The sequence below is a fragment of the Lactuca saligna genome, chromosome 7 (genome assembly GCF_052625555.1).
Source record: "Lactuca saligna cultivar CGN05327 chromosome 7, ASM5262555v1, whole genome shotgun sequence".
Taxonomy (NCBI): domain Eukaryota; kingdom Viridiplantae; phylum Streptophyta; class Magnoliopsida; order Asterales; family Asteraceae; genus Lactuca; species Lactuca saligna.
In genome coordinates this window covers 23880639-23952455 of record NC_136423.1, presented here as the reverse complement: position 1 = coordinate 23952455, position 71817 = coordinate 23880639, and the positions used below count along the sequence as shown (strand labels likewise).

The 71817-nt window shown below is 36.6% G+C and overlaps 8 protein-coding genes across 9 annotated transcripts in view; 6 read left to right on the top strand and 2 right to left on the bottom strand.

Moving 5' to 3' along the window:
• LOC145004325 (protein SCAR3-like) overlaps window positions 1-2906 on the top strand; it is a 4739-nt gene extending 1833 nt beyond the window's left edge. Inside the window, exons 5-9 of the mRNA XM_078963213.1 lie at window positions 42-106; window positions 203-2141; window positions 2229-2327; window positions 2431-2538; window positions 2640-2906. Coding sequence (XP_078819339.1) covers window positions 42-106; window positions 203-2141; window positions 2229-2327; window positions 2431-2538; window positions 2640-2687 — 2259 coding nt within the window. The 3' untranslated portion in view covers window positions 2688-2906. The remainder of the gene's footprint in view (window positions 1-41; window positions 107-202; window positions 2142-2228; window positions 2328-2430; window positions 2539-2639) is intronic.
• Window positions 2907-6414: 3508 nt separating this feature from the next.
• Window positions 6415-6828, top strand: LOC145006740 (uncharacterized). The gene has a single exon (XM_078965797.1). It carries the CDS (start codon window positions 6415-6417, stop codon window positions 6826-6828), a length of 414 nt encoding a protein of 137 aa, XP_078821923.1.
• A 1289-nt stretch (window positions 6829-8117) lies between these two features.
• On the bottom strand, window positions 8118-9370 carry LOC145005498 (dual specificity protein phosphatase-like protein). The gene is made up of 3 exons (XM_078964583.1): window positions 9232-9370; window positions 8495-8724; window positions 8118-8415 (listed from the first exon to the last, which is right to left on the bottom strand). The coding sequence occupies exons 2-3, from the start codon at window positions 8721-8723 to the stop codon at window positions 8261-8263; spliced, it is 384 nt and encodes a 127-aa protein (XP_078820709.1). The 5' UTR covers window position 8724; window positions 9232-9370; the 3' UTR covers window positions 8118-8260.
• A 28207-nt stretch (window positions 9371-37577) lies between these two features.
• On the top strand, window positions 37578-40008 carry LOC145005184 (senescence-specific cysteine protease SAG39-like). Its single transcript, XM_078964237.1, has 3 exons — window positions 37578-38039; window positions 38310-38620; window positions 39523-40008. Exons 1-3 carry the CDS (start codon window positions 37589-37591, stop codon window positions 39802-39804), a joined length of 1044 nt encoding a protein of 347 aa, XP_078820363.1. The 5' UTR covers window positions 37578-37588; the 3' UTR covers window positions 39805-40008.
• A 1197-nt stretch (window positions 40009-41205) lies between these two features.
• On the top strand, window positions 41206-45401 carry APG7 (ThiF family protein). 2 transcript variants are annotated; one of them, XM_078964290.1, is made up of 15 exons: window positions 41206-41389; window positions 41799-41977; window positions 42107-42321; window positions 42419-42610; window positions 42701-42755; window positions 42834-42928; window positions 43017-43206; window positions 43325-43430; window positions 43513-43657; window positions 43728-43886; window positions 43964-44152; window positions 44285-44500; window positions 44592-44707; window positions 44792-44951; window positions 45029-45401. In XM_078964290.1, exons 2-15 carry the CDS (start codon window positions 41842-41844, stop codon window positions 45200-45202), a joined length of 2148 nt encoding a protein of 715 aa, XP_078820416.1. In that variant the 5' UTR covers window positions 41206-41389; window positions 41799-41841; the 3' UTR covers window positions 45203-45401. The 2 variants fall into 2 exon arrangements, with proteins under 2 accessions (XP_078820416.1, XP_078820417.1); XM_078964291.1 differs by having other exon boundaries at window positions 41228-41389; window positions 41808-41977.
• A 268-nt stretch (window positions 45402-45669) lies between these two features.
• On the top strand, window positions 45670-48822 carry LOC145006739 (uncharacterized). Its single transcript, XM_078965796.1, has 6 exons — window positions 45670-45718; window positions 46178-46228; window positions 46370-46991; window positions 47075-47199; window positions 47439-48102; window positions 48603-48822. The coding sequence occupies exons 1-6, from the start codon at window positions 45670-45672 to the stop codon at window positions 48820-48822; spliced, it is 1731 nt and encodes a 576-aa protein (XP_078821922.1).
• Window positions 48823-52697: 3875 nt separating this feature from the next.
• Window positions 52698-55958, top strand: MEE18 (maternal effect embryo arrest 18). The gene is made up of 13 exons (XM_078963470.1): window positions 52698-52985; window positions 53201-53317; window positions 53491-53623; window positions 53713-53809; window positions 53900-53943; window positions 54045-54201; window positions 54316-54387; window positions 54524-54601; window positions 54690-54791; window positions 55039-55086; window positions 55287-55412; window positions 55486-55578; window positions 55668-55958. Exons 1-13 carry the CDS (start codon window positions 52808-52810, stop codon window positions 55761-55763), a joined length of 1341 nt encoding a protein of 446 aa, XP_078819596.1. The 5' UTR covers window positions 52698-52807; the 3' UTR covers window positions 55764-55958.
• Window positions 55959-56086: 128 nt separating this feature from the next.
• LOC145004536 (Ribosomal protein L34) lies at window positions 56087-57286 on the bottom strand. The gene is made up of 2 exons (XM_078963471.1): window positions 57000-57286; window positions 56087-56509 (listed from the first exon to the last, which is right to left on the bottom strand). The coding sequence occupies exons 1-2, from the start codon at window positions 57217-57219 to the stop codon at window positions 56250-56252; spliced, it is 480 nt and encodes a 159-aa protein (XP_078819597.1). The 5' UTR covers window positions 57220-57286; the 3' UTR covers window positions 56087-56249.
• Between the last annotated feature and the right edge of the window lie 14531 nt (window positions 57287-71817).

Sequence of the window (71817 nt, the reverse complement as noted above, 5' to 3'; positions counted from 1 at the left end):
ATTAATATTTGAATAGTCTTACAAATGTGTACTTTATGCAGAAAAAGAAAACTTCAAGGTATAGAGATTTGACACATGAAGCTCCAGTAATTATGCATACAGAAAGGTACAACTCTCTTAAAATTGTGTGTAATAATGTATTGAAAGAGTTTAGATACTTGTGATTTGCTAATGAAGTTATATGATTAACTCTTTTTTACAGTATGGATTTTGGGTTTTCAAACATGGTAGAAAGAGCTTCTCCTTCTCCTTCTCAAGATATCTCCTCATTCAATGTCCCACAAAATTCCGGAATTGACCCTGAAATTGACCATTTGGCTACTTTCGAATCAAGAAACGATTCGAATTACATCGAGTGTATCTTTCGTCCAAGCTACTCAACACAATCTGAAGACAACAACAATCTCAAAGAACCTTCTTCCGATTATCATCATAATTCGTTTCTTGATTCGGCTTCCATTGATGGCAACAATGGAGGTGTTCCTGTTCTTCCGGATGAAAATATCAACAATACGTCAAGATCACCTTACATTACCTGGGATGAAAAGTTGGAAATCATAGATTCTACAGGTCGCCCATCTGACAAGATTGAGGAGAAAGAAGAAGATCATATTGATTTTGGGTTTCATGATGAACCTCTTCCAACACCAATGGTTTCCAATCCCAGGGGTCAGCATGATGAGATTGAAAGTGAAACGGATTATTACCTTGATGCACTTAACACCATTGAATCAGAATCAGAAACCGATTTAGATTGCCAAACAAAACGAGAACTCAAGCAATACACCAATAACACAAACAACAAAGATGACATGTCAACAAACTTCGAGTTTCATGTTCCTGAACCTACTTCATCTAGCAAATCACCTGAATCTCATATTGAAGATCACATTTATTCAAACAACGAGAATTATGAGCAGCATTCAATTTCCGTTGCTACCCCTGAGAAGTTCGAATCTGAAGAAGTTGAAACGCCTGCTGCACATCCGGCGATTGTTGAATCTAAAGAAGTTGAAACCGTTCAATTTCCGTTAACCACCAATGTGTCGATGTCACCGGAGCAATCGCCGGAAACTTCCGGTGGTCAAAGTCAAAGTCAAACTACTCAGCCGGTTATGTTCTGGACCAATGGCGGTTTGTTGGGACTCGAACCTTCAAAACCTCCAGATTTTGGTTTGTCGACACGTAATACTGAAGAAACTAAAACCGATGAGACACAGAAGAACACAATTAATGAAGATACAGTTGTTAACGCCTCGAAATCTGAAGATCACGTGAATTCGTCACGGATATTTGAATTTAGCAATCGATTACTTGTTAATGGTTTCAGAAGACAAATTTCACTAGTTGGAAACGAAACATTTGCAAATTCTGTGAAAACTGATGTCCCTGAAAGACTTCACACAGTTACAGGGATCCCTTTCAGAGAACAATTCGGGAATGGAACTTCTTCTTTCATCTCACCTTCTTCACCTCCTCTTGAACATATGAGAATATCTTTTCAACCAATTGATGGATTCGAGACTTCTAAATTGAAACTAATGTTCCCTGATGGTAGTAATAATAATGATAACAACGAAAGTAACGGATACGGAAACATGTTTCCTTCATTTCAATTAGTCCCCGAGCCCGGAATGTCGTTACGTGATTCCGGTTCTGGTTCCGATTCCGATGACGACACGTTCTGTAGATCGTCACCGTACGCATCGGATGACGACCGTAGCAATGCTTCGGAATCGAATTCCGACCAGTGGGATTCCGGGGAGTCTCCGGGAATGAAGGGTCGTGAGCTGGACGATGCTTTTGGAATGGTTTCGTCTACGGAATCAGCTTCGAGCTCTCTTGTGAATGGAATTAGATTCCCTGATATTCCAAACTTTGATTCCATGAATGGCGTACATTTACATAACCAGGTGAAGGAATCATGTATTCCCAAGGAGCCGACACCACCTCCGCCACCTCTGCCGCCAATGGAATGGCGGGGGGTTAAGCAAGATTCAAGTGGGATGATGGAGAAAGAAGATGATGGTCTCTCAGAAGCGTTGACGTATGCATTGAATTTGACACCTCAGCAACCTCAACCACTTCCAATTAAACCGGGTCATTTTGTTCAAACGGTTGACCTTATGCCTAAGCCCACAGTAAGAACGTTTTTTTTTGTTGACTTTATCAGGTCAGAGTGTTTATAAAAGCGAAGAAATGATGACGTGTTTGATTTTAATTTGCAGCCGCCAGGCTGGCAGAATATGCATGTTGAGAAAGAGTATAATCGCGTTGGAAAAATGGTTAAAGAAAAAGAAGATTTTCTACAGCAGATTAGAACAAAGGTTAGTCATCTATAAGGGGCTTTTTGATAATATTTTTCGCTCAAATTTTGATTTTCCAATATTCGATTCTCTAATATTTTGACATTTTTTTTATGGCATGTAGTCACTAAATCTAAGACGAACTTCAACAGCTCCGCCAACAATTACACCGACTGCCCCTACCGGAATTAAAGTCACTGCGATTCTCGAGAAGGCAAATGCAATTAGACAGGTTTACCCTTTTCACCTTTTTATGGATTTAGTTACTCGGAAAATTAATTTTTTATTTTATTGAACTAAATTAATTCTTATGTGTTTTTTTAAAACTGTTAGGCTGTAGGAAGTGATGAGGGAGAAGATGATAACTGGAGTGATACTTGAGGATCGAGTCCATATGATTATGATTGCAGCTGTTCATATGTATTTTTTTAAATTCAAATTAATAATATGTTAAATATGAGTACAATAACATAGTTATTATGGTAATAATTATTTTATTTTTGTATAATAATGCGCTTTAGAGGGTTTTGTGTGTTGTTTGAATATCTTGGTTTTATTTTTAGGTAACTTTTGTTTAATGTTACTCATTTAACTTGTTAACTTGTATTATGCAATCTTGTTTTATCCATAACTTTTACATCATATTCTCAATTTAGGTGATTACAAAAGCTACAAAAATAAGAAAGAGCTCTCTACCTCTTCCATTCTTTTTAGTGTTTCATGATAGTGGTTTGTTTTGGGCCCCACATTTGTTTATCTCTTGGTTTAATCCATACCTATTTAGGCATTTGCTTTATCAACTTCATCTTGAATTTTAATATACACACCAAACTTTTGGTATATCCAACTTATAAATTCTACAAAGCCTTTTATAATATGTTACTAACATTTATTATAGAAGCAATACACCCTATATTAATAACGACATACATATCACACATTACCTTTTATATATGGCAATGTGTTTTTTCATCTTAAGTTATAGGGAAAATGATTCAGGAATGTAACTAACTGTTGATTTTGTTTATATTTGATTATTTTTTATATGCAATATACCATTGTTTATATTTGATTATTTTTTATATGCAATATACCATCTAACTTATTGTTTGTGTTTATTACAACCTTTTTGACCGGTTATTACATGTGATAACCGGTCAAAAAAGATTTTGGCCAACACAAACAATAAGTTAAATGATATGCTATGTACAAAAAAGATAAGAGTTCAAATGTGAACAACATGAACAGTTGATTATCCTCCTAAGTTATTTTGACTTATTTATATTACATGGCTAATGATCTAAAATAATACATGAAGTGTGGATATGATGATGCTTATGATGCTGTTGGGAGCTATTTCATGTGTTTAAACTATTGTTTTTTCTTTAATCGTTTGGATTTATTCGTAGTTTTGTAATTGAATGATTGATGAGACAACTAACTCTTTACATGGATTTGATTTGCCTTGAACTTAGTTTTGAATATGAGTAAAAAGCTTATATATCTCCATGTATAGCCTTAACAACTTTCACCCACAAGTTACTTGGTTCATTTAAGAACATGCAACACCATTTTAAAAGTAACATCCTATTAAAAGAGAACAATCTTCCAGCTCCCAAGTCCAAAGCCCTAAGTCATGCTTCCTCTTTAGACTTCAATATCTTTCTCCATTTTACCCAAGAAATCTTCCTTACACATATTTCACATCATCAAAAGAACTTTGCTTGCGAAGATTCAAGTAAATTAAGAGCATAGTTAAGAAGTCGAAAAATGGATAATAAATAAATATTTAGGTTGATGACATATTTCATAAGCGTCAACCGTTATCCAATAGATAAAACATCCACCTTCCACAAATAGAGTGTTATAAAAGCACTGGTCATAATTTTCCAATTATCCACATTAGCTTGTTTGAGTTCACAGGAAGACAGAACTTTCTTTATTTCAATCATTGATTGATTGCCATATACTTCACTTATGGTAAAAAGACTCCCTAGTAACAACTCTCTTCAAGAAAATCACATCTTTAACATAAAAAATGACTAAAGAGGGTAACCAACTGTTGATTTTATTCATATTTGGTCGTTTTTTTTTACGCAATATACTATCTAACTAATTATTTGTGTTCATCATAACTCTTTGACGTTCAGCATAAGTCGTTTGACCGGTTGTCAGGTGATAGTAGGTCAAAAAGATTATGATGAACACAAACAACATGTTAAATAGTATATTGTATAAAAAGGCTAAATATAAACAAAATCAATAGTTGATTACCCTTATAAGATATTTCCTTAAGTTATATGTATTATAAAAACTTGGGTGTTACATTATAGACCCATATAGACCTCTTATGTTATTTTATGTGTGAAAAATAAGAAAAAAACATCGATATACTACACACATGGACCACATGTTAATTATCTATGAATAACTTGACAACAAGAAATATAATATTGTGTAAGAGGAAATTAATATTTTGCAAAATGTTGCAAATGTGGGACTAACCCACTTGGTAGAGGCTTTGTTTCATAGATTGATAGTCTCAAGTTCTAACCTGACGTGAACAATTTCGTGATACTAACTACTAACCACTAACATTGTCATTCATATATATATATATATATATATATATATATATATATATATATATATATATATATATATATATATATATATATATTATTTCTGCTAAATAATTACTTGATCATATTTCATTTAGTTACCCAGATATATACTAATAAAGTTGTACTCCACATAATTTTGTAGCAGGTTTGCAAATCGGTTATAAAAAAGAAATGAATAAATTAAGTTGTGGAACCATACATAAAGTAATTTCACCGGATCAAAATTATTTCACAAATATTAATTTTGCATTTTTAATGGATAATTACTTGTAATACTTTCCAAAGAAAAAAAAAATCAGATCCTCAGATCTACATACACAATCCCCAATTAAATCCCACCCCCCACATTGAAATATTAGATATTCATATAAGTAATCTGTTATTAAACTATATCCTGACATAAACGTTGGATATTATTTATTCATTCACACATAAGATATAAAGACTTACAGCCAAAAACAATATTAGTCAACTTTTAATGGCATAAGTAGGATCTTTTTATATTAATTATTCCTCACCATCGCATAAAACCTTGTGCTCTCCAAAATCATTCCTTTGTTAGTATTCTAATAAACGAAGAATCAATATTATTTACGTTTACAAACATATTTTATTTACAAAAGATTTTTAATTGATATATAATAATAGAAAGTTTAAATAGAAACCATAAAAATGTTAGGAAACGTGTGAGAACTATATTGAAAATGTTAGCCACAAGTTAACGAACATTGTTTTTTTCTAACACATGTTTATTGTTTAAAAATATATTTTTTATTAATTACAACTAGATTTCAACAGGGGTTGGTATATTTTCAAAACAAAACAAAAAAAATTATGTTTCAATATTCATAACTGAATTTTGTAACATATTTTGTCTTTGAAATTTATGCATGTTGGTTTATAGTTATTAAAATAAAAATTATTAACTTCGATATATTTGATTATATATGTTTATGGACGGTATATATATATATATATATATATATATATATATATATATATATATATATATATATATATATATATATATATATATATATATATATATATAAGACTCATTACTAGCAAATGTTATCATGTAAGTAAATAAGGACTATAAATAACACAAAATCCTTCTATTCATATGATTGATATTTATAACGGTTATATAATGTATCAACTTATACCTCGTGTTTTTTTTTTTCTAATTTTTTTAATACCTCATGTAATGAAACATCCATGCACCTTTTTTTTAAAATTGAACTTTTAATTCTATTTTAACCCAAAACGATCATGAAGGAGCACGTATAGTATGGTTCATTGTTTGAAATTGCCGGCGATTGGCCAGCAAATCACCGGCGAATATTTCTAAGATGTGAATGAGATCGCCTCGTTTTATCCACCAACATTGTCTCATCCCCATAACCATCTCTATAAAAACAGATGAACCCTAATAACTAAAACCCACAAAAACTTAAACATTTCAACTTATTATATCATTATTAATGGCTGATCTAAAAGAAGGAGGAGTCGTGAAGAAAGGCCATGAAGAAGGTCTGAAACTTGCAATCTCCATTCTTGAAGAGTTTTGTCTTCCATTGGGTCTCCTTCCTCTTGCTGATGTGATTGAAGCAGGGTTCGTGAAGACAACTGGTTACATGTGGATTGTGCAGAGTAAAAAAGTGGAACACAATTTCAAATTGATCAAAAAGATGGTGAGTTATGATACTGAAATTTCAGGGTTTGTGGAGAAGAAGAAGATCAAGAAATTGAAGGGTGTGAAAGCTAAGGAGTTGATGTTGTGGCCACCGGTAAATGACATCACTGTTGAGGATCCTCCCACCGGAAAGATTGTGTTCAAGAGTCTCGCCGGAATCACCAAGACTTTCCCGGAGGAAGCTTTTGCTGCCGGTCAGTAGGGTCCAGAATTAATTCCGACAGGTGGAGGGAAGATTTGGGGTTTGGTTTATGTTGGAACTTGGAAGTCGTTTTTTTTTTTTTTTTTTCTTTCTTTTACATGCATGTACCAAATAAATATTTCTGTTTTATGAAAATGAATCTGCAACGATGGAATTCTTGTTACGGGTTTATTGAAATTTTATACCCTTTTTTATAAAAAATAATTCAAAATTTTACCTCTTTTTCAACCGGTATAAATACCCTTCACCACCTTATTGTATACCACACTACAATCTTCTATTTTTCACTAAAAAATTCATCATATTTGTGAAAAAATTGTTTCCCCTTTCCAATCCAAGATCTACAACAACTATCAAAAAAAATATCCAAAATACAAACATAATCTCAGCTTCATCGCTTACATTCATCCAAAATCAAAGTGACTATCTTATTTATTCACCTCATAATTTACATTATCCTGATGCATACTACCCATATTCTATCCAACCCCAACCACAAAGTTCATCAACGTCCACACTAGCAAAGTTCAATCAGTAAAATAGCGATCATCACCACCAACATAAGGAGCGTGTCAGACAAAAATAACATTGAAGTTCAATTCAACTATCAAATAAATAGAATCAAAATTTAAGGTTCGAAATCACTCAAAGGTGATGAGATCATCAAAATCGTAAGTTTTTTACTCTTCGTCTTCTTTAAGGCACCAAAAGAAGATGTTGCTTAATAAATAAAAGCGATTATATAAATATTTAGGTTAGTATTATTCAGCATTAGATGTGTGTATTTCCACACAGATTTTATTCAATCAAGAGAATATTGGAAGTAATGGTCACGTCAGCTTCTTAATACTTCATTTTGAAAAAAAATGATGTTAATTACGTAATTTTTGTGAGTTTGTTGGTTCATAAGGCACCAAAATAAGACTAAAAACCTTTTAAAAACAAAACGAAAAAATATTGTCGGGTTATAATGACAATAACACTTAATAAAACATCTAAAAATGGCTATTATAACTTTTTTTTCTTAATAAATGTGTTCTCAAATATATATATAAAAAAAGTATGATGAATCATGAGAGTGTTATAAATCATCTTACGTTTAAAATGGCTTATTATAATTGATGTTAGACAAATCAATAAATCTATATGAAATTAAGTGTATTTACATTGTTTTGCTTTTATTTGTCTCCTTTCTTTGTGATACTTGACTTATTATAATGGATGTTAGACAAATGACAATACAAAACCTTCATTTATTAGAGTAGATTAGAATAGGGAGAAGGTAGATATATATATCAAATTAATCTTTCTTTATCATGCATGCTTATGATGAATAATTCTCAAATTTTACACCTCAAATGAAAACTCATCAAACTATCAAAATCAAGTTCAGACTTAGCCTAACACCACGAGTAAATGACAAATTTACCCTTCAAAACCGACATTCATCTACCTTACTCTTGTGCAGCTGAAATGCCGGATTTACCCATGCTCCACAGTTACATTGCATCCCCGCCCAATTAAACGAACCCAAACGAGCATTACAACCAATGCACTGAAGCTTCTGTTCCACATTACCTTCTTCAACTGTCAAACAACAAAATTACAGTCTCACAGATATAGAGAATAGTCAATCTGTTTGAAAAGGGTAGTATCGTAATTTTACCTGCTTGCATCCATTTCATAGGCTCTACAAACATAGATGAACATTCGGGAAGCTCATTTGTTGTATCACCTGTTCTCTTCTTCCACTTAAAGCATTTCTGTCCATTTCCACGCTCATGAGGAATTATATTATCCTCTGAAGCAACAATCCTTCGACATTTCTTGCATCGGAAAATCATTTGATTTTTTTCTTTGGATTCCATGTCAGTCTGATTAGTAGTTTCTTCCATTCTTGATGCCATTACATGCAAAATACAGCAACATACTTTCAATTATTTGAGAAACCCTAATTCATCACTACAATCCCTAATTCAATCTAAAAGGCACTCTATCGTAAACACTGCAGCTTTAATTATGACATTTACTCTGACTGAATATACCTCCTCACTTTAATTTGGCTGCTCTGTTTGCCGATTTTTAGGGTTCTTCCGATTCAAAAAAGAACCAATTCTATTTATGACTCCACAGTGAACACTATGAGTTTACATAATACTATATGTGTGAGCACGAATTCGTGCTAAAAACATTACTGCAATCGTTATTTTTGAAAATGAGGGTGAAAATATCGTAACTCTAATCGAATTCGGTTGCTCTGTTTTTCCAAAATTAGGGTTTTCTACAGCAAAAACTATAGGCTCTATCAAGAAATTATACGTATGAACACCAATTCGTGCTCAGAACCTTAATACATAGTCGAGTATGACGATTACGTTGAAAAGTAAGGATGAAAATACGTACCTCTAATCGAATTCGTTCCACCGTTTTCAGATTTTACTAGAATTTTGTATTTGGGATTAAAGCAAGATTTCAGAAGGAATGAACTCATGAAGTGCCCCAGTTCAAAGGGCGAATGTTTAGAATCTAAACGACCATGTCCTCACAACGGACGACGTCGTACGCGTATGCTGAGTTTTACTTTCGCCCCCCTTACTTTATATTTTTCTCCAATTGTTCCCTCTATTATTGGTGGTTGCTTTTTTTCGTTTTTTCGTTTTTTTTAATGTTTTCATTATAAAATACAAACATTTTCATTTTGAATACCACGCTTCGATATGGTTTTATTTTTTTCAGGTTGTCAAATATTTAAAAAAAAAAAAAAAAAAAGTAGAATCATGCAACGAAAAAAGATATATTAAATAAGGTATATTACAAAGGACAATTACCTTAATTTATGACATAAACGAGAGAAATCTTGATAACCTTTTTATATAATAACTACAAATAATAAATAGAGACAAAAACTAAAAAAAAGCAGGATATGACTTTGTTTCGATATGCATGTCATGCATCAGAAAAGACATCTAGATTTTTGTATTTATATAGAATTATTGGAAAAACCATAAGAAATAATATTACTCTTAATCACCATCCATATTAATCAATCATGTCGTTTATTAATTGCTTTCTTTGAATAAATAAATAAGTAAACGTAGGAAAATTTGGTACTCTCAACTCTCAAGTAATTAAGAAGCCTTGACTTGCACGAATTGTCCGACTCAAACATACTCTGTCGCTACCCTACAAAAGTATGGTTGGTTAAATATGTTATAAAATGAATTATTACGATCTAAAACAACAGTAACTAATTAGTTGTGTATTATTTGAAAAAATTATAATTTAGATCACTAAAATAACAAGATTTAGAGAAGCATGATCATGTGATGTTGAATGTGTACACGCATGCATGCATGCATACATACATACATACATACATAAATGTACATAACCAAATTTCTTATTAGACGAAACGTTAAACAGACACAAGATACAGGAGCCATGTATGTAGATTAGAATGGATAGTGAGAGCTCTTTGTGATGTCATTTTTGAAAAGGATATTATTCTAAAGCAGACAAATAAACTTGCTTGTATGTATATTTGTGATTGGTCAATGGTCATGGTTTTCAAGGATCTTGAAAACGAACATGATGCATTTGACAGGGAGTTGAAAGGGAGTGAATTGTAGTATTCTTGATTGTGTAGACACTTAGAAGATTCCAACTGATTCCAAGTTAAAATCCCGAATCATTAAACTAATGAAAGATTCATCAAACGTACAAGCGTTATAACTACGTGAGCAATTGGCCCCATGAAAAGGAAATAGAGTGTATCATCTTCTTTTAGATGTTAATTATGGTTATCATAAATACGTCCCTTGGTCTACTTTTATATGGTGTTTGAAAATATGTTCTCTTATGTTTGAATGTTCAAGTTTCAATTTGACAGGGAGTTGAAAGGGAATGATCAATTGTAGTATTCTTGATTGTGTAGACACTTACAAGATTCAACTGATTCCAAGTTAAAATCTGGAATCGTTAGACTAATGAGAGATTCATCAAATGTACAAGCGTATAACTACGTGTATTGGCCCCATGAAAAGGAAATAGAGTGTATCATATTCTTTTGGATGTTAATTATGGTTATCATAAATACGTCCCTTGGTCTACTTTATATATATATATATATATATATATATATATATATATATATATATATATATATATATATATATATATATATATATATATATATATATATATATATATATATATATAACTGGCAAATATATTAAAAAGTTACCACTAGCAAGTAACTAGAGGTAACTAAGAGTACAAGGTCAGAAAAATAGAAAATATTTACAAGCAATTAAAGGGAGAAGAAATCCAAGACTTCCAATTTAAACTTCCTTTTTATGATCTATGTTTCAATCAAATAAAAACCATAGATTTTACTATATCAACAATAGCCGTCGGCGAAGTTTTGACTCAGTTATATACCAATTCATTACAGGCTCTCCAAATGCACCAAAAATGATACTACATAGCACCTTTTGCTTCTTACGATTTTTTCCTTGTTCACATGCGAATGTCACGATCTCCATCACGGACTTGAAACGTTGAATTGCCAGGCCACACCAATTGAGAATCGTATTGATCACTTGTTCTGCCATCAGGCATGAGACGAGTAAGTGATTCGAGCATTCCATATTATTACCACATGTCGGACAGTTTAGTGAATTAATATGAACACCCCTTTTGATTAACTCCAAAGCACTCGAGATCTTTCCCAGCCTTGCACGCCACACAAAACACAACACGTTGAACGGAATCAATTTGACCATGAGAACACACAATCACAAACAAAGTGGGGGCGTGCTCAATCTTTTTCCGCGGTTCAGCCACCACAAAGGATTTATCTGCAAAATCAGACTCCCAGCAAGTATTTAATACGTTCCATCTGATGATTTACGAAGGTATTATACTTAGTTTGCCCAATTCTTGAATGCTTTTTGAGATATTCCACCACAAACCATTTAATGCTTTATTCGATATACTTTCTGGACAATTTTGATTTAACTTGTGGAGCCTGCTAATCACCTGGGCCCATAGTGAATTTTGGTATGTCTTAAGTCTCCAAATCCATTTTTCCATCAAAGATAAGTTGAGGGCTCTAATAGAGCCTAAACCTAGTCCACCAACATCTCTTGGGGCAAGGATTTTTTCCCATTGAATCCAGTGATACTTCTATTATTTTGAGAACCTTGCCATATGAAGCAACTCCTTATTTTATCCATTTCTTCCACAACCCCGATTGGAGCCAAGAATATTGAGAGAAAGATGTTTGGTAGATTGTCGAGCACCGATTTTGCCAATTTTATATGGCCACCAAAGCTTAAAATCTTAGCTTTCCACAAGGAAAGTTTAGATTTTATTTTGTCGATTATCGGTTTCCATGATCTCTTGAGGTTCATATTGGCTTCCACAGGAACCCAAAGACATGTGAATGGTAAGGAAGCCGACTCACAGCCAAGAGGGAGAGCCCAACTTTCCACCTCATTGGTATTTGCACCCACACCAAATACCCGAGATTTATCAAAATTTACTTTGAGACTAGATGCCACATGGAAGCATCTAAGGATTCTAGCAAGGTTTGCTATCTTTCTCATTGACCATTCATCCAAGAACAAGGCATCATCCACATAAAATAAATGAGAAACAACCCTATTTGTGTTAGGAATCAATATACCTTCGAATATTCCTTTTGATATCACATACTTCATTACAATGTTGAGCCCCTCCATTGCAATATTGAACAAATATGGGGATAATGGATCATCTTGCCTCAATCCTTTAGACATTTGGGAACTCTGGGGTGGGACTACCATTGACAATAACTGAGGCTCTTGCGGATTCCAAACAACCACTATTTTATCCCCTCCATTTTTTCCCAAATATGATTTGTTCCATAATCGAGTCAAGATAGTCCCAATTGACGAAGTCAAATGACTTATTGAAATCCACCTTGAATAATAGCATTTGTTTACCACTTTTCTTCACCCAAGTGCATAACTCGTTTACGATTAGCGGGCCTTCAAAAATGTTTCTTCCTTCGATAAAGACAGATTGTCCCTCCCCAATGCAACTACCAATAACACTTTTGATTCGGGTTACAAGGATTCTCTCAATGATTGTGTACATCGATCCGATTAGGCTAATTGGCCTATAATCAGAGAAGCTTAATGGATCTTTAACCTTGGTCGCAAATAAAATAAACGAGGAGTTGATTCCCCTTGAGAACTTACCACACCTTTCAAAATGTTTTACAAATGCAAAAATATCTTCTTTTAGCACCAGCCAATATTTTTTCAAGAACTTGAAAGTAAATCCATCAGGCCCGGGAGCCAGATCATCACCACAAGCCCATATTGCCAACATTATGTCCCCCAAATTAATTTCAGCTTCCAACATTTCTTTATTCAAGTTTTGCAGCCAGCCTAGCATCAGGTGCTTTTTTTTTTGCAAACATAATCGAATTTGATTCCTTGGGGAATTCACTAATACACTATTTCTTAATTCCTTATTTAATGCATTTCAGTTTTGCAGCCAGCCTAGCATCAGGTGCCCATAGCCACGAAATTGAGAACAACATTGATGCACAATCTGGTCAAAACTTTCATGCATAAGCCATGAGTTAAACTTTTTTAAAGGCCTAGGGCCATAGTCTAGGAACGAGGTTCGAAGGAGGATCGGGCACTGGTCCGAGAACTCATGAGGTAGTGCAGTCACGGAAGCACAAGGGAACATATTAACAAATTTTGAACATACCAAGCATCTATTAAGGTTACTTAGCTTTACCCCTTCTTGATGGAAGTATGTAAATTTGTGCCCACCCATGCAAAGATCATGACGTTATGCTTCAATAATGAACTGATTAAAAGTATGAGCTGGAGAAGCACATAAACGAGAATTTATTCTTTTTTCCTGATGTCTGATCACATTAAAGTCACCGAGTAAAATCCACATAGCATTCATGTTACTTTTGCTGTGAAGTAATTCTTCCCATACTTTTGCCTTTTCAATAGGGGACTTTGGACTATATACATTTACCACAACAACCACCCCCATCGACTCCAGAACATTCACCAAAAAACACTAGGAATTGTTTTCATTTTATGACCTCCAATACCTTGTAGAAATTTGCATCCTAGATTGAGAGAATTCCCCCAGACCTACCTTCAACGTTAATCCAGTCACATGCAAAACTATTGTTCCCCTAACATTTCCTGAAATTAATTGAAGAGGAATCCCATAACTGAGTTTCTTGAATGCCTACAATATTCACTTTATTTTCCTTCGTGGCCCTTTGTATCCATTCCAGTTTTGAGTCTTTACCCATACCTCTAGAGTTTATTGATAGCAGATTCATTAGGGAACTGTTGTCTCACCATTAACACCCAGGTCTTCCAGCAGGATCGCATTGCTCTTGTCAATTTCAATCCTAATTAGGTTCCCAACTTCAATTGTTCGACTGATTTCATCCTCGTTAGTCATACCCCCAATCAATTCCTCAGTCCCCACCTGCGAAGAGCAGGGAGTAGCGGTTCTATTGAGGTCAAGTGATGGCGCCTTCACCTCACAGTCGTGGTTTGGGAAGATAAATTGGTTTTGATCTAAGTTGGAAGTATCTCTGGATGGACTAACCCTTGGACGCTTTCTTTTATTTCCATATTGACTCCTCAATCACAACAGACTTTGAACTAGTCATTTTTCTAGGCTTGGATGCATGTCTTGTTATATTTAGGCCCGAGTGAACACCTGATTTCAATTGGAACGACCCAATTTCTTCCAAAGGCAAGTTCAAGATTGATCCATTTTGACCAGTCGTTTGGTGGAAACTTCCCGGATTTACCGAGTTTACTGGAGCATTAATTCCTTCTCCTGGGAATTCACTTTGTGACTTTTGCAATTCTCGATGAGAATCATCACCATGCCTTTATGGCAACACCGGTGGCCGAAGATGATTTTTCGGTGATTGTATAACAAATTTTGCAACTATTCTCGTCTCTATATCCATTCCTATTTCTCTTTCTTCCAAAACATCGTCTTCATTCTGATTATCTGTCTTAGGAACACCCAGGTGGTCTTCCTCGTCGGATTCAGGTAGGTCGTCCAACCAATTATCCTCTGAGGTCTGCTTCTTGAAAGGACTCCATGATTCGTTCATTTCAATGATCCCAATTTTGACCATACGATCGCCACCCGGGATAGCAATTTCTTTATTTACTTTCTTCAAGGATTTTGTCATAATGCATACTTTCGCCATTGAGAAGTCCCTGAATGCTGAAAAGAACTCGAATGGGATAACCACCTCCCCAAACTGACTTCCAATGTTATTGATGTTACTCTCATCCCATAGATCGAATGGTAACCCCACAATTTTGACCCATATTATCCGTTCGAATTCAATGTTGACATTTACAACATTGTCCACCCATGCAAACCATTCACCCTATAGACTTCTGTCATTTAGGAATCTGTTAACATCTTCTGGACACTTGAATCTTAGACCCATGTTTAATCCCCCCAAGTATGTCACCTTTACAGAATCATCATCTCCCAAGTTAACAGTAGAGGGTATAATGTTTAGGTGTTTTGCATTGTGTGCTTTCCCAATTAGAGATAGCTCATTATTCTTCCATTGTTTCATCATGACCTCAGTGTTAATGGATATTTGGTGCAGTAGGCATTTTGAACCACCATTCCTAGCTAGCACCCCAGTAAATGTTCTATTGTCTCGAAATCCCCCATGATGCCAATAAGGTCTAGGATGAGGAGGAGGATGACATACCCTTGAATTAAGGACTATGGATTTGGGATCTTTCCTGTCGAACTTTGCTTTGTTAATTATCAAGGTTATGTTCTTGAATCTTATTCCTTTAAGCGACTCTTCAATTCTTCTTTCATCAGCAATACCTACAAATCTAACGAAAGCAAAATTCTGACGGCTAGAGTCTTTTTTCGTCACCATGTATATATCTTTCACATCACCATGGATCTGAAACATCCATTCAATCTCCACTTTTGAAGATCCATGTAACACCTATAAATTCAAGCCAATTTAAAACTTTTTAAAACATTTAAAACCATTAAGTTAGTACAATTTGTTTTCAAAATAGTTTAAGCATCAGAGTATCTCCAGAATCAAACGTGTAACAACCCAAAAATTTACCAAGAATTTAAACTTTTCAAAACCAATCTGAGTAATAAAAAATTATTCAAACATCAACATAGTTCACAAATTGCTTTCAAAATGATTTCATATCAGAGTTCCCAGAAACCCCAAATCATAAAAGGTGAGGAAGTGTACGTCACGCCATTGCCTTACCATGGTCACCTGAAGTACCTAAAACAAAATCGATAAATGTAAGATCGAAGGCTTAGTGAGTTACCCCTAAAATACCAACATATACCATCCATAAGAATAATAACAAACAACATGTATAATGAGCCTTCAACATGTTTGGACCGCCTCGCAGTGCCTACAGCCTATCCGGATGGCCCCGAGTATATTGGCCTACAACACGAAGCAGGATCGTTTCAATCCAACCCCCCAAACAAACAATCATGTGCACATGTATAACATACAAACAATAGCATGCATATAACAGTCAAATCGATCTAACATATCACAAGCATATCAATGAGCCTATAACCAGGATACCGACCTAACAGGTCGCTAACATAGCATCATCCTAAATACTAGGAACACCGACCTAACCAGATCACTGAGTATAGAACATCATCATCCTAACTACCAGGATGAAAATCAGTAGGCATATCATATAATAATCTGAATACAATCCCTAAAGGGATGGCCTTGGTGCCATAGATCCTATTGATATAGTGAGGATAACTCACCTCAAAATGATGAAGTCCCGTAGACACAATCCCAACTGCTGGATGACAGATTCCCGAACTATCAATATCAAAACATCACCCAATTAATAATTGGGTCCCAACACATAGCCACAAGTTCTTGGAGTAACAGGCTACATTACGCCATCTTGGCTTGATTCAAGCCCAAGGCACAATCCAAAGACCTAAAAGTCAATCAAAGGCCCAATTACTTAGTCATGTCCAAACATATGGCCCAATTTTCCAAATTGGGCCCAAACCTTTACATGGTCATAATCAAAAATTGGGCCCAAACCTTTACATGGTCATAATCAAAGGCCCAACTACTTAGTCATGTCCAAACATTTGGCATTTACAATGGCCTAATATCATATAATCATCAAGGCGCAAACTATGGGCCATCCGCGACCCAATTTTCCAAATTAGGCCCATACCCTCATATGGGCCTTACCCTAAGCCCATCAATATATTATAGTCCATATGATTATTCTTGGATGGACCATTAATAATCCAATTACCAAAGCCTAATAGAAAGGCCCAACTCAAGGCCCAAGTGAAATTAAGGTTTTCACAGGAAGTGACCGTTAGGTTTAAGTGTTCCTACTTAACCCATTAAGGACTTAATCCGTTAAGTCCATTATTGTCTTAGGTTAATTTGCCAATGATTTTAATTTACTATTGTAAGTTTATTAATTAATTATGATGCGGTCCCGATAAATCCTAATATTAGGGTTTCATGGCATTAGGGTTTTCCAAACCATAATTAGGGTTTTCCAAACCCTAATTAGGGTTTCCAACCCAATACTTGCCCATTAATCAAATGGTTGGGCTTTGAGGTCCATTAGGGCTTCATTGGGCCCACTAAGGCCTCATTGGGTCCACTTTGTCCAAACATCCCAAACGAGTCCAAAATGCAACGAGGCACACCGCACCCAACACGACGGCCGGTGGCAGCAAGAGGCAACGGCCACCACCCTACGGTGGTGGTTTGAGCTTTTCTTATAATTATTCCTACTTTATTACAGTTTTACAATGAAATATCAATAACACACACACTAAGCTACATACACACAACAATAAAATTACACACACACACAACCATCCTTGTGGTGGCCGATGATGGTATATGGTGGCACCCACCACCTCATGGTAGTGGTTGTGGCCCACTTTTGATTTCGGATACACAACCCACCCACTTAACGCAAGACAACAACAATACACACACACACACCTAAATTACATAGCAACACACACGCACACACACCTTCCACGGTGGCTATCGCGACGAGACAATGGCAACAGGCGGTGGCTTGGTCTATAACGGAAACGGCAGCGGTGGTCGGCCCCGGAAACACAACAACAACGATGAAAACAACAACGGTCACTTGGAGTAGCGGCAACGACAGTAATTGGTGGTATCACTCGACATCAGTAGCAGCAACTACTAGACGGGAAGGAGACGAGGTAGTCGGGGAAGGGCGTTAGCCATAACAGTCGCTCGAAACGACGACGCCAGCGACCGCAGTTGCAGAAGAAGACGGAGAAGAGCGCTTCAACAACACTAGCTAATGGAGCAATGGTGTTCGCTGGCCCCCGACGGTTCATAGCTTCGATGTATCGGACAACGGTGGCAATGCACAACTCCACTGAAGGCCCACGACATTGATTATGGGGTGGCTATGGCGACTATTGATTGGAGAGGTGACAGCGTCGGAGAATGGAGGAGAGGAAGAGGTGGCGGATAGAGGGTGAAGAAGAAGTGGGGGATGACAGCTGCACATATCGCTCCTAGGATTAGGGTTACGGGACCATTAAATACCCACTTCATTTAAAAGTTTGCCATAATGGCAACTATAGTCCCTCCGCATAATATCTTTTTTCAGTCATAGCCCATAATTTACCTTTTCAACCCTGCCCTCTGAAATTCTTTTCAAATCAAACCTGAAACTTACACTTTATCCCCTAACCCCATATAATATTCTCACTTTAATCCAATATTTTCCCAACAGTCCCCATCTTTGAAAATCCCTTCATAATAAGCCCATAATTTACTAGACATCCTTCAACCTTCAAAATACTTTACAAACTAACCCGGAAATTACATTTTTAATCCCCAAAACTCTCAATTATAACTTTTAACCCCTGGAGATTCAAAGCTTGCCATTTGGCTTCCCGAAACCAACTCCCAGCTAATTGTTATTCGATTTTAGGCTATAATAACATATAATAATAATACAAATTACTTCTTAAGTTACCGACTTATTATTTAATTATTATATTCTAAATGGGATGTTACAATCCATCTGGAATGTTTGTGACAAACATTGTCGTAACTTCATCACCATCCCATCTTCTGTTATAGTCAATCTGATTAGGCTATTTCTGTCTCCGGTGGCCTTCCGTCCAAGTGCCTCTTGGTCTACTTTTATATGGTGTTTGAAAATATGCTCTCTTATGTTTGAATGTTCAAGTTACATGGTAGCCATAACCACACTTTTATAAAAGACACGACAAAATGACAACCAATTGCATAAATAGTGACTGTGAATTCATGGTTGCGAATTCAAGGTCTTATGTTCCTATAACACCGCCTTTAAAAAAAAGAGTATGTAATACTTGTATTCTCCTTCAACGGTAAGACGATAAAACTGTGAATAGATCGCAAATAATCGACGATAGGTGTTTGTTGAGAGTCACATCACAAAAAGTAAGTATCACATTTTAGAATAAAATGTCTCTATTAAAAGAAACAAATAACTAGTGTTCATAATGTGTTTACTTCATAATGAAGCTCACAAATTTATTATTCCTTCACAAGATTCTATAAATTTTGTATTTTTTTTATCTAAGCGAAAAACCATTGTTCGTATTACGATTTGGTCTAAAACAAGCCCACAAATAGTTAAAAAATAGTATGAGGCAACACATTATAGAATTAGGTAATCATGTTATAGAAACATATATAATATCCAGGAGTAATATAGGAAAGTGTACTAGGAAAGTGTACGTATGTTTATTCTAAGAATGTTTTTTATTCTTTCGTATAAAATGATTACTTTCATATTTCAAATAAGACAATTTCTACTAGCCGTATGTTTTGCGATAACAATAAACAAGAGTTAACGACTATCGTTATCGAATGTTGGTTTGTTTTTAGACAACTATTATTCATTCATGAGCAGTTGTATGTTGCATTGTCTAGAGTTAAAATCATATATAGATTAAAAATATTAATTTTAGACAATGATGATAAACTTACAAATAAGACATCTAATGACGTATTCAAAGAAGTCTTTGGAAATTTGTGATTCAACTTATCTATTTAAAATATGTCATTAGTTTTTTATTAGTATACATTAAATTACTTTTTATTATCATTTCTTTTGTATTTATCTTTTAACTTTACTTCAAAAAAATATTTAATATTTATATCTTGATATTTAACTTTTGTTTTAATCAACTTATGTTTGATACGGATCTCACACCTAGTAATCAACTTATACAAGTACCATAAAGGGTAATAAGAAGAAATAACATTGTTGAGAGCGTTGACTCAAATTAAATCGATTTAACCATTTTTGAATGGGTTATGATCATTAGAGTTAGTGTTGAACAACCTTGAACTACAACAATCTAGTATGTCATCTTTGACACCACAATCTTTAAAATTATGAATATGGTTTTTCAGTGTAACTTGTACTCATACTTGAGCCATTATGTTTGAGGTATTACATCGGTCTGCAAGTTCTTATTATTGAGTGTGTTCTTTTTAAGAACAAATCGAAGTAAAATAATTTATTTGGTTGACATTACAATAAGAAAAAGTTTAATTTTTTGTATTTTACATATTTACTCCTTTATAAATTTAATCACGCTCTTGTTATCAAGTATTGATAGGTTATAAAACCAACTGCAACTCGTGCAACTCTTAGATCTTAATGGGATTGTGGATTGACTATATGTCATAAGTTTAGTCTCAGCATCATCCCCTTGATTAGGCCTCACCAAAGTGATAGTTATATCGTCCCATTTCAAACATGTGAACTTCACAGTTAAGTTTATTTCACATTGCAGTTATGATTAAGGTTTGACCAAGAAGCAAAATAGACCTACAAGTTGTTCCACTTTTATAATGATAATATTTAAATTTAATTTATTTTGAAGAAAAAAAATATTGTTATCAACAAAACTTAGTTTTACAAATAAATTGCATGAATACAATATACTTTTTAACAATATTAAATTATTTTTTATAAAATAAAATTTCTAAAATTTAGATTTGAGTTTGATTTAAAACGATTTTAAATAAACTTTTTTTTTTCAACCAAACAAAATAACAACCAAAAACCACATATTTAAATATATAACAATTAATAAAAAAAAATACATTAACCAAGCACGATCCTAAATAGTTATTTCTTCAGCTATTAAGAAATAGTTAAATTGTAACATATGTTTCCTCAAGTAGGATTTCTATATCAAATTTATTCCTTTTATGCATTTTGGGTGCCTTTACGCATGGCGTAGGATAGCCTCCTAGGCAAGGTGTAGGTCACTAAGTCCATGCGAGGGTTTTATGTTCTATATAGGGCATAGAAATACCTGCATAGGGCGTAGGAGCGCAGGGCTAAAACCCTAATTGAGGGGTTGTGAGCTCTATTTAAAGGCTCTAATCCCTTGAGAGCCTTCCTATACTCAACCTCCACTGTCATTTTCAGTAACTTTGAAACCCTAGCCATCTTGTGAGGATTTTGAAGCATTTGTGGGTTCTTTTGTGTGATTTATGAAGTAGTCCATAGAGGAAGTTCTAAGGAGTCTATAGCTTGTAGATCCAGACTTTGCACTTCATCAACCTTCTACAGGAGGTATAAAGCTTGCATCTTGATGATTCAATTTGATAAATCTAATTAGTTTATGGGTTTTATGTGCTTTTGTCCCTTAACCTTAGGCTTAATGAGTATGAGCTACTCCAGACCTCGTGAGTTTCATTTCTAATCTTGTTGAGTCATAAAAATGGGAACTTGGTCACTATAATTCATCCATGCATGAGCTCTTGAGCATTAGAGTGTGTTTTGGACTTAGGGTTAGGTCTTATGCTCCATTAGGACATGCAAGGGTGTAAAGTCAAATACTTTATCACTTAGGATGTTTATTAGGTTCATATATGAGAATTGGATGGTTGGTCTTTATGTATTAAGATCTTAATGAAAAGTTGGCAAATAGCGCTATTACGTAGAGCGTAATCTGGGCTACGTATGGCATATCCTAAATTGTCCCCGATTACCATCAAAGGCTCTACATTAGGCGTAGAGCATAGCATTGCACGGGTTGTAGCACCAAAAAGGGGGTTTTGGGAGCAAAATGGATCAATGGTCAAGTGGAGTGGGCTTTAGTCTTGGAATGGTAAAATGGTATTTTACCGAGAGAGAGAGAGAGAGAGAGAGTGTGTGTGTGTGTGTGTGTGTGTCTGTGTGTTTGTGTATGTATGTGTATGTGTGTGATTATGGGCTAAGACCCTTGAGTATGAATTATTATATTAATTTCTAATTAGAGTCTCATTGTATATTCATTAGTGTTGGGAGTTTTAGTTTCGGTAGCTTGAGTGTGAGATTGTTTACCTATAGATTGAGGTGGGTCTTCTCACTGTACTTGTGGGTCGAAGGCACCAATTCCAACTCACTTGATTGTGTTATGTAAAATGCTAGTTGTCTTTGTGACTCTTGCATGTGTATGTTGGGATGGGCCCATTTATTCGTATGTTGGGTTGGGTCCATTTATTCGTATGTTGGGTTGGGCACATTTATTCATATGTTGGGTTGGGCCCATTTATATGTATGGTGGGTTGGGCCTATTTTCATTTGGGTTGGGACTATTTATATGTATGTTGAGTGCATCTACCGATATTATTCTTAAGTGCATCTGATAGTATTATGACATTCTCTAATTGGTGCATCTGCCAATATCATTCTTAATCATCTTTCATACCTCATCATTTTATCACATACCAACTATCTCATCTACCCATGTTTTACCAACATATTTGTAGAAATAAAATACATATACAGTTTAACTCATTTAAAACCTATATAAAACTTCAATTCCATACCTATCTCAAATAGACAAATAATATATAAACACATAGCACATATTTCAAAGCAAATACTTCATATTTATGTGTTAGAAGAAAGTAACTACACACTCACCCGAACATACACTTAATACATTTAAACAATACTTGTATTATGCTCGTGTTTATGAAAGGGACTATACAGTCACTTGATCATAAGATGATCGGACAACACTACAGCTTATAAAAGTAGTATTCTTCGGTAGATCTGGAAGATCTTCACAAAAATTGGCTTCTCACAGGCAGAGCTTCGGCTCGAAAACTTTACTCCTCGGGATCGTCGGGGCTTCGGGACTTGCTTTAGGGCTCGGGAATGATACTGGGGCTTCGGTGGGTTAAAGGCTTAGAGAGAGTATCGGGAGTGGGAGAGATGATAAGGAGCAACCAAAATCGGTTGATCCTTGATTTCTATTTATAGGGTCAATTTTCTGGGTTCACCTCGTAAGTTTCTAATTAGGGGTTTAAACGAGCCGAGCCGAGCCTGAGCCTAACAAAGCTCGAGCTCGGCTCGTTTAATTTGATGAAGCTCGAGCTCGAGCTCGAGCTCGATTCGAGCCTTAAAATGAAGCTCGAGCTCGGCTCATGAATAATTTAGTGGGCTCGCAAGCCTAATCGAGCCTAAACGAGCCTCTATGTGTGTGTGTGTGTGTATATATATATATGTGTGTGTGTGTGTGTGTATGTATGTATGTGTGTGTGTGTGTATATATATATATATATATATAGAGAGAGAGAGAGAGAGGCTCGTTTAAGCTCATTTAGGCCCGCGAGCCCATTAATTGAAGCTCGGCTCGAGCTCATTTAATAAACGAGCCTCATATTTAGACTCGAGCTCGGCTCGGGCTCGTTTAATTCGATCTCGAGTCGAGCTTTTAACGAGTCGATCCCGAGTAGCTCGGCTTACTTACACCCCTATTTCTAATATTCACCTCGTGAATTGGCTCACCTCGTGAGTTTCTAATATTCACCTTGTGAGCTTGATACGTCATTGCATTCGTCATGCCCACTTTGCCCTGAAAGACGTCCATCATCTGTTCACTTCATGAGTCACTGATGCTCACCTCGTTAACTACATATGTTCACCTTATGAATTCTGACAGTTTTGGAGTTTCGCGCCCCGAACTTCAGAAATTCATAACTTTCGCATGTGAACTCTGTTTTCGACGTTCTTTATATCCACGCGTAGGCGAGATTATGCTCTACAACTCTTGTTTAGACTCCGTTAGCTAATTTTGACTTTATTTTTAATATATTATAAATATATTATTTTTAGTAGGTCGGGACAAGAAAACTCCTTTCAAAATTCATAACTCCTTCATCTGAACTCCGTTTTCGTCTGTCTTTTTGTCGTTACGCTACTATTAACGAGATCTTTGATTCTCGTTTAGGTTGTGTCAGCTAAAATCCGCTCGATCTAATATTCGAATTTCGGGTTGCATACTGTTAATGCTAAAACTTCAAAAAATCATAACTTCCTCATACGAAGTTAGATTTAGACGTTCTTTTTATGTATGCTCTCGGTTTAACGTATTCTATGACTTTCATTTAGATCGCTAAGGCCAAATATTGCTCTAACGTAAATTCACTATTTACGTCGCGCTGTGTCGTGCCGGTTCTGTCGCGAAACATCGACAGGTCATAACTTCTTCGTTATAACTTGGATTTTGGCGTTCTTTATATGTACGGAATCCTTGTAACATATACTACAACTTAGTTAAGATTAACCCTTCTAAATAATCTTCCATAAAAAGTCATTTTTGATGCTTATCATTTCTAAATTGAATAGCCCCGATCTACGGGCGTTACAATGGTATCAGAGCCTTGAATGGTTTCTGTTGTATGTGATGCTTTAATTGTTTGATAGCTGAAAATCATTTTTTTTTCTTGCCTCTGCCCGACTCAACTCGGCGAGTCAGTATCTAAACTCGGCGAGTTGGCCAGACTCTGCGAGTCCAGGACTGACTCAGCGAGTCTGTGCGTCTGGCAGATGATATTTCAGGATTTTGTTGCTGTTTTGTCATGAGATTAATGCCTAAATCATTTTTTGAAGATAAAATCCGAATTTTATTGTAATTGAATGATTATCCATGCGAAAACAATAGATAATTAAAAATCTTTGAATAATTGTTTATTTATATGATAAATTTGGATTATTTATATTATTTGGTAATTATCTTGTAACTAAAACTAGATTAAGTCAAATATAGATAATTATGAAATTAATTCTTTAATTTAAATTATTTGTTATTTGATCCCTATTGTTTTGAAAAGTTCAAAACTTATCCTCAAGTTTTGAAATTTAAATTTTATGATTAAAAGTTTAATTTTAAGTAATTTAAATTTCAAACCGTTAGAGTTTTACAAGTTTACAATTCAACCCTATACTATTATATTATTACAAGATTAATATATATATATATATATATATATATATATATATATATATATATATATATATATATATATATATATATGTATAACATTAAAGCTAGTCTTATCGCTAGTAGGCCTCATTCATGAAGCCGATCTATAAGGTGGGTATAAGGTTGCTGCCTATAAAATAGCGCTTAATGGGTGTACACTCACACCCACCGCTTGCTTGATTGATGGAGGGTTGTTAGCCGAACGGATAGGATAAGGCACTTAATACCTCATTACAATTATAATGAATATTGCAAAGTAACTAATATGTTTTTACAAATTCTCAATCTTAGTTATTTTAGGGAAAAATGTGAAAATGATGCTATTCCATGGAATTACACATTGTACCCTTGTCAAACGTTAGTGGATCGTGCGTGGTTAACCGACACACTAATTTGGGATTGACATTGGTGGCAAAGGGTGGCTCGATGTTTATCATAGATCAATGGAGCGTGCGTGGCTAACCGGCACATTGATTAGGTGATAGAGACATTGAGTGCACCATGTTGATTCGCGTAGTTATTCACAACTTGTTTGCGATCCTCGGCATCCCATTCTCAAATTTGAAGTGCATATCGAGATTTAAACATGCCATTGAAAAGTTCAATGAATCTCAAAAAGATCTAGGAGTTTTCAAATACATTTAAAACTTAATCTGTTTTTCGTTTTTAATGGTGAGAATTCGTGAATCGTCATTCACTTACCTTCAAATTATTTACTTTTAGAGTATGACATCCCTTTCTAAGTTGTAAATAATGTTGTTGGGTCCTAGCCCTAATTTCTCATTTGGGTGTTTAATTTGGGACTCATTTCTAATCAAACTTTGTTCATTTTTCATTTCAGATGTCTGCTAACAACAACAACAACAACGCTTCTGGGTCATTCTCGCTGATGAACCTATGTCAAAAGGTGACTTTTGATGGATCAAGTTTCAATGAGTGGATGAGGTACATCTGCATGATCACTCACTACGAGGAAAAAGAATATATCCTCGATGAAAAGCTTGAAAAGATCATCCCAAATGTTGGTACTCCTGAAGAGTTGGCCGCCTTTGAGGCCCACGAGCATGATGCTACGAAAGTTCATTGCATCATGCTGGCCACCATGAACCTCGAACTCCAAAAGTCCTATGAGGACATGTATCCGTATGAAATGCATCAGGATTTGCTGGACAGGTACCACCAAAGCGCAAGGTAAGAGTGTTATGAGATCATTACTAACATGATTACTGCTAAGATGGGGAATGGAGAATCCCTAACCTCTCATTCATAGAAAATGCAGAGGTATGTTGATCGTCTTCTCAAACTTAATGTTAAGTTTGATGAGGATTTGGCTATCGACATAATCCTCTACTCCTTGCCTTCATGCTACAACCAGTTCAGAATGACCTACCACATGAATAAGGAAGAGGTCTCCTTGAGTAAGCTCCAAGGACTACTGAGGACTGCTGAGAGCAACCTCAAAGACAAATATGTTGCACCATCCCCTGCTGTGGGTGCTCCCGTGTTGGAAATTGGTCAAGGAAAGGGAAAGAAGAAGAAGGCTCCATGTAAGAGCCACCATAAGGGTAAGCCCCAAGATGGCTCTTCTTCTAGTGGAACCAAAGTTGGTTCGGTCAAACCCTCTTCCGACCCCAAAGAAGCAGAGTGCTATTACTGCCACCAGAAGGGCCACTAGAAACGAAGTTACCTTAAGTATCTGCACGACATAAAGGATGGGAAGATCAAGCCCACCTTCGCAGGTATGTATTCTATTAAATCTCATAACTCATCATTTTCTACTTCATGGGTTCTTGATACAGGGTGTGGTTACCACATTTGTTCTAATTTGCAGGTCCTAAGAAGAAGTAGGGAGATGGAACATGGGAAGATAAACTTGATTATGGGAAACAGAAGATCGTCGCATGTGACCGAAGTCGGAGTTTATTCTTTAGTGCTGAGTAATGGGTTAGGATTAGATTTAGAAAATTGTTGTTATTCGCTAGATATGGCAAGAAACATTATTTTATTTCATGGATTGTTTAGACAAGGTTTCAGATATTCTTTTGATAATAGTAATGGTTCGATTAATGTTTATTTGAATGGTGTCTTTTATTTCAATGCATTACCTTGTAATGGGATTTATGAATCTGTGATGGTTGTTGATAATTTAAGAAATGATGTATTGAATATTGATTCGTCTACTAGTCTAGACAAAGCATGCTTGTGGCATTTTCTCCTTGGCCATGTCAACAAGAAACACATAGCCCAACTCCAAAAGGATGGAGTGTTGGAGTCATTCGACCTTAGGGACGATGACACGTGTGAATCTTGTTTACTTGGGAAGATGACCAAGTCACTCTTTACTGGCACTTGTGAAAGGGGCGAGGGTCTATTGGATCTCATACACACCGATATGTGTGGGCCCTTTAGATTAACCACAAGGGATGCTTGCCGATTTTACGCGACTTTTATGGATGATTATAGCAGATATGGATATATCTACTTAATCAAGCAAAAGTCAGAAACCTTTGAAAAGTTCAAAGAGTTTATGAATGAAGTGGAGAATCAACTAGGTAGGAAAATCAAGATGCTTCGGTCAGATTGAGGAGGAGAGTACCTAAGTCTTAAGTTTCACGACTATCTAAAAGAATGCGGAATTGTTTCGCAATTGATGCCTTCGAGAACGCCACAATTGAATGGTGTGGCTGAGAGACGTAATCGGACCTTGTTGGACATGGTTCGTTCTATGATGATTCAGACTTCATTACCAATAGCTTTCTGGGGGTATGCCTTAGAGACTGTCGTCCACATCCTTAACTTAGTTCCCACCAAGAAGGTTACCAAGACTCCTCACGAGATGTGGAAAAGGAAAGCTCATTCTTTGGCATATATTAAGGTTTGGGGTTGCGAGGCTTTCGTAAGACGAGAGACTCATGGCAAGCTCGAACCTCGTGGTGAGAAGTGTTATTTCATCGGCTACCTACATAAGTCTTTTGGCTATCTTTTCTATAAACCGAGTGACAATGTTGTCTTCGTTGCTACAAGAGGAGTTTTCTGAGAAAGGGAATTGATAAGCCAAGAGGACAGTGGGAGGCAAATTGATCTTGAAGAGATTCAAGAGCAAAGCGATGATGGAACCTCTAACACTGGCACTCAACCCGATGAGGAAACTCCTGTTGAGCCCGTTGACGAGTCCTTACCTCTTAGACGTTCTAGTAGGGTTAGTGTTCAACCCCAGTTTAATGGTTTTCATATTACTTCTGAAGGGGATACGTTCACTAGTGATGAAACACTATTGAATTTAGACGAACCTAGCAACTACAAAGAAGCCATGGCAGGCCCAGAGTCTGCTAAATGGAAAAAGGCGATGGACAACGAGATTCAGTCCATGTACGACAACTAAGTTTGGAATTTGGTTGATAATGTACCGGGTCGTAAGACAATCGGGTGCAAGCGGATCTTCAAGAAGAAGACGGACATGGATGGGAAAGTGCACACTTATAAAGAGCGATTGGTTGCGAATGGCTTTACTCAAACTCCCGGAGTTGAATATGATGAGACCTTCTCACCAGTTGCGAAGATAAAGTCTATTAGGGTAATGCTTGCAATAGCTGCGTTTCATGATTATGAAATCTGGTAGATGGATGTGAAAACCGCTTTCCTTAATGGGAAGTTGGTTGAGGATGTGTACATGAATCAGCCAAAGGGTTTTGTTGATGCAAAGCATCCAAATAGAGTGTGTAAGCTTGAGAAATCCATTTATGGATTGAAACAAGCATCTCGTAGATGGAATTTTTGTTTTAACAAGAAAGTTAAAGAGTTTGGCTTTCTGCGAAGCGAAGATGAATCTTGTATATATGTCAAAGCCAGTGGAAGTATAGTGAGCTTCCTCGTATTGTATGTTGATGACATACTACTCATACGAAACGATGTCCCAACCTTGCAGGAGGCCAAGTCCTGGCTTTGGAAATGTTTTGCTATGAAGGACCTCGGAGAGCCTGTTTATATTCTGGGAATAAGGATAGTAAGAAACAGGGAAAAGAGACTGATAGAACTCAGTCATGATACATACTTGGATAAGGTACTAAAGTGTTTTAGTATGGAAAATTCCAAGAAAGGGGAGTTACCAATCCAAAGCAATACCAAGCTGAGTAAGACTCGAAGCCCGAGTACAGAGGCAGAGATAGCTGATATGAGCCGAGTACCTTACGCTTCCGCAATAAGCTCTATCATGTACGCTATGACTTGTATTCGCCCTGATGTGGCCTTCGCTTTGAGCATGGTCAGCAGATGTAAAGGGAATCATGGTAGAGCTCATTGGATTGCAGTCAAGAATGTTCTTAAGTACCTATGAAGGACCAAGGAATGGTTTCTAGTCCTCGGTGGGAGTGATAACTTAAGGGTACGAGGGTATAGTGACGCTAGTTTTCAGACGGATCGGGATAGTTACCGATCGCAGTCGGGCTGGGTCTTTACCCTAAATGGAGGAGCAGTGACTTGGAAAAGTTCCAAGAAGGAGACCGTAGCTGATTCAACATGCGAATCAGAGTACATTGCTGCGAGTGAAGCGTCAAAGTAGGCTATATGGTTGAAGAACTTCATTGGAGACCTTGGAGTTATGCCATCCACAAAGGAGCCGATGGAAATTTTCTATGATAATGAAGGAGCGGTTGCCTTAACCAAGGAACCGAGAGATCATGGTAGATCTCGACATATCGACAGAAAATACCACTTTATCAGACATTGGGTAGAAGATGGACTCCTCGTTGTGAAGAGGGTATTGCCAGAAGAAAACCCGACAGATCCCCTTACGAAGGGACTGAGTAGGGTCAAACACTTGCAGCACGCTAGGTGCATTGGGCTGAAGAATGATATAAGTTTGGATTAGATAGATAAGAAACGTGTAATAGAAGTTTTGTACTTTACATTTTGATGAATAAATAAAGTTGTGTTATTTATGAGTAGAGCTACTATCTTGTGTTGGTTATTTGTCTATTGTTTCAATTTTGCATGTTTTGCCTTCCTGAATAATAAGATTATTCGAACGGTCCACAATCGTTCATATTTTGGAAGTAGGTGTGAATGAAGATTGTCATGAATTGTTTGTAGATTATCTGAAAGGTTTTGGGCATAGAAAAGGTTTGCTGTAAAGTTCATGAGTGCTTATGAATATTATTTGAGCATTGGAATAAACTCGCGTTTGCTGGTATCACTTTGTGGTGTTTTACCTAAAGTGATCGCAAAGGGATAATATTATATAGTCTTAAAACTTAGAGATATGGTTATTGTTTATTGATTGGTTATGCGTTGATGATGTGTAAATGCATTAGTAACTTGATGTTATAAAACACATTTTTGTGCATGATTTAATTGGTAAACAATATATTCATACGAGTCGCAGTTAATCTGTTCCTTTTATTCTGTGAGAATAAAGGTGATATCTTGGCGACTTGATGATTTGGTTTGACTTATGTGTCGGGCCCGGTCAGAATGGAGTTGATGTGTTCAACTAAATTCTATTTCGAACAAATCAAAGATCGAGAAACAAGTGTTTGATAATAAAAAATTGTCAACATGATATCTAGAACAGAGGATTATACGATCCCTTATCTAAAGGACGAGATACTGATCAAAGTTAACAGTGACGTGTAAGAGCTACAATTGCTAATCGGATCCTGAAGTCATATGTGAGACATAGTTATTAGATTTATCCAAGTGGGAGACTGTTGGATTAGTGTCTAAGTTCGTAACTTTATTTGATATGTACTTGACCCGATCATGCATGGTCCTTTTGGGTTGCCTTCACCAGAGCAACTTGACAAGGTAATTTAATGAGAGTGAGAATATTATGATTTATTAATATACTATAAGATTAATATATTAAAAGAGAAATCATATTATTTAATTAATATTGGTCATAAATTAATTAGGAATTAATTTGGTGACTGAAAGAGATTAATTAAACAAAGGGGTATAAACTGTCAAATGTATGATATTTAAGTTTTGGGCTAAGGAAACCTAATGGACTAAGGGGGAACGAAATTACGATGAAGGATCATCATATTTTCGTCCAATGGCCTTATTCCAAAAGGTTCCTTGGGCTGCTTGATGGTTAAGTTATCCATTAGGGTTTTGATTGAAACCCTAGCATCCAGCAGTATAAATAGGGACCCCTAGCTCCCAAATTCGACCACTTGCTTCCAAGGAAACCCTAGGGCCGAATTTAGCATCCTCCTACCTCTCTCATATAGTTGCCTTCTTACTTATGGTGTTTGTAAGCCATTAGAGGAGTTACAATTGTGACTCTAAGCTCCAAGAAAGAAGAATCAAGCTTCCATTGAAGAGGTAAACATCTAGATCTGATTCTATAAGTTAGTTTTTGATATATGTATGCTAGATTAGGGTTTATAAGTCTTGGATTCATTGCATGTACAATCGAGAAACCTAGATCCAAGCATTAGGGTTTGTATGAGCACATAGGATTGTTCTTATGCATAAAACCCATCACCAGCTTCAAAGGGAAGGGCTCGGCGTGACCGCACATTATCCCCTTGATTTTATTCCACATTAACGTTTTATTTCACTTTGATGTTGAGAATATTATACTATGGTTGTTTTGGAACAACTTGGTTGTAATTTTTGGATGTTTGAAAAATGAAAATTTACTATCATTTTTGGGACATTAAATAAACAAATAAATAAATGATATATAAAATGCGAAAAATGAATCAGGTTGGGTCTTGAAAAGAGCCATACTAGAACCGTTGATAAAGGTTGTCACCGGAAGTGGGTCGGGACCGAAAGGAGCACTATAGTTCATCGGTTTGGACGTGCTAAGGGTGTTGGGCCTCCTTGAAGCGCTCTACCTTCTTACATGAGTTGGGCCACCAATAACGTGGTGGGTTGAGGGTGCTCCCAAACTCAAGTGAGCATCATTGGGTCGAAGGGTTATGCCTTTCTTGTCCGTTATGCTTAGTTGAAAGCCTTTAGGGTTTTTGTTGCCGTTTATTTTTCCAGTTTACAATTTAAACATAAAACTTATGACAAAAAGTATAATCTAAAACTTAATTTACAAACGATTTAGTCCAAAAAAAATTGCAAACCATTTAGCAAAATAACAAAACAACCCACCATAATTTATTACAACACGAACAACCAAAAAAAACTATTTGGACAAAAACAATGCATTCACTCCTAATGAACACTTCAATGATTTGTTTTATTAAATTATGTATGTAATTTAATAGCTCAACAATATCTTCTAAAATAAAGATGTTTACAACCCATAAAACTATCAAAATAAATTTTCAATAATTGTGATACTTTGACTGTTTTCAAGAGTGCAAAGAACAAAAACCAATGTACTATATGTTAGAATTTAGGAGGAGAATAAGGTTTTTGAAATCAATAAGTAATGTGGATCTTTCTGAAGGATTGTGTGAACACTTTCTGAATATGATAAGTAACTTGGATATTTCAACTCTATGTTTGGGTTACATGAAATCCAAATTATGGGGATAATCCTTGAAGGAAAAAAATATCAAATCATGAAACTGATATGAGACCATGAACTAGGGTTTTTATAAAATTCAAATTACGTACAATGATTAGTAAGGACAAGAACTAGTTAATATTAAATATTATTTTGTTAAGGAAGTATATGGAAAATATTATTTTCAGATAATATTTTCTAATAATTTCCTTCAAACCCTCATCCCTTATTTATGGCATAAAATCAACATTTAATGTTGATCGATGATTATCTTTAGTAATCAAAGGAATTTGAATTCTATGAAAACCCTAATTCGTAGTCTCATATTAGTGCGTTGATTTGAGATTGTTCTTTGAAGGATTATCCCGATAATTTCGCTTTCATGTAACCCATGCATGTATGTCATACTCGGAAACTGTTCATTATGGTCAAAATATCATATTCGAAAAATATTCACACAATTCTTCAAGAAGATCCAAGCTACTTATCGGTTTTAGAAACATTCTCTTCCTCTTAAATTCTAAAAACCAAATCTTATATTTGTTTCGATTTTCTAAAATAATGAGTGAGCTAGTGAAATAGATGACTTCTAGGTTCGATAAGTTGGAGAAGTTCCAAGGAAATGACTTTCATCACTGGCAAAAGAAGATTCTTTTTCTACTGACTACTCTGAAGGTGGTTTATATTCTAAACACTCCTACATCAAAATTAGAATAAGATGAAATTGTGGAGCAAACTTAATGTCGGTGTAAGTGAGAGAATGATGATTACCTCTATAGAGGTTGCATTCTTAATGGTATGTCTGATCCTCTATTTGATATCTACCAAAACACAGAGAATACAAAGAAATTATGGAATACTCTGTTGGAAAAGAATGTCCAATGTCATTAACTGATTGCTAATATTTATAATAGACTAATAGTAGTAGGGTCATTTTGGGTTGCCCTCATGACTCAATTAAACAATAATGAATAAGGATAAAATAAGTTGTTAATGTATTATGAAATAACAAATTAATTGGAAATTATTTTGGAATTAATCAAATAGTTTTAATTAATTAGATGAACTGAATATTAATTAATTCATTAGTAGTTAATTAGAATATTCCAGAAACCTCCGGGATATGGTAGGGGATGAATTTTAAAAGGATAATGATAACCCTTATTAATTTTTAAGTTGCTTAATAATTAAGCAACAGAAGCCTATAAATAGGGAGCTAGAGATCAAACCCTAGGTGCTCCTAACTCATAAATTTCATTCTCCCCCTTCCTTCACCTCTCATGGGACGGAAATTACAACCCTTTGGAATTTTCGTTCCAAGCCTCCCCTCTCCTAAACTTCATATTTGCTAGTTGGTGTCTTGGGTGTGATGATTCCACTAGAGAGATTCTTGGTTTGGGTCTTTATCATCCTTGCAAAGTGGTTGTGACAAGATTTCGATCAAGGAATCAAGAAGGTCAAGAGATTGGTATTTTTCAAGTTTTAAAGTAGATTGCTATAATAGTAAAACTTGGATCCATATGATGCATGTGCACATATGGTTTAAATGTTTTTCTGCTACGAAAAATATTGTGTATAGAATGCAACAATCCCTAACATACCATTGAGTCTAAGTATATCGTTTGGGATGCTTCTAGCAAGAACTTTTGTTAAGCAATTTTAACTACTATAAAGTGGCATACTCAAGGCTTGTTATGGAATAGTACAATGAAATTCTTCGCGTTTTGGGTCAACGCACTCCACACAACATGAAAATAGACGAGTTCATTGTTGTATCGATATGATTGACAAGTTACCACCATCTTTAAAGGACTTTAAGCATACTTTAAAACATCAAAAGGAAGAGTTGTCTCATGATACAACTTCGGTGTCACATACAAATTGAGGAATCACTCTTTGTTCATGAATGTAACAAAAATCTAATGATGTGAAAATGAATAAGAATCATCAAAACCACAATGGAAAATGCATTAAACGCGAGTATGATGGTCGTAACAAACCAAATAAGAAACATTATTTTCCTCCCAAATTCTAACATTATAATAAAGTGATAAAATTATCTAAAATGACTATGATATTATTCTAACATTATAATAAAGTGATAAAATTATCTAAAATGATTACGATACTACTTTGTGATTCTTAATTTGGACTCTTAGACCATAAAGATTGGAGGGTTGTTGTGATCGACTTTGTGAGCGACACCCTCCCTAATAATACTCCCAAATATAATATATTCCCTAATAATACTCCCAAATATAATATATTTAACATTTTAAGGTATAGTTTTTGTTTTTGATTTGTAAGATTAACTAAAATATAAAATAAAAAATATATTTAAATAATTGAAATCGGTCATTAAATTTTAACTCCGGCCCTATTTGTTTGATTAAACTAGTTCATAGGTTCGATCCGTTAATTAAACATGTTCATAATCTTATCTCAACCAATTGTATAAAATCGATTTGTGTTTTAATGTTTTATTCTATTATTGAATTATTTCGATATCATATATTATTATTATTATTATTATTATTATTATTATTATTATTATTATTATTATTATTATTATTATTTATAATGAGAGGTCTAATATTTAAATTTCCATATAGAGTTAGGATTCAAGGATCCGTTAAGGCAAGGCAACCACTTGAGTATTGCATTGGAACAGTGGAACTTAGCACGAGTCTAAATCAAATTACTTTAAGCAAAGCACCTAGGCTTTTTAATAAAAATTCTAATTTTAATTTGTATTACGAATTAATTAATTAATTAATACCATTATAAGATAGTATTGGTATTTTTTTTTTTTTTTTTTTGAACCGTAGAAAAGTAAATATATAAAATACACCGACTAGCAAGATGCTAGCAAAAGATCAATACAAAGTACAAGTATCAAAAAGAAAACAACATCAAGTATTCCAACTTTAAAGCCTTAAACTATCCCTATGCTTAATACATACTAAGTTGGATTTCATCCCACTCTTCGTCGTGTTGCATATTAACTTCTTAAATATAACCAAAATTTGGACTTTCTAGATCATCTATATAACCGAAAAATTAAACTCAACACGCCTTTCGTTTCCCAAACCTTCAAAACCCATCTTGAAATAAGCTCGTCAATATTCAAAGGAGGGGCCACGAGGAGCCCACTACATAAGTGAAACCAACGCAACACATGTATTTGTTTACCAAAATACTTAAACATATGGTTAATAATGAAAAATAAAACGAATATTAATAACACATGTATTTGTTTACCAAAATACTTAAACATATGGTTAATAATGAAAAATAAAACGAATATTAATAGTTTTTAATAGTTGTTGATTGAGTAGCACTCAACATCTTATGATACCTAATAACGTGCATATTAAAGACTACTACACCGAATGAAAGGTTTTCAATTGTGGTATCAAACAGACTGAATCTTACCGAGTTAGAACTAATAGCGGTAACCAGTGTTCTAAAAGGCGCGCCATGGCGTGAGGCGTGGCTTCGACGTTACGAAAAGCCTCATAACGTTAGTGTTAGGCGTGATGTGTGACAAGACGCGATATGGTGCGCCATGACGCGTTATGACTTGTTATGGCGCGCGTTTTTTCGTTTGAGACACAGTTTTTTGCTATTTATTATGTTTTTTCTAATCGGAGATACAAGTATTTTGGTTTTTGTTAACTTTTGTTATTAGTTATTGAACTAATATTGCTAAAAGTAGTTATATTTAATAAAGATTTATATTTATGTGATAATATAATTTTAAATTAATACAAAATTCTCTCCTTACATCGCGCTTTGAAAAACGCCATGTCTCGTTAAGCTTGAGGTTTGACCTTGCCCCCACGCCACGTCACGCCTTACGTCATTTAGAACCTTGGCGGTAACAAGTAACGGATAAATGATAGCTGGTAGTCGGCAGTTGACAGACCTTTGTTAAATGTTAAATGATATAGCTTTTATACTTAGAGCGTTTTGTTTAACTGAACACTAGAAGCTTGTAGTGTCAAATGATATTTTTTATTCAAAAAAGAACATTTATCAAACAATAGAAGCCGGAAGTTTTCTAAGCATTATGTTTTGAACATAAAAGTAAACCGCCACAGAAAACAAAAAAAGTACAAATTTTTTTTTTTTTTTTTTTTAAACTTCACGAAACTTATAGGTTGTGAAATCATATTTATTTTTTAACCTATATTTAATCACTAGTTGAGTTTTTGTGGCTGTAGTTTCATTATATCGTGCCTGTTTGTTGTTTTTTCTTTTATGCTGTGTTTATCAAGATTATCCTGAATATTTAACTAAGACCTAAGGAATATCAACGAGTATAAGCCATAAAAAAAACTTAAATTTTTTATAACAAAACTGCAATAAAATTCCCTTAGGGTATATAGTTTTAGAATTAATGTTAAAAAATATAATAATAATTTTAAAATTAATGCTAACAAATTTGTATGATAACCTTATAATTAAAGATATTCGGTTGTATAAAATAACAATTGACTTCTAGTATGCCGAGTTTCTTATTTTATATTGAGTTTAAAATCACGTCCTATATAAAAAAAAAATAACTAGAAATACGTAATTTTGCATGGATTTAACATACATCACCAATACCAAAAAGAAGATCGGTAACATATTTTGTTCATTTGCCTAAATTTCATAAATTACTAACATATTAAACACCATATAAAAGTTATTAATACAATAACTACACAAATTAACATTATAATATAAAGTAATTTATTGAGTAAAATAAAACTAACTTAAATATGATTTATAAAAATTATTAAACCGATAAGCATGGAGGCTTTCAAGAAATTTTCCCTATAAAATCCCATCCATGCATGCCATATAACCCCCACCAACAATCCTACATCAAACATGACCAACTCACACCAAAAGGGCTCGACCCTAGCCATGACCTTGGCCTTGCTCATGCTTCTAGTAGCCATGGCCTCCCGAGCCACTTCACGCACCCTCAACGACCCAACCATGATAGCCAGACACGAGCAGTGGATGGCTCATCACGGGCATATCTATACAGATGAAAATGAAAAACAGTTACGTTTTCAAATATTTAAAAACAACGTCGCCTATATTGAGGCACATAATGCGCGTTTAGACCAAAGTTACACACTTGAAGTCAATAAATTCGCTGATTTAACCAATGACGAGTTTCGCGCTTCACGTAACGGTTATAAAAAACAACCAGATTCAGATTCACGTGTGGTGTCCGGTTTATTTCGTTACGCGAATGTAAGTGCGGTACCAAATGAAGTTGATTGGCGAAAAGAAGGCGCGGTAACACCCGTTAAGGACCAAGGCAATTGCGGTAAATTTCTTTTTTGTCAAATATGTGCAATACATACTACACAACACAAGATATACATACTACATACTATGATACCACCATATTAGATATATATATATATATATATATATATATATATATATATATATATATATATATATATATATATATATATATATATATATATATATATATATATATATATATATATATATATAGATTGTCCTTTTTAGTTTCCTCAATAGAAAGAGCCATTAAGTATATTTATTGATGCATTTTTATTGGAAACAGGATGTTGTTGGGCCTTTTCGGCGGTGGCAGCCATGGAAGGAATTAACAAGCTTGAAAATGGGAAACTGGTGTCGTTGTCGGAGCAAGAACTAGTTGACTGTGATATCGATGGCATTGATCAAGGTTGTGAAGGAGGTCTAATGGAGAACGCTTTCCAGTTTATTGAAAAACGAAAGGGTCTAGCGGCGGAATCTGTCTATCCATATACCGGAGAAGATGGGATGTGCAACACCAAGAAAGCAGCCATTCCGGCGGCCAAAATCTCCGGCCACGAGAAAGTTCCGGCCAACAACGAAAAAGCTCTGTTGCAAGTAAGTAATATATTTACTACCAGAAGAATTTACAAACTTGATTTAATATATAATATTCTTAAATATTTACTAATAAGACAAAGGAGAAACTTATGGAATAAAAATACACGTACCGACGCATAGTTTCATTATGTTGTGGATGTTTCTAATACGTAAATATGTGAAATTGAAAAATTGACATTTTTGGCAAAATATGTATTTTCATAGAATCTTGAATTAGAGGGTGTTTGAGACATGGATTTGCAAATTGATTTACAAAGTTTCAAGAATCAATAGAATAGTAATAATAAAATAATAAATAAATAATAATAAATAATAAATAAATATTTTTTTTTATTACATGTTACATTTTCATTCAATTTATTTTATGGTTATTTTGAATTAACTTTTTTTTACATGTTATTTTATGCATTTTTCTATTTTAATAAATTACATATAATATTTTAATGTAATAATTACAATAATTATAGTAATAAATAAATATCAATTTCATTAATGGATTTACCTTCTTATTTCAAAATAACCAAATTAAAGTTTATTAGTTTATTTTGTTTAATTATTTAAATTTAAAAGATAAATAAAATCAATTTTAATAATTAATTATTTTTCTTATTTTCGTATAAATTCAAAGTTTTTAAATATTTAGACATTTCTATTTAATTTTTTTTAATTAATCCATATAATACATGAATCTTACATCTAATTCCAGTATATATATCAACTTGCTCTTTATTCACATCATATTTTATTATTTGGGCATTAAAAATAAGATAGGTAGAATTATAGGTTTTTTTTTTTAATGAATTTAAATCTTAATAATAGTTTTTTGTATCACTTAATATCCAAAGATTTTTTTTTTCTCTAGATGTCTTACTTTTAACGTAACAATTTTACTTATGCAGGCTGTAGCAAACCAACCTGTTTCGATTGCCATTGATGCAAGTGGATATGAGTTCCAGTTTTATTCGAGTGGGGTTTTTACTGGAAGTTGTGGAACTGAACTTGACCATGCTATAACTGCAGTTGGATATGGGGCTACTATGGATGGGACCAAATATTGGCTAATGAAGAATTCATGGGGTACATCATGGGGCGAGAACGGGTATATACGAATAAAAAGAGATAGCTTGGCGAAAGAAGGATTGTGTGGTATCGCCATGGATCCTTCTTATCCCGTTGTTTGAAAAGCATGAAGTATTTAGACAAAGACGTTGATATTTAAGTGTGTATATGTCATTTATATTGAACTTATGTTAAAGTTACATTGATTAAATGTGTATTTATATCGGTCAATCAAAATGTATATAAACCTTGTAAAGATCAAAATATATAAACCTTGTAAAGTTAAAAGAATTTAATGTGATTATATATAAGGTTGCTTTTGTTTTGGTTTTTGTCATTTGACATAAAGTTAAAAGAATTTAATGTGATTATATATATATAAGGTTGCTTTTGTTTTGGTTTTTGTCATTTGACAATCTCATTCTATAAAATTTATACTATAAGATTTTCGTGGCTCCAATCTCATTCTATAAAACTTATACTATAAGACTTTCGTGCCTCTAGGACATGTTGGAAGTTATTAGGAAGGTAGTTAGTGTGAAGCAGTCAACTTTCGTGAAAAGCTATAAAATTCTAAACAACGGATGCGTCACACGATTGGCTCATGAAGAACTCACGGGGTACATTGTGGGGAGAGAAAGGGTATCTACAAATAAAAAGAGATGTCTTGACCAAAGAAAGACCATGTGTTATTACCGAGCATACTCCATATTTTCTTGTTTGAAAAGAATTAATAAGGTTTCAAACAAAGGCGTTAACATTTAAGCATGCATATGTCATCTAAATTCATCAAATCATATTCAAGTTACATTATTTTTGTATCATTTGAATAAAAATGCTTGCAAACTTGTATACTTTAAAATAAGTTAATGTGATTATATATACATAAGGTTGTTTCTGTTTTTGTTGCTTGAAATCACTTCCTAGAATACTGATACTTCCTTTGTAAAGTATTTCTCGTTTTAAAAACAATGTATTTCTCGTTTTTTTATTGATGATAAAAGCATGATTAATTTCGTTTTTTATTGATGATAAAAGCATGATTAATTTCACTTGCCTTTATGCTACTTTCACTTTAAAAAGGAAGATAAGTCCTAACTCTTAAATAACTTTGTCACATTCCTTAAATAAAAACAAAAACGGTCAGAAAACTTTCACACTACTTTAAAACTAATTAAAGAAATATATACTTATTTATGTGTATAACAGATAATTCCCCTTGAATAATTCGTCTGTATTAACGAGTGTATTAAACAGGCTGGTCTAATTTAAATTTATTCTGACATCTAATTCTACCAATATGCATGATAAAATTTGAACCCTGACCTCACATCACACAGTGATAATATAATATTGTTGGTTTGAAACAAAAAAGATAAATATAAAAGATATAAAGAAAAACTAGCCAAAAATACAAAATTTAAAATCAAAATCATATATTTATCTCTCGAATCGTTCTACTTTTATTCCTAAAGTTATTCTCATTAGGATTTAAAGAAAATAGAAAATAATATAAAAATATACATTGCTTTGTTTCTCCCTCAATCCGAAATTGGACTCTAAAAAGGTCAAAACTTCATAGACTAGCTGAAGTCTTCTCGATTTACGTTTCTCATACTTCATTTCCCCTCCATATTTTCTAGAATCTGATTGATTATCGAAGTTTCATCGGTACAGTTCGTCTCCAATCCAGTTCACGCGAATCAGGTAAAATTTTCATCATCTTTGATGTTTAAAATGCAATTTTAGAACCCTAACATTAGCTCCACAGTCGAGGGTAGTGTGTTATTAGGGATTTGTAATTATTTAGATAAGTCGAGATGTAATTGACGTTACATATCTTCATCTTGTTATTTGTCTTGCGATTTCGATTGACAATTTTCTGAATATGTCTTTGAAAATATAGTTCTCGCTGTGTTGATCGACTCTCTGCTATTTTTCGTCGAAACAAATTGTATAGTATAATCCAATCAGACTCCGTAGTATTCAACATTAAATTCATCCAACTACATCATGATTTCTACGAATCACTATGAAACAAAGCTGTTGGTGTTAATTACAAAATTTTATATTGTTTAATTATCGCCATAGATTGTTGGCTAACTTGGAATTATAGAATTGGCAGCTGGAGTAAGACGCTATAGATCATATCAGCAAACATGGCGGGAACTGAGAGTGGGCCTATTCTGCAATTTGCACCCTTTCAGAGTTCTGTGGATGCCGGTTTTTGGCATGAATTATCTTCGTTGAAACTCAACAAATTAAAAACCGATGAATCTCCAATCCCAATAACTGGTATGTTGCTTTATCTTCTAGTCTTTTCCCATGTATTGTAATATTAATGTTGATGAAGTTTTTACCATATTTCAATACTTGAAACAAGTCAACATGCTAATATTGCTTGTATTAATGATATCCTTGTAGGTTTTTACACACCTTGCTCCAATTCTCAAGTATCAAGCCATCTAACTCTGCTTACTGAATCCTTGCCAACTGACCCAACTGATGAACAACAAGCCAAAACAAGTCATGGGAACAGAAACAAATGCTCTGTGCCTGGCATTCTTTACAACACAAACACATTAGAAGGGTATCATGCTCTAGATAAACAGGCTTTGTTAAAGGCTGAAGCAAAGAAGGTATGATCAAACACAATTTTGTTCTTTTGTTAAAACTCTATTTAGTAATCCATTTTTCAGTTATACATGAATGTAATATCAAACTCTTGAATGCCAGATTTGGGATGATATTCGATCTGGAAAAGCAGAGGAGGACAGTTCTGTCCTTTCAAGGTTCCTTCTTATATCATTTGCAGACCTCAAGAAATTTAACTTCTATTACTGGTTTGCTTTTCCTGGTGTTGTTCTTGATCCTCCAGCAACTTTGGTTGATTTGAAGCCAGCATCAAAATGGTTCACCCCAAAAGAGGTTTGACCATATATACCCATTTCCCTTTGTAAATCAACTTTGTTTTTTTTATTACTTAAAGATGTAGCATTGTTCTTTCATAACATACAGGCTGAATCTGTGTCTGCATCCTGTAATGAGTGGCGTATGTCAAGTTCAACAGCAGGTAGACTCATTTAGACTTTCTTTTTTTGCCACCCTGACTTGTTCTTAATATCAAAATACTGAAGACATGATTTTGTAGGTGTTCCATTCTTTTTAGTTTCCATTTCTTCAAATTCGCAAGCTACTATTAGACCTCTAAAGGACTTTGAAGCTTGTCAACATGAAGGCCATAAGGTGAACACAGTCACACATCTATCTTTCTAAAAGACGTAAATGCCCTTTTAGTCCTCTTCTAAAAGGGTATTTTTTTTTTCGGTGACAGATGCTCTTTGGTTTCTATGATCCTAGTCATCTTCCAAACAACCCTGGATGGCCTCTTCGCAACTTTCTTGTCTTCATTTCTGCAAAATGGAACCTGAAAAAGATTCAGTTTTTATGTTATCGTGAGAACCATGGGTTTGCTGATTTGGGTTTATCCCTTGTTGGTGAAGCTCTGATCCAACCTTCACAAGGTAGATCAGCCAAAATTGGGTAACAAGTCAACTCTTTTAAAAGTCAAATTCTTGACTCTTATAATCTCCAAGTGTTTCTTGTAAAATGAAATGTCTTTTTTACTTTTATTTAAATCAGCATGGCAAGATCAAGACCATGTGCCTAATGCAGTTGGATGGGAACTGAATAAAGGGAAAAGATCATCTAGATGCATTAACCTATCTACTTCCATGGACCCCACTAGGTATATTGGGTGGTGTAGTCTGTATTGTGTTTCTTATGTGTTGTTTTTTTAATTTTAATATAAGTGATTTAAATTTTTACAGGATGGCTATATCGGCTGCAGATCTGAATCTAAAACTGATGATGTGGCGAGCACTGCCATCTTTGAACTTGACCATGTTGTCTACCACCAAGTGCCTTCTGTTGGGAGCCGGGACCCTTGGATGCCAGGTGGCACGCATGCTTATGGTGAGTCTTTCCATTTCTAAAAATTACAACAAGGGCATAATGGTAATTTACAATTGGTGTGTATCTGAAGGCATGGGGTGTGCGAAAAATAACATTGGTGGATAGTGGTAAAGTGGCCATGTCAAATCCATTAAGACAATCCCTATACACCTTGGAAGATTGTCTCAATGGTGGTGATTTCAAAGCCTTGGCAGCTGTTAAAAGTCTCAAGCGAATTTTTCCAGCTGTGGTAATTAGTTTAATCTCTTCTTTTTGAAAACTATATTAATATTATTATTATTATTTACTTTTGATATTTGTTTGTAGGAAGCAGAGGGGGTAGTGATGGCAATACCTATGCCTGGGCATCCAGTTGCTAGACAAGAAGAGGAAAAAGTGATTGATGACTGCAAACGTCTTTGTGATTTAATCGAGTCTCATGATGCTGTTTTTTTGCTGACTGATACACGCGAAAGTAGGTGGCTTCCAACTCTTTTATGTGCCAATGCTAATAAGGTTAGTCTTGTACTTTTCTGCTTCCCTGTTGTACTTACTTTATTATTCTAATACTGATGCATTTGGATTCGACAGTTTCCTACCATTATGCCCTTGCCAAATGGCATTTATAGTTTTAGTTTAATGTTTCAGGTTACAATTACGGGGGCATTGGGGTTTGATAGTTTCTTGGTAATGCGCCATGGTGCGGGCCCACTACTCAACAGAAATACATCATCAAAAGCCGAGACTGAGACTGTTGTTGGCTCTTCTTTATCTGCTGGTGTTGAAGAAATGTCACTCGGACAGAAAGATAGCAAGCCGAGACTCGGTTGTTACTTTTGTAATGACGTTGTTGCCCCTGTGGATGTATAACATTTACTTTCCTCCTTTCCTTTTTAACTCTTATTTTAATAGATCATAAAACTGAGATTTCATTTTTCTGATTTTTAAAATGCAGTCAACAGCTAACCGCACTTTGGACCAACAATGCACGGTGACACGCCCTGGACTTGCCCCTATCGCATCCGCCCTTGCGGTTGAACTTTTGGTTGGGATTTTGCATCATCCTCATGGGTAAGGGTATTTTCGGAACAAAACCAAAACATATTCCTTTTATTTTTTAATTTTTAAAATTTTGGTGCATGTATTTTTGTACAGGATATCAGCAAAAGCTGAATTTGGAAACTCTTTGGATAGTTTAAACAGCGAACAAGCTCTTGGGATATTACCACATCAGATCCGTGGGGCCCTCTCGCAGTTTTCTCAAATGATACTTGTGGGCCATTCCTCAAATAGTTGCACTGCTTGTTGCCCGATTGTAAGTATAATTTTCACAATTTTACAATGTATAAAAATACAATAAAGAATAATATTATATAATTTTTTTTTTTTCAGGTGGTTTCAGAGTATAGGAAAAGGGGACTGGAATTTGTTCTAGAAGCTATTAATCATCCTACTTATTTGGAGGATTTAACAGGACTAACGGAGCTCATGAAATCAGCAAACTCTTTTGAACTTGACTGGGATAACGAGACTGATAATGATGATGATGATTGTGTTGAAATCTGACACTGTTTTTACGGCACGTGATGAAATACGTTGACAATTGTACAAAAACTGGAAATTTAAACAACTTCTTTATGGATGGATGACTTTTGTGGAAATTACAGTTAGACCCTTCTGTTATTGGATAGATATGATTGTGTTTGGTTCATTTATCCGTGAAAACAACAAAAATGGTCCTTTGATGATATTTGATTTTCATTTATATTCTTTTATGAAAATACTTTACGCCTTGGTTAAAGTTAAGCTATTTTTTGTTGTTATCTATAATGTACGGTTTATTGAGAAATTCAAGTTGTGATAATGTGTGAAGAACACTTTTAGGCATAAAAACTGGTGGTTTGCTTTTTGAAAAATATATGAATGTTAATTTTTATATTAAAGTACCAAATAGACAAGATATATGAGTAGACATAGTCATCTATCTAGAAAATAGACAAGGACAACAAAATTTGTGGATTCTGAAGTTGAAAATGGTTTTCCTAAAACCTGTCCAAATAGCTCAAGTTGTTATAGGCAAAGGTAACTTAAACTGCCTTAAGTAGATGGCTGTTAATAGCGATCGCTACCCTCGCTATAGCGAATAGTGTAGTGTAGCTTTGTTGGGTCGCTACCATGCATGTAGCTATGAAATAGCGTGTGTAGCGATCAGGCAAAATTGATTTTTTTTTTTGTTTAAATCGTTAAGATACTTAGCAATTAGGGTCGGAATTGGTATAGGCGGGGAATAGTAGAGTCAATTTCGTGTCTTCCTGTCTAATCGACCTAAGATTGTACGATGGCGCCAAAATCGATTTGGCGGGTTATTTCCCAGTTCTGCGAGAGTAGCGATAACAACACATCTCCCTTTCTCCCCAGACGACTCCAACTACTCCAGAATCCATCTCGATTGTTCAACTTCAAAAAGGCAAGACTTTTAAATTCCTTTGTTTTTTTCTAACTTCTCGGTTTCAGGCTTTAACTAATTTCTTCCAATTTCAGCTTTTAACTTCTATCTTCTGATCAATTCTGCAAGACTTCAACTTCAAAAAGGTAAGACTTCAACTTCTATCTTCTGATCAATTTCAGGTTTTAACTTCTATCTTCTAAATTCTGAGATTCTTTGAATTCTATTGTATGATCTTTGATTATGTGATTCTTATGATATTGACTTCTATCTTCTGATCAATTCAGGCATGCCTCCTGGTGTAAAAGAGGATGATATTGGCTGGAAACATGGCAAAAGAGTTGAAGGAGCTATAAACTGGGTGTTGTGTAATTACTGTCCAAATGTTGCTAAAGGTGGGATTATAAGACATAAACATCACCTTGCTGGTGATTCCACTTCAGTTTGCAAATGTCTTAGAGTTCCACTAGATGTTAGGAAACTTTTTAAAGACATTTTTGAGAAACAAAAACAAGATAAAGTTGAAAGGAATCACATTCCTCACTTTGATGATGATGTGGTGGATATAAATGATAAAGATGAAGAAGAAGCTGGTGAGGTTCCTTTCTCATTAGGCAAGAGGGCTATTTCGTCCTCCAAGTCAACCCTACACAACAAGAAAGTAAAAGGCGCTTTGGATACTAATTTTAGGCCATCCAATGAAATAGGGAAGAAGAAGGGGTACTTGGTGGGAACCCTCGAACATAACCCACTTCACAAAAAACTAAGAGGTGACGCGGTTCAGAAGTTCGCCCGTTGGATGTATGATGCAAGTCTTGCATTTGACACGGTGAAGTATGATAGTTTAGGGCCCGCACTTGAAGCCATTGCTATACATGGTCCCGATATGAAACCCCTAGCTACCATGAGGTACGTGTTCCTCTATTGAAGCTAGAGAAGGAGCACACAAAGAAACTTTTGATACTTAATGAGACCGCGGAGAAGGCAATTAGGTGTTCTTTGATGGCTGATGGTTGGAGGGACCGGAAAGGAAGAGCACTTATCAACTTCTTAGTGAATACTCCACGAGGAAGCATGTTTCTAGAATCTGTAGATGCATCCTCTTATTCTCATACAAGTATTCATTGTTTTTGTTTTTTTACTTATGTTTATGTTCTATGTTGTTTATGTTATGTACCTTACTTATGTTTATATTCATTTTTCTATGTTGTTTATGTTATGTACCATGAAAGATTAATCTGTTATTGACTGTTATGTACTTTACTATTATGTTCTAGCATTGGTTGTTTATGTTTTTTTACTGTTATTCGCTCTTTTTTAGACTATTATTGACTATTTTTGTTGCCGTTTGAATAGGAGAGAATTGGTTTAAGTTGTTTGACTACTTCATCAAAGAAACTGGACCCACTCATGCAGTTCAAATTGTAACAAATAGTGCTGCCAACAATGTTTTGGTGGGGAAAATGGTGGAAGCAAAATATCCACCCATCTATTGGACTCCGTGTGCTGCGCATTGCATTGATCTCATGCTTGAAGACATCTTCAAAGTGACTAATCTTAAGAAGACACTAGACAAAGCAATTGCGGTTAACACTTACATTTACAACCGTACATTGCTGTTGAATATGTTGAGAGACTTTACAAGTCAAAGAGATATAATTAGACCCGCAAAGACCCGGTTTGCAACCGCCCTCTTAACTATAAATTGCTTTAGGAGTCATAAGACAAGTTTGAAGAAGTTGTTCACGTTTGAAGCTTGGAACAAAAGCAGGTTCAAAGGGGAGGAGGGAGGAACTCAATGTGTTGCAACTATTTTTTCACCTAGTTTTTGGATTAACATTGATATTGTTGTCAAAGTTGGTGAACCATTACTAGCGGTGCTTCGATTGGTAGATAGTGAAAGAAAGCCGACTATGGGGTACATTTATGAAGCCATGGATAGGGCAAAGGAGAAGATTGCATACTCATTCAACAACAAATTTAACAAATACAAAGCTTTCTTCAAAATCATTAAAGATAGGTGGAATTGTCAACTTCACCAAGATTTGCATGCGGCTAGTCACTATCTGAATCCAAGAATTTTTTACAACAACCCAAGAGTGAAAGAAGATAGTGAGGTGATTAAGGGCTTGATGGCATGCATACTAAGATGTTATCGGAAGAAGACGAGACCAAGATTCACCAAGAGCTCTTTATATATACCAGTGCAGAAGAGTTATTTGCGCAACATATGGCTGTTACATTAAGAACAACACGTGCACCAGCGAAATGGTGGATGCAATATGGATCATCAACACCAACACTTAAGAAGTTTGTTGTGAAGGTGTTGAGTCTTACTTGTAGTTCATCAGGGTGTGAGCGTAATTGGAGGGTTTTTGAACATGTAAGTTGTTCATTTTTAAGATTACTATCCCTTGCACTATATACTAATGGTTTAATTTTATTTGTGTAGATCCATTCAAAAAAAGGAAACCGTCTTGAATGACAAAAACTAAATGATTTAGTTTACATAAAATATAGTCGAGCATTAAGGAGGAGCTATGATATGTGGGATATGATCGACCCGATCATCTTGGAAGACTCGCACATACATGACCCGTTTGAGTGGTTGGCGATTGATGATGATGGTCTCGTGTTTGTGGGTGATGACTTGAGATGGGATGTTGTGGCAGAGGCTATGGGGGTGGATGAGTTGGTTCATCTAACAACTAGAAGAACAACAACACCAGGTGGGAGGTAAAGGGGGATGCAAGGGGCTGTTGGGTTGCTGAGTCAAGCTCACAAGGTAGAGCTAGAGCTAGACAACCCTATTTGGTAGATGAACCTAAAGAGGAAAATGATGCTAGGTTTTATAAGGAGTTTGTTGAAATAGAGGGGGAAGATGAACTTGTATTTGAGGAGGATGAGGATAACGATCAGTCGATTAGTGGTATTTTAGAGTTTAGACTTTTAGAGTCATAACACTCTCTTTTGTGGTATTACGACTTAATTGAGACTTTAGAGTCTAAAACTAACCAATCTTTTGTGGTAAAAATCTTTTGAAACTTATATACTTATCGATAGATTTTCGGGTGTTTTAGATGTTTAATGTTTAGTGTTTAATATGTTGCTTAATAACTATATCTTAAGAATGTGGTGGTTGAATTTTACTGTAACGACCCAAAATTTAAGACCAAAAATTTCTTTTAATAAATCACTACTTAAAGTAAAATCATCATTTCCAAAACATAATATGAGTATAAGTTTTCAAAACACATGTTTATTATCAGAGTAAACATTCCCAGGCTGTCTAATCTATGGTGTGTGCCATGCGATCACCCCGAGCTCTTCCCTCCGCTACGGGAAGTACCTGAAACCAAAACTGAAAACCGTAAGCACGAAGCTTAGTGAGTTCCCCACCCTACCACATACCTTGCATAACCACATACTGCACATACTGGGCCACGTCCTCTATCTTGGGCCTCGCCCCCTACCTTGGGCCTCGCCCACTTCAACAGCCCCGCCTGGCTTCGAGCCCCGCTCGGATACAGATCTGTTTAACTTAGGCCTCGCCTGCCACAAGGCCTCGCCCACCAATAAATAATAACACATAAACATTTCACAGCACATAACTAAACACATGCAACTGGTTCTGTCCTAAGGCCTCGCCTATCCTGGGCCTCACCCATGTCCTGCTACAGATGAGTCATGGAACCTCGTCCACGCTCCTAATGGTAGTGAGGTACGGGCCTAGCCCACTCTCACTCCTGCTCTAGTTTGGGCATCGCCCATATCCTGCTACTAATGAGATATGGAACCCCATCCACACTCTGCTATTGGTGAGATACGGGACCTCGCCCATACCCACCTCCCTACCAGGCACATACATGTATCACACAGACAACAAGTATAATCTAGCATACAAACGAATCCTTGGGCACCCGCTCGCTATTACTGGACCTCGACCTGAATATCATACTAGCATACTGTGCCTAGGGCTAACCCCCAGGTCTTCTACTCATAACTACATGGGCCCGCATTGTGGCCTTAGGCCCATTTACACAAAGGGAAACTCACCTGCGCTGGCTGAACTTGCTGATGATCTCACTAGCTGCTACCCGACAACTCACGAAACTCCTGCTCCCCTTGCTCCTCGAACTACCAATATCAAAGCAACACTGAGTCTAACTGACCCCCGAAAGACAACCAAGTCAACCCTGGTCCAAGATCAAAGTCCTGATCAAAGTCAACCTTCCAAGTCAACCCTACTCGCCGAGTCAAAATGATCCGATTCCCTCCATTCGCGACTCGACTCGCCGAGTCAGCCCATGACTCGCCGAGTCTACCGATTTTTGAGTCCTGACCTATCCAACTCACCGAGTCTCCACCCGACTCACTGATTCGAGTCTCAACTCGAAGGGTTTGGGGTTTCGCGACCTGACTTGCCGAGTCCAAGAACAGACTCACCGAGTACAAGGCAATCTTCATACGACTCTACAAGTCGTTCATCCCACTCGTCGAGTTTCTCCACAACTTCATGCTACTCACCGAGTCCACTCAAAGGACTCGCCGAGTCCCTTCAGTTCTCCTTACATGCAGAGGACTTTTGAGTCATGCATGGACTCCAAACTATAGATCTACCCTTCCCAAGCCTATTCCTCACGTAAAGTTGCAAACTTTACGTTTAGAGAAGGAGATCTAGGGAAAATATACCATAAACTAGGGTTTAAGGCCAATGGGCTTCAAAATCGACTCAATGGCTGTTACTTTATGCTTCTCCAGACCATAACACACTTGGATCTGAAGTAGCAACTCCAGATCCGGCTTCTAACCCATAAGGGTGGCTAATCATGGCTTAAAAGCCCCAAAACTCACAACCAAGATTTGATCTAAGGGAAGGAAATGACTTAATACCTTCAATACTTCAGAAAGGTTCCACAAACTCCAGATCTGAAGCAAATCCTTAAAGCTTTACTGATTCCCCTCCTTCTTCTTCCTTCAAATTACCCAAAAATGGCTTGGAAGCTTGAATGTACAACAATGGAGGCTTAGGCTTCGTTTTCTGAACAAGGGAGGCTCTAAGGAACCCTAATGGAGAGAATAAGAAGCTTAAATAGCGCCCAAAGTCCCGAATTTAGGGTTTTCCTTGCACAGACCAGACTCGCCGAGTCCACTTGGCCGACTCGCCGAGTTGGCCACTTACACCTTGACCCGGATCCCGCTCGGACTCGCCGAGTCCCTCCTTGGACTCGCCGAGTCGACCCTTAAAATTAGGGCTTTTCTTTCCCTTCTTGGCCTTTAAAACTTTGGGTGTTACATTTACATTTTATATATCAAGAATAGTTAATCCGTGTTATTTGTGTTTATCATAAGCTACAAAAGTCATACAAATACAATACTTATAATCACATTGTAAATATTTGGGTTATTCGGTTCTTTAATCATCTTGTACATGTTATTTGGGTTATTCGGACCGGAACCGAACCGAATCGAATAATACCCGAACCGAACCGAACCCGTATTGGTTATTTGGTTCGGTTTTCGGTTCACATAATTACACTTATTCAATTTTCGGTTTATTCGAGTTCGGGTCGGTTTAGTTCGGTTCCGACCCGAATAACATCCCTATTTTTGACTATGATGTAAATAAATTAATCAAAAAAGTGCTTAGACTATGTTCCTGTTTCACATTGAAATTGGGCAAAATGTGAGAAGTATAAACCTATTTGTGGATGTCCTACCTATCAGTATTTCAACTTTAGCATGAATCTAGTTCGATGTATTAGTAATAATTAAAAAACTAGTTGATAGCTAATAAAAAACGATGCTTGTTAAAATTAGCTGATAAACTAATTTTGATAAATAAAATGAAACATTCGACATGATCATTTTATAAATTTCCAAATATTATTGCTTTAGGACATGCAACATTCAACATGACTAATGTACACATTGATTGTGTGTGGTTGCATCATATATTTTATCAACATTTAATTCGATAATTGTAATTTGAGAGTTCATTCAACAACAACCATTGTTTCAAATCGCATATTGCTATTAAGTACTAACAATAATAAATGTAAATCAATTGTTATTGTGGATAAAAAATCTAGTATATTAAACTAATTGGAGTGGTGTTGTGGTTTTATTATGACAAAGACCATCCATATCAGCTCCACATAGGATGATTGTGGCGACACCTGTTTTATATCATGAGAGAGAGATGTCACGCATGTCTTAAACTGCATGTTAAACTGGATACAAATGTTTGACATAGCCATCGTAATATACTATACTTCATGTAACACCGTCCATACAACACACATATTAGAGTCTTTTTGGTAGAAACAAGTATCTTACTATTTCATGTAATTTGCCTTCTTAACAAATAAAAACCCACTCCTTAAGATTAATATTTTTGCTATAAAATACTCTTTTCACAAATATGATTAGTTCAACAAAATGGACTTTTAATGAGGTGATACAATATTGTTTCAATGTATTACCAATTTATGTTGTAAATTAATCTTTAACCAACTTATGCAAATATACAAATTCTTGAGATTCTAATAACAAATTGAAATACATACAAAATAATAAAATAAAAAATCTATTAGTTTACAATAATATTCTCATGGAGGAAGGGTAAGGGTAAGGCAATAGGAGGTGAACAAAGTCCATTCAATTCCAATTCCCATTCCTTCTATGGAAGGAACACTTGGAGTAGACAGTTGAAGTGGGTAAACATGGTGGAAAGTTTGTTGAAATTGGGCACCCCTCCTCTTTCTAAGCCCCTACTGCCACTTCCAATCCAATTTTCTCTGTCATCTTCAAGATCGCTTCCCATGGCGTCCCTTAATTCCGTCAACGTTCACCCTTCCCCCACTGCTTCCTCTTTCCAACCTTCCATTCTTGTTTTCTCAGGTACAAATCTCAAATCTCCTTTTGATTTCACTTGTTCTTCAATAATTTCGTAATGTACCTTGCGATTTTGATCGAAAAGTGTATTTTAACAATAAAAAAAAAAAACACGAAATTAGGGAAAATTAAATATGTAGCGGGTGTTTTGATGCAATTCTAGAATGATTGTAAAATTTGAAGCGGCTTGTCGATATTAAATATTCTGGTTCTTCTTACAGGGGGGACGGCTTTTAATGGCGTCGTCGAAGAGCTTAAGAAGCTGACAACTTGTGTTGCTCATGTTCTTCCTGTTTCTGATGATGGTGGAAGTACAGCTGAGATTGTTCGTGTTCTAGGTAAACTTTACAATTATCCTTTTCTCAATTGGTCTCCCATCAACACATTTCTTCTTCCATGAAACCTCCACAAACAGATTTACTTTGTTCTACCTATGCAATTCCTAACATTTACGTGGTGTTCGATGTTCCTTTTTATAGATCTAATTGCAAATTCATGTTCCCAATTTCAGGTGGTCCAGCAGTTGGAGACATACGATCAAGATGCTTGAGATTATCCGATCAAAGTACTTCAGAGGCTCTTGCAGTGAGGAACTTACTTGGTTACAGGTTGCCTCTTGATGCACAAGAAGCCAAATTAGAATGGTAACTTCCTTAAATTTCACTTAAGCAGCTGAGCTCCTTCCCCAATTTCAGCTCTTGATGACGAGGGCATTTTTGTCTTTTTTGAACAGGTACAGTATTGTAGAAGGAGAACATTCTTTATGGAAAGATGTTTCCAAGTCCTACAGAGAAACCATTCGCGCCTTTCTTGCTTATTTTCAGAACCAGGTTCCTATCTTCATTAATGTGTTGTATTTATTATTGTTCATTCACACATCTTTGAAATGAGTTGTTATTAGTATTCTTCTTTTCTTACAGATCCTTCGAAGAACAAACGAGTCATTTTGTTTTAGCAATGGAAGGTATGTATAAATGTCATCTTTTTCATTCCAATGGATTGAATGAATGGAATGAACGATTCCATTCCATCATACAAGAAACTAACTGGAATCAGTTTTTCCAGCATTGGTAACTTTTTCTTTGCAGGAGCGCGTATATTCTTTCAGTCTTTGGATGCTGCAATTTTTTTGTTTTCACGTGTTTCCCAGATTCCAACAGAAAGTCTTGTTCTTCCAGTTATATCCACTAATGATCGCCTTACTCTAGGTTGTGAATTATGGGTAGGATAAAAAAATCATCTTTTTTCTTTTTAAAAAAAGTTAAGTTGTTTTATTAGTTTAAGAGAATGTCAAATTACTAATCTTTTTACATGCTGTTTTTGTTATGAAGTTTAGGATGGAATGATAATACGTGGTCAGAATGAGATCTCTCATCCCACTAATGGATCATTGCAACTTATAGATAAGGTAAAGTCTACATTTTTATTAAGCAATTTAAAAAATCATAACTTTCTACTTTCAATTATCTCATATGGCTTTTCTTTTTGGGATTTCTCATTAAGTTTACCTTTTTTTTTTTTAACTGTTTGAATCTTTCATACAGGAAAATTCTTCCACACTACCTTCAAGAATAAAGAGGGTTTTCTACATGTCAAGTGAAGGAAGCAATTTATTGCATGAGGTGATTCATCTTGTTTATTTTAAAGGGTTAAATTGGTAAAAAAAAAAAAAAATTATTGCAAAATTGTTGAGGAGTGGTGATTATGCAGGTGTTTCCCACTGTAAATCCATCTGTTGTAGAACAGTTGAGAAATGTTGATTGCATTATTTATGGTATGGGATCCCTCTTTACTTCCATCTGCCCTTCTTTGGTAAGTCCAAAACCCTAATTAAACTCTAATTATTCAATCGTTGTAATCTAATCCTTATATAAAATGTTAGGGTTCTTGATTTTCATACTTGTAATCTTTAGGTAAAATGTTTCTTTAATAACATGGATTGTAACTGAATCTCTTCTTCAATAATTACCACCCATTTAACAATTAACACATATTTCTTCTTTCTTTCTTTATTTATTTTGTTTCTTGACTAATGACTTATTAAGTTCTTATGATGCAGGTTTTACTAGGAGTTGGAGAGGTTATAGCTTCAAGATCATGTGCAAAAGTAAGGCCTTTTTTTTTTTTTGTGTTAAAAAATTGTCTAAATAACTGATGTCTGAAAATTAATTGAGAAAATAATGGTTGAGATGTAATCACAATATATATATATATATATATATATATATATATATATATATATATATATATATATATATATATATATATATATATTTATTATTTTGAATTATATAAATAAATTATCAGGTACTTGTGATGAATGGTAGTTGTGATAGAGAAACTAGTGGATTTGGAGCCTCTTGCTTTGTTACTGCCATTACAGATGCTCTTAATAGAACTTATGGACATCTTGATAATCGTCTTAAAAACAATGTAAGTCATCAATAAAAATCAAAACATTTTCATTTCTTTATTTACTAATTGTGTGTGTGTGTTTTTTTCGCAGCCTAGTGAATATATCAACACCATTTTTGTGCCAAAAGATGGTGAAATTCCTGTAGATATGAAATCCTTGGCTACACTAGGAATTGTACACGTGGTATGTATTTTTATATTTGTTTATATCTCTGTGAGTTTGCATAAATTGGTAAAAAAATTTTATATAAATTATGAATATTGTTGTTGCAGGTGAGTGTTGAATCAATGAAAGATCCAAAGGTGGGCGTAGTTTATGAACCAACATCTTTGATACAAGCTCTTTCCAATTTATTAAAACAAAATTGATAAATCAACAATGCAATAACAATTGTATTTGAAAAAAAAAAAATCGTGATCCATTTATTCTGTAGATTGTAAAGTAGAAACCTAGCACAAGTGTATACACTCATGTTATAGCGTTTTTGTTTACAAGGGATTAGCTTTGTATATTGTTGTATTTCAAGCATATAGAGAGCTAGTGTTGTATATTGTTGTGATTCACTTATTGAGCTTAATAGGTTAAGCACTTATCTAGACACAATGACTTAGGGGTTGTTTAATATGCCTCTTATTGAATCTAAATGTTAAGAATCCGCTTTGACAATCAAGTTAACAGTATGAAGAAAAAATAAGTTACAACTTTTCAAGATATATTGCTTGATAATCAAAGAGACGTTTCAACATCTAGAAATTAAACCAAGATTACACAAATTAAACAAATACACATTAAACAAAAATATCATCATCATGATCATCATGGACCCAAAAGTAGTAACAATTCAATCATTCGACTCAAGCACGTTTTCCACTACTAGGATTAGATTTGGTGCAAAGTATCCATCGACCCTTGGCTCTCCTACGCTTCAACACAGCTCTTCCATTAGTGGTTCTCATCCTCAAACGAAATCCATGAGTTCTTGCTAATGACTTTCGTGATCTGTTCCTCTTTGTTTGAGCAAGTTGAAACTTCTTCCCCGCCCGAACCACCAATCCCCGCCGCTTCACCGCCTCCATCCCACTCCTTGAACTCAAGTCCAACCCCAATGATGAACCTATCACACCATTCTACTTTCAATTTTCTTTTTATGTTTCAAAGATGCTATAATAAACATAAATCAATGCAGGTATGTTGCTCTTTCTTACATTACACCCTTTATAAAAAAGTTAAGTGGATCGAGTTTTTTTAAATAATTGCTTAGGGTTGGGTCTTAACTCTTAAGTAGGTGTTTAGCAAAGCCCTTTTAGTCGAGATTCAAATTACAAAACTGCATTGTCCACTTTGATTGATTTTGTTTTGTGCGCACATTATCCTTAAAACAAAATACAAATTAGCATAGAATTCAACTCAAAATGAGATGTATTTTGCATATCTATCAACCAAAATAGTAATTTCGGAATCTTGATTGATCAATCTCCTAAAACAGGATAAACCCTAGATTTCAGTGAAATGAATCAAACCCCCCACATACTCGTTAACCAAATTGCCCACGTGAAAGAATGGGGTTTCGCTTTAAGTTCATAACTGGGGAGATGAAAATTTACCTGCGAATGTGGATGACGATGAAGATGAAAGAGAGAGTGGGGAAGACGAAGAAACGAAGGAACAGTGGAGAAGCCCAGATGTGTTTGGGGAATTAGGCGCAGCAGCAGCTGGTTTTAGGGAGAGAGAGCTTCTTGTTACTCGTGAAGCATTGAGGAAAGGGAGCGAAGCTATTGTACTGTGTGCTCCAAATCTTGTACACACAGATGATACACACGCCATGTCTTCAAGATTTCTTGGTTGCTGTTATCCTCTTCCTCGATGGCAACAGCCTTATCAGCTCTTCAGAGAACTGGTGGGGGTATTTTAGTAATAACGTTGATGATGAAAATAGGCTAGCCAAGACGAACTTGGTATTGGGCCATAATTCGGGCCTTAACATTTTCGTATTTTAAAATTAAGGATGCAATTTTTTAGATAGGAAAACTCTTAAAAAAAATCCTAAAATTTTAAATTATATATGAAAAAGTCTCAAACTAAATTTTGTTTTATAGAAAAACACATAATACCGGTTAAAACTTCAAAACAATCCTTTTCGGCTGGTTACGCATATTTATCCGATATTCTGTCATTTTTCGTTAGTTTGCTCAAAATTTTGGAACTTTTCAAAAAAATTACTTGATAACCAAAATATTGGAATTTTTCTAAAAATTATCATGGAATTAATGGATATTATTATTAACAAATCATTCATAATCGTAAAAGATATTTTTATTATATAAAACGAAAATATATTTGTTTTTAATTTTTAGGAATAAATTGGTGGTCTAAGTACTCATTTATTGCTTGCTAACCACTCAAACTCTCTATGTTCCTCCTATGCATTGTTATGGATATGATGGTGACATGTACTCAATTATTTTCCTCTAATGTTGGTGTTTCTCTTTTGTTGTTTTAACCTAACTACCACTCAACATCCATATCTCATATGTTAACAACTATCAACTAACACACATCTATCAAATGTAAAAAGTAAATCGTGAATGATAGTTTATATGGAAACAAGTGAAGGGTGATTATCTATTTAAATTGTCATTTAAAGTTTACTTTTCACTCTCTATAGATGTATGTAATTTGATGGTTGTTACCAGATAATGCATGGAGGTTATGTGGTAGTTAAGTTAAAGAACATAATGAAAGATCTATATGTACAAGAATCATTGTGTAATGATATTTTCTAATAAAATGTGATCATATAGCGTCACGCTTAATAGCATGTAGACACTTATTGATTGTGTATTAATAAGTATTATCAAATCTTGTATTGGTCACGCCTAACAATGTATTTCTCATTATGACACCCACAACGATACATAAGAGGAACATAGAGACTTTGAAGTGGTCAACAAACAATAAAGAAATACATAGTCGACCATTCTATTCCTAGAAATTAGAAAAAAAATGTATTTCCTTTGTTTATAATAAAAATATTTTTTATTTTTATAAATATTTGTTAATAATAATATCCATTAATTTCATAGTAATTTTCAGAAAAGTCCCGATATTTTGGTTATCGAGTAATTTTTACAAAAATCCTAATATTATTGAGCAAACTAACAAAAAAGGGCAGAATACCGGCTAAATCGACGAAACCGGCCAAAAAGAGTTTTTTTCGAAGTTTAATCCGATATTCTGTGGTTTTCTGTAAATAAAAATTAGTTTGAGATTTTTTCATAAATTATAATAAAATTATAGGACTTTCCTGGAGATTTTTTTTTAAGTAAATTACATGATCCCTTGAGGTAATCTATATATTTCGGTAATATATATATATATATATATATATATATATATATATATATATATATATATATATATATATATATATATATATTCATTTGAGACCATATTAATTTTGGAGACCGTAAAAATAATTTTAAAATGCAAAGTAAAAGTAAAAATCCGAAAATTACTTTTTAATTATTATTTTCATCATGTTCTTTACCAAAAAAAAATTACCGTTTTTTTTTTGAAAAATACATGAAATATTCTAATAAAATATTACACGGTAAATATTCCAATATCATTTTTTAGAATGTTAGAATATTCTAGTAGATTTATCAGATATATAAATATTCTAATATTCTACTAGAACATTTTAATATTATACTAGAATATTTCACCGATATTTAAAAAAAAACGGTAATTTTTTATTTATTTATTTTTTTTGGATTAAAAAAGTGACGAAAATAACAGTTAAAAATTTTTTTCGAAAATTTTCAATTATTTTGCATTTTAAAAATATTTTTTATCTACAAAATGAGTGACTAGGATTGTGTCTCTCCATCTCACAAAATATAGTGGTATCACATGAACCTAACCTTATATATATATATATATATATATATATATATATATATATATATATATATATATATATATATATATATATATATATATATTAATTCGAACAATCCCCATTATATATTTAAGTACTAGGTCGTCCTTGTTAGACAATAAAAGACTATATTACTCTTTTTATTTTTTATTTTTTATTTCTTTAATTTTTTGTTAAAAAAATGTTTAATAATAAGGTAGGTCACGTAACCACCACACACTACCTCACCCCAATCGTTCTCATCCTTGTCACTCACCCTCCGGTTGACATCTTTGGTGAAGCCTTCGAGAACCCACTACCTTTTTCTTCAATAAATATCAAATATGAAAACTAAACCTATCCATTTAAGTCAAAATACACATCCAAAGAATCTAAAGATCTTGCAAAAAGTCAACCTGTAACAACCAAACAAAAAATGGTGGAACCTGCAAAACATCCAATCCCATATCCAAGCAAAAATGGAATTTGTAACGCCTAGTTCCTGGTACACATTTAACTTATTTATTTATTTATTTATTTTGACAGAGGGACTAGACTAGTTGGTATCCTTAACTCGTCGAGTGGAGGGCAAACTATACGTGAGGTTTGAGCTATTTACTCGACGAGTTAAGAACCCCCGACTCGACAAGTAGCTCGGCCAGATTGAAACCCTAATTTTGGGGGTTTTGCACTCTATTTAAGCATCTTAATCCCCACCCCGTGGCCTCATTTCTAGCCTCCTTGTCCTAAAACATAATCCACAAAACCCTATAGCTTTCCTTGAGTGTGTGAGCCATTTTGAGTGATCTTTGTGCATTTTGAAGCTTGTAAAAGAAGAAGAAGATAGAGGGCTTAAGAGGGAAGGAGTAGATCCAGAAGCTACACTCCATTTGCTACATTTTCTGGTAATCAAGTCTCTAACTTGATCATTCTTTTCTTAGATATATTTACTTCCATTTTATGAGGGTTTTTGGTTCAAGAACCTTGGTCTTTGGGATCTGGACGTCCCAAGTGACTTATATTTCATATCTAGGATCTAGAAGGGGTTCCATGACATAAATGTGCAAACTTTATGACCATGGAATCCCCATGCAAGCTTAAGGACTTTCTCATGCCCTTTTTAGCCCAAAATGGCCATGCATGGATGTAAAGTTTGAGAGTTTACGTGCTCATTGGGTGTTTAGGACCTAGATCTCAGTTTCTACATTTTGGTTTGGAGTGATAATGCCTTTGGACAAAGATTTAAAACTTAAGGAATTGGGGTTTGGGGCTAAACCCATTAAGACGGGTTGTAAACGGGTAAAGCTGGAAATTTTACCCTTAAGAGGACAATCCCATCATGTAGAAGTAGTTTGGAGCTTGAGAATAGAGTGTAAGGGCTTAATCTGTTAAGAGGGCCCAAACAGACAGAGGGACTCGTCAAGTCCATAAATGAACTCGATGAGTTGAGATGTATTGTCCCGTTTCTGAGCATGCTAGAACTTGGCGAGTCAGGGGGTTGGTTCAGTGAGTTGGATCGCGGATTCAGGGTTATAAGTACTTAGAACTCGGTAAGTCAATATGCTGACTCGGCGAGTCGAGTCAACCAAAATGTTAACTTTGACCAAGGGTAAAATGAGAATTCTACCCTAAGCAAGATTATTAGATTTTCTGACTAAGTCGGGGATTCGTGGGAGTAGCCAGCAGAGATTCCTCACACACGAGTTCACCATCCAGTTTGAGAGGTAAGTTTTCTTCCAGTAGGAATGGGTCGAAGGCACCAATGCCGACCCGTTCATGTATGTTAGCGTATGTTGGACTTAGGTCCGATGCCGGGGGATAGCCCAATGTAGCTTATATGTTCCAGACCTCGGTCCAATGCCGGGGCAAGCCCGAGGAATGTTGTATGCTTGATTTCTTCATGATTCTTGCATGTACTTGTTTGTATGTTCCGGACTTCAGTCTGATGTCGGGGTAAGCCCGATGAAGATTTAGTTTATGTGTCATGTATGTGTTTCGGACTTCGGTTCAATGCTAGGGTAAGCCTGAGGAAGCTTTATATGTTATATGTTTATGTGTTTGTTGTTATGATATATGTATACTAGATTTTGGTCCGATGTCGGGCGGGGTCCGATGTAGGTTTCGTCCGATGTTGGGCGTGGCCCGATGCAGTGGGCAAGGCCCAGTATATGCTATTATGTGTTTATTGTATGGTATGTGGTAGTTTGAGGAATGTCACTAAGCTTCTAGTGGCGCACACCATAGTTTTATAGCCTGGAATATTTCAATCTGATATTTGATATGATATTTTGATACATTGACGGTTGTTATGTTATTTTTGAGATACATGGTTTATGATGTTTATATGTTGATGACATTCATGGTTTTAATAATGATTTAAAACGGAATTTTTGGACCGTATTTTTGGAATGTTTCAGAATTGATCTAAAAATACCAGATTGAATAGATTCAGGTCAAGAAACAAAATTGATCTAAACATACCAGATTGAATGGATTCAGAAGAAATCAATGTTCTACGGATCGAGATTTTGAATTTCAAAATCCGGAATATAACTTGAGGCGGCGATTTTATTCCAGAAATGTGAATTCTGATTCCGACATTTCGACTCGATTCCAACGTTCCGATTAGATTCCGACGTTCCGACTCCATTTCAACATACGACACAACTCCCATCTCTGACATGCATCGATCCCCATCTTCGACATTAAAGACGAGCACTACGACCCTGTTATTTTACCGATACATTCTTCGTTTTATCTTTGTTTAAGATTCATATTTTCTACTGTTACTATTTCGGACTTCTAGATCACCTTTGGAATGAATTGAAAACGTTATGAAGTTTAAATTAAAGATGTCATTGTTGTAGGACCAACTGAAAAGTAGTTTATATGTTTAGGTATTGTTAATTTACATTGAAATGTCGTGTTCCAAATCTTAAAATTTTATTCTGGAAACCTCCGGAGCGCGAAGAATTGTTCCGGAACATGATGAACTCATCTAGAACATGAAGAACGGGTTCGTATCTGGTCTGGAATATTGGTCATTTTCATTTTAGAATGAAGTGATAACACCTTTTTTTTTTTATTTGTGTTGCACGACATGGTTTTGATGTATCAATTACACTCTCGTGTAAACCCAAAATCGGCGGGGAAATTCTTGCAGCATTCAGAAACAAACCCGAATGCGAGATTATGTTTAGTAATACATGTTTCGGGAGGTGGTTAGACATTCCTAATGTAGATGGGGATCCTTTGCTTCTGCATTACGTCTTTTGCCACGAAGTTGTCACCGACCCCCGAAGCCAAGTACATGAAATGATTTTTGAGATTGGGGGTTACGAGCTGTCTTTCGGAAAGAAAGAATTTTGTCTCATCATTGGCTTCCGATTTGGTGACTATTTTCCTACTTCTGCATCCGACATTGCCTTCCGTACCCGTGCCTTTCCTATGGTCCCGACAAATGTCTCTGTCAAATTATACCATGTTACGAAGGTGTTTCAAAATCCACTTAATGAGTTATCGAGCGAGGACGCAGTTCGTGTATGCCTTCTATACCTGTTAGAGAAAGGTTTCAATGGACAGTTGGTTAAACAACGTGTTACAGAAGAATATTTCGCTTTGTTATCCAACCTTGATGAATTCAACGGGTATAATGTCATTTATTTTATAACTATTGATTATAGTTACTTATCGTTACTAATATTTTTTAGAAACTTAATTGTTAACTAATTTTTTATGTGGCAGATACCATGGGGGAGGATAAGTTGGGATCAATTGTAAAAACAACTTTGTACTGTATTCAATAAGGTTGACAAACTTATACATACAAAAGAACCGAAAGAGAACGACTCTCAAAAATTGACCTACACACTACACAAGTTTTTATTCGCTTTTAAGGTAAGTATATGATGAAAAAAATATTATTTATTTTTATTTGCTAACATTCTAACTATTTTTTGTTTATTTGTTTGCTAATATTCAAATATGGATTCTTGAGACTTTTTCGGTGAGAAGTTTGTTTGGTACCCGACAACAGAATGTGATCCCTCGGGCTGTTGCATGGTAAAAACTGAGACTGTTACAAAAGATTCTGTAACGACCCAAAATTTAAGACCAAAAATTTCTTTTAATAAATCATTACTTAAAGTAAAATCATCATTTCAAAACATAATACGAGTATAAGTTTTCAGAACACATGTTCGTTATCAGAGTAAACATTCCCAGGTTGTCTAATCTATGGTGTGTGCCATGCGATCACCCCGAGCTCTTCCCTCCACTGCCAGAAGTACCTGAAACCAAAACTGAAAACCGTAAGCACGAAGCTTAGTGAGTTCCCCACCCTACCACATACCATGCATAACCACAAACTGCACATGCTGGGCCACGCCCCCTATCTTGGGCCTCGCCCCCTACCTCGGGCCTCGCCCGCTACAACGGCCCCGCCGCTCCAAGCCCCGCCTGGCTTCGAGCCCTGCTCGGATACAGATCTGTTTTACTTAGGCCTCGCCTGTCACAGGGCCTCGCCCGTCAACAATTAATAACACATAAACATTTCATAACACATAACTAACACATGCAACTGGTTCTGTCCTAAGGCCTCGCCTTTCCTGGGCCTCGCCCATGTCCTGCTACTGAGGAGTCATGGAAACCCATCCATGCTCCTAATGGTAGTGAGGTACGGGCCTAACCCACTCTCACTCCTGTTCTAGTTCGGGCCTCGCCCCTAATCTGCTACTAGTGAGATATGGAACCCCATCCACACTCTGCTATTGGTGAGATACGGGACCTCGCCCAAACTCACCTCCCTACCAGGCACATACATGTATCACACAAACAGCAAGTACAACTATCATATATAAACAATTCCTTGGGCACCCGCCCGCTATTACTGGACCTCGTCCTGCAAACAATACTAGCATACTGTGCCTAGGGCTAACCTCCGGGTCTTCTACTCATAACTACATGGGCCGGCATTGTGGCCTTAGACCCATTCACACAAAGGGAAACTCACCTGCACTGGCTGAACTTGCTGATGCTCTCACTAGCTGCTTCCCGACAACTCACGGAACCCCTGCTCCCCTTGCTCCCCGAACTACCAATATCAATGCAACACTTAGTCTAACCGACCCCCGAAAGACAACCAAGTCCACCCTGGTCCAAAGTCAAGGTCCTGGTCAAAGTCAACCTTCCATGTCAACCCCACTCGCCGAGTCAGCCTACTGACTCGCCGAGTGCGAACTAGCCAAATTCCTTCCATTCGCGACTCGACTCGTCGAGTCAGTCCATGACTCGCTGAGTCTACCGATTTCTGAGTCCAGACCTGTCCAACTCACTGAGTCTCCATCCGACTCACTGATTCGAGTCACAACTCGAAGGGTTTGGGGTTTCGCGACCTGACTCGCCGAGTCCTAGAACAGACTCGCTGATTACAAGGAAATCTTCATACAACTCGACGAGTTGTTCATCTCACTCGTCGAGTTCCTCCACAACTTCATGCTACTCGCCGAGTCCACTCAAAGGACTCGCCGAGTCCCTTCAGATCTCCTTACATGCAGAGAATTTTTGAGTCATGCATGGACTCCAACCTATAGATCCACCCTTCCCAAGCCTATTCCACACGTAAAGTTGCAAACTTTACGTGTAGAGAAGGAGATCTAGGCAAAATATTCCATAAACTAGGGTGTAAGGCCAAGGGGCTTCAAAATCGACTTAATGGTTGATACTTTATGCTTCTCCAGGCCCTAAAACACCTGGATCTGAAGTAGCAACTCCAGATCCGGCTTCTAACCCAAAATAATAACATTATGGCAAAAGAGCCCCAACAACCACACATAGATCTAGGTGCAAAAAGGGTCCAGGAACTAGTTTATTACCTCCAAGTGCTCAGAATGAACTCACAACTCCTCTAAGTTCCTTCTTCCTTTTCCAAGCTTTAATGCACCTTCCAAGGCTCAACTAGGAGATATGACGGCTAGGGTTTGATATCCAAGGCTAAAGAGGCAGTAAGGAACCCTAGGAAGAAGATTAAGACATTTATATAGGCCCCAAGTCCCGAATTTAGGGTTTTCCACGCACAGACCAGACTCTCCGAGTCACCTTGACCGACTCGCCGAGTCGATCGCTTACGCCTCGACCCGGATCCCGCTCGGACTCGCCGAGTCCCTCCTTGGACTCGCCGAATCGGCCCTTAAATTAGGGCTTTTCTTTCCTTCCTTGGCCTTTGAAACTTTGGGTGTTACAACTCTCCCCTAGTTAAACTAAACTTCGTCCTCGAAGTTTACTATACTCTACTGTCGGCGATCAACCTCCAAAGCCCAACCATCCATTCTAGCACCAGCTGCCTAACTTTGCTGGCCTTCCGTTCAGTCATTCAGACCAACGCCAATCCTTACGGATAATAACTTCGGATGCATCCAGACCCTGAACATCCTGGAAACACAACTTACTCAACCGACAATCTTTCTGGTAATCTCCGAGTACTGCAACATAGGGGTCCACCCCTTCTTTCCTTACGCGCTTTCCTTGCCTCCCCAAGGCAATGCTCCATAACCATCTATCCCTTTGCCGCGGTGAAGACCCTTTCCTCACCAAATCTATTACTCCCGTCACTCCCAGTACGGGTCATTGTTGCCAGTACCCACTGGGCATTCTTCCTAATATCATTCGGTGTCGAGCACCCCACGATCGACTAACTGAATCCCACCATACTCTGCATCCCCGCACTGCTACTGACTAGAAATCATGCTATTCTTATCTGGCTTCCGAATGAACTCAGACCATCCTGGTCCCTACCAACCTATCAATATCTGGATTACCGACTCTCACTGATTACTGACCCAGCACAACCACTAGTCGCTCCTAGTGACAATCGAAGATACTTCCGCCACCTATACTGCTCAATCTATTCTGCCATGCTGGCACTACAATTTCCTGGGATCCCCGATCCCCTTGCCTATACACTAAGATCCTTACCAGGTCCCACCTGTGCTGCTAAAACTCACGGGCCTCGCCCACGGGTCCCACCCAACCATACTACTGAGCCACCCTGCTCTCAGGTCTCACCTATACTGCTATCCTCATACGGGCCTCGCCCACGGGTCTCACCCGACTATATCCTAGAGCGGCCTCTTCCAAGGTCTCATCTCTCAATGGCTATACAGGCAACTCCATACCATTCTCATCCATTCCCCATTCTCGATTCATATCTGAACGCTGGGAGATAAGGGCCTCGCCCCGACTCCGCCAACGAAGCTACTACGAAATGCTACGGCTGTCCCGTAGTCTGACAATACTTCCACCACTGACTGCTAGCATGAAAACATCTCCTGCAATTTGACCCCAAGATCTCCATTCCGACTCACAAGAGTTCTACATGCGACCCTTTAACCTGAATCCGAACCACATACCCACCATTACCCTTTACACGCACGCACTAATGGGAAGCTCTCAAACTCCCAACCCCTAACTACTCGATTCGTCAACCGCTGAACTACCTTCTTTCCTTCTCAGAATCATATACTTGACCTGGATTCACGTGCCCTTACCCTTATACACTCGGAGGATTCTCCCCCACTTGGATCCTGCTTACACCTCGATGATCGATGAGAAGAAATCCCAATCCTTACTACCATAATCAATCCGCTGAGGAATCCCAGCTTACCATAGCTAAGGATCCAACCTATCCATCCTAAAACTTATACGGCTCCGAACTAGCGAGACATACCGAGTCTCACCAAGGCATGCTATGGATACTGCACTCAACGTAACCTTCTTCGATACAACTCATCCCTTGATTACTAACCAATATCCAAGGTATGCAAATGACATATAACTCGATCACAATGAACCCGCTCGAAAATAAAATGCTCAACCGCTAATGATGCAGAACCATAACAATATAATCATGCACAAAATAAAAGAACTGAAAACGGAAGTCGCATACCTGCAATGTCCGGCGTTGCTCGCATCTCCAAAGTAGCCATCTAAAAAGCCCTGCCTCCTACCGCAGACGCCTCCGCACGGCCCTGACGGCCGTCCGTGATCCTCAAAGTTGCAGGGGCGGGTGCCATCACCCGTCCTGCTGAAAACAAACTAGGGCACTAGGCCTTCTTGTGGCCCCGCTGATTGCAGTGAAAACATATCAAGTCTGATCCCTGAGTGATGGTAGCAGTACAATCTCTGCTAAAATGACCAGTCCGACAGCACCTGAAACAGCCAGACTCACCACCACTACCACTCCTGCACGCGCCCCTGTGCGTCCTGCCACACCTTCCGCATCGACTGCGGTCCTGATAATCCCTCGACCTCGAATCCGTTCCCTTGGGCCTTTTGCCCGAACTCGCGGCTACCTGAACCTCATCCGGCTTCCTCTTTCGGATCTGCTCCAAATCAATTTCCCTCTCCCTGGCCCAAGAAATCATATCCTCCAGGGTCTTACATTCGGACATGCTCACGAACTCCCTGGTGTCTTCCCTCAGCATCTCGTGATATCGTGCCTTCTTCATCTCCTCATCTGCGACATACTGCGGAACAAGAAGGGCTCTCTCTCTGAACTTGGCGGTGATCTCTGCCACAGTCTTAGTAGTCTGCATCAAATCCTGAAACTCCCGGGCCAACTGCTGCACCTCAATAATCGGCGAAAACTCCGCTCTAAACCTCGTTTAGAAATCACTCCAAGTCATCGCGTCCAACGCGGCATCATCACCCAAAGCGTGACCAATCTCCTCCCACCAATCCCTCGCTCTGCCCTTCAGAAGACAGGAAGCGAGTCTGACCTTGTCCTCCTCAGGACACCGGCTCATACGGAATGCGTTGGCAACATCAGCCAACCATCTGCTGCTAGCGATGGGGTCCCTAGCCCCATGATAATCTGGTGCCCCGTAAGCCCTGAACTCCCGAAATGTCAAGGTACGCACTCCCAATAAAGCCATCATCTCAGTACGGAAGGCTCCCAGCCTCTCATCCAAAATATCCAATATACCCTCCTTGACCGTGCCAAAGATGACAGGAGTCTGACCTAGAATACTGCGCGTAACCTCCGCTGATATCAACTCTCTCATCCGCTCCTCAAGCTGCTCGGCCCCTAAACCCGAGCCTAATCCCTCTCCAGCGCCTGATCCGCCCGCTGGTCCCTCTTGCAATGTCACCATACTGAAACATATAACACAAATGCTATCAGAATACTCCTCACTACTGCGAGACCAAACATACACACTACCAGGTTCCCGGTCTTGTCTCGGCCTTTCCCGAATCGAGTACGGATCCTCTGCTTTTAGTAGTACGGGCCCATACTACCTTGCACATCTATCCGTACTTTCCTCAGGAACTGCTTTGACTTCACCAGGTCCCTTTTCTACGTCTACTGCTCCCAGCACTACCTCATCCTAGTCTTACCCTAGGGAAACCTTTGACTCAACTCAACTAGTCCTCAGCTGCGGAAGGCCTCCTTGCAATGCCAGTTAGTCATCACCTGGATACCATCACATGTGACGAGGCTCAGATAATCCTTCAAGTAAAAGAATCGTTCCTACAACGGTTGGACTCAAACAAGAGCTGCGCAATAGGACCAAATCCAACACTCTGAGATTATTCAATCCTGATCACATGTGACGTGACGTATCCACCTAATGGCTAACTCCCATCACTTAGAATCCCACAATGCACAAAGCAAGCAGCATTCAGACAAGGGAAAATCTAACCATAACATACTCAAGCAATCATATCCACATAGCAAGAATCTGAACTAGCATGCAACACGACTCATAAACTCAGGCATAACCTAATCAGGCTATCCTACTACTGACTATTCAGCACTATCATGCAGATCAAAAGCACATATAACAGGCACATAAGGCATCCTCCCTAGATCCTTAGTCCTAATCTAGCATGTTGTTCTATTAACTGATAATCAAAACATAAACTTGTATGGGTATTTTGGGGTACTTACTTGAGCTCGGTTGATTGCATGCACCACACCTCTTTTCTCTTTTCAAAGTTCTCTTCTTTCTGAATTCTTTTTACTTTTCTAAAATCATTTTCTTTCTCAAAACTCTTTTTACAAAACTGTCCTTCCATTTTGAAAACTTCCTTACCAATTCCTCAGTTTGAGTTCAGACACACCCGAGAGCATGTCCGAATCCCTCAAACCAAGGCTCTGATACCAACTTGTAACGACCCAAAATTTAAGACCAAAAATTTCTTTTAATAAATCATTACTTAAAGTAAAATCATCATTTCAAAACATAATACGAGTATAAGTTTTCAGAACACATGTTCGTTATCAGAGTAAACATTCCCAGGTTGTCTAATCTATGGTGTGTGCCATGCGATCACCCCGAGCTCTTCCCTCCACTGCCAGAAGTACCTGAAACCAAAACTGAAAACCGTAAGCACGAAGCTTAGTGAGTTCCCCACACTACCACATACCATGCATAACCACAAACTGCACATGCTGGGCCACGCCCCCTATCTTGGGCCTCGCCCCCTACCTCGGGCCTCGCCCGCTACAACGGCCCCGCCGCTCCAAGCCCCGCCTGGCTTCGAGCCCTGCTCGGATACAGATCTGTTTTACTTAGGCCTCGCCTGTCACAGGGCCTCGCCCGTCAACAATTAATAACACATAAACATTTCATAACACATAACTAACACATGCAACTGGTTCTGTCCTAAGGCCTCGCCTTTCCTGGGCCTCGCCCATGTCCTACTACTGAGGAGTCATGGAACCCCATCCATGCTCCTAATGGTAGTGAGGTACGGGCCTAACCCACTCTCACTCCTGTTCTAGTTCGGGCCTCGCCCCTAATCTGCTACTAGTGAGATATGGAACCCCATCCACACTCTGCTATTGGTGAGATACGGGACCTCGCCCAAACTCACCTCCCTACCAGGCACATACATGTATCACACAAACAGCAAGTACAACTATCATATATAAACAATTCCTTGGGCACCCGCCCGCTATTACTGGACCTCGTCCTGCAAACAATACTAGCATACTGTGCCTAGGGCTAACCTCCGGGTCTTCTACTCATAACTACATGGGCCGGCATTGTGGCCTTAGACCCATTCACACAAAGGGAAACTCACCTGCACTGGCTGAACTTGCTGATGCTCTCACTAGCTGCTTCCCGACAACTCACGGAACCCCTACTCCCCTTGCTCCCCGAACTACCAATATCAATGCAACACTTAGTCTAACCGACCCCCGAAAGACAACCAAGTCCACCCTGGTCCAAAGTCAAGGTCCTGGTCAAAGTCAACCTTCCATGTCAACCCCACTCGCCGAGTCACCCTACTGACTCGCCGAGTGCGAACTAGCCAGATTCCTTCCATTCGCGACTCGACTCGTCGAGTCAGTCCATGACTCGCCGAGTCTACCGATTTCTGAGTCCAGACCTGTCCAACTCACTGAGTCTCCATCCGACTCACTGATTCGAGTCACAACTCGAAGGGTTTGGGGTTTCGCGACCTGACTCGCCGAGTCCTAGAACAGACTCGCTGAGTACAAGGCAATCTTCATACGACTCGACGAGTTGTTCATCTCACTCGTCGAGTTCCTCCACAACTTCATGCTACTCGCCAAGTCCACTCAAAGGACTCGCCGAGTCCCTTCAGATCTCCTTACATGCAGAGAATTTTTGAGTCATGCATGGACTCCAAACTATAGATCCACCCTTCTCAAGCCTATTCCACACGTAAAGTTGCAAACTTTACGTGTAGAGAAGGAGATCTAGGCAAAATATTCCATAAACTAGGGTGTAAGGCCAAGGGGCTACAAAATCGACTTAATGGCTGATACTTTATGCTTCTCCAGGCCCTAAAACACTTGGATCTGAAGTAGCAACTCCAGATCCGGCTTCTAACCCAAAATAATAACATTATGGCAAAAGAGCCCCAACAACCACACATAGATCTAGGTGCAAAAAGGGTCCAGGAACTAGTTTATTACCTCCAAGTGCTCAGAATGAACTCACAATCCCAGATCTATATCTCCTTCTTGCTCCTCCAAGTTCCTTCTTCCTTTTCCAAGCTTTAATGCACCTTCCAAGGCTCAACTAGGAGATATGACGGCTAGGGTTTGATATCCAGGGCTAAAGAGGCAGTAAGGAACCCTAGGAAGAAGATTAAGACATTTATATAGGCCCCAAGTCCCGAATTTAGGGTTTTCCACGCACAGACCAGACTCGCCGAGTCACCTTGACCAACTCGCCGAGTCGGTCGCTTACGCCTCGACCCGGATCCTGCTCGGACTCGCCGAGTCTCTCCTTGGACTCGCCGAGTCGGCCCTTAAATTAGGGCTTTTCTTTCCTTCCTTGGCCTTTGAAACTTTGGGTGTTACAGATTCACTGCAACCAGTTTTTATAAATCGACGATGTATGGTTACTTTGTTATTTAAATATTTATTTATTTTATAATTTATGTTTATTTATAATTTTTATAATTTTGTTAGCAGGGTAATAAACGCATACATAAGTTGGAGCCAACAGAAGATGAGATGCATGTTG

Excerpts from the sequence above, each read along its gene's own strand:
- LOC145006740 (XM_078965797.1), top strand. The coding sequence starts at position 6,415 with ATGGCTGATCTAAAAGAAGGAGGAGTCGTGAAGAAAGGCCATGAAGAA.
- LOC145005498 (XM_078964583.1), bottom strand. The coding sequence starts at position 8,723 with ATGGAAGAAACTACTAATCAGACTGACATGGAATCCAAAGAAAAAAAT. Across the intron at positions 8,416-8,494 it reads TATGAAATGGATGCAAGCAG|TTGAAGAAGGTAATGTGGAA; the intron begins GTAAAATTACGA and ends GTTGTTTGACAG.
- LOC145005184 (XM_078964237.1), top strand. The coding sequence starts at position 37,589 with ATGACCAACTCACACCAAAAGGGCTCGACCCTAGCCATGACCTTGGCC. Across the intron at positions 38,040-38,309 it reads TAAGGACCAAGGCAATTGCG|GATGTTGTTGGGCCTTTTCG; the intron begins GTAAATTTCTTT and ends TATTGGAAACAG. Across the intron at positions 38,621-39,522 it reads ACGAAAAAGCTCTGTTGCAA|GCTGTAGCAAACCAACCTGT; the intron begins GTAAGTAATATA and ends TTACTTATGCAG.
- APG7 (XM_078964290.1), top strand. The coding sequence starts at position 41,842 with ATGGCGGGAACTGAGAGTGGGCCTATTCTGCAATTTGCACCCTTTCAG. Across the intron at positions 44,153-44,284 it reads TATGTGCCAATGCTAATAAG|GTTACAATTACGGGGGCATT; the intron begins GTTAGTCTTGTA and ends TTAATGTTTCAG. Across the intron at positions 44,708-44,791 it reads ATTTTGCATCATCCTCATGG|GATATCAGCAAAAGCTGAAT; the intron begins GTAAGGGTATTT and ends ATTTTTGTACAG.
- LOC145006739 (XM_078965796.1), top strand. The coding sequence starts at position 45,670 with ATGGTTTTCCTAAAACCTGTCCAAATAGCTCAAGTTGTTATAGGCAAA. Across the intron at positions 45,719-46,177 it reads TCAAGTTGTTATAGGCAAAG|CTTTTAACTTCTATCTTCTG; the intron begins GTAACTTAAACT and ends TTCCAATTTCAG. Across the intron at positions 48,103-48,602 it reads TTCAAAATCATTAAAGATAG|TCGAGCATTAAGGAGGAGCT; the intron begins GTGGAATTGTCA and ends CATAAAATATAG.
- MEE18 (XM_078963470.1), top strand. The coding sequence starts at position 52,808 with ATGGTGGAAAGTTTGTTGAAATTGGGCACCCCTCCTCTTTCTAAGCCC. Across the intron at positions 53,810-53,899 it reads TTGCTTATTTTCAGAACCAG|ATCCTTCGAAGAACAAACGA; the intron begins GTTCCTATCTTC and ends CTTTTCTTACAG. Across the intron at positions 55,579-55,667 it reads CACTAGGAATTGTACACGTG|GTGAGTGTTGAATCAATGAA; the intron begins GTATGTATTTTT and ends TTGTTGTTGCAG.
- LOC145004536 (XM_078963471.1), bottom strand. The coding sequence starts at position 57,219 with ATGGCGTGTGTATCATCTGTGTGTACAAGATTTGGAGCACACAGTACA. Across the intron at positions 56,510-56,999 it reads ATCGTCATCCACATTCGCAG|GTTCATCATTGGGGTTGGAC; the intron begins GTAAATTTTCAT and ends ATGGTGTGATAG.